We start from the raw sequence: 72,089 nt of genomic DNA, 5'->3' as shown, positions 1-72,089 counted from the left end.
TCCGTGAGTACCTAGGTCAACAAGAAGGCCAGCAGCCTGACGAGTAACTGAGGTACGTAGCACGTGCAAGGGAAAGGAACTAGAGGCTACTGCTTTTTCCTTTCATCGCTGTTACAATTCCGCACGCGGATCGACAGCTAAGATCGCCTTTCTTACACGAATTACAAGGCTGTAAAATGTAAGAAACAGGGCAATGGTTTTGGTTTTGATACTGATGGCGTCAAATTAAAATGAGAGAGAGAGGAGAGAGAGAGAGAGAGAGAGAGAGAGAGAGAGAGAATGAACTCATTGTGGATAGGAATAGATTTTACAATGATACAGTGATGAGGCTATGAAAAACCGGGAGGGGGGGGGGGAGGTCACTGGAGCGAGGGAGATGCTATGAGAAACGTCAGGACATAGTAGTGCAGAGCGAAAGGCTATTTACAATTTGTACAGAAACCAGATGGCAGTTATAAGAAACGAGGGGCATGAAAGGGAAGCAGTGGTTGGGAAGGGAGTGAGACAGAGCTGTAGCCTATCCCCGATGTTATTCAATCTGTATATTGAGCAAGCAATAAAGGAAACAAAAGAAAAGTTCGGAATAGGTACTAAAATCCATGGAGAAGAAATAAAACTTTGAGGTTCGCCGGTGACATCGTAATTCTGTCAGAGACAGACTTGTGCACCTGCCTACATGCAGTTCGTCAAAAATATCACTGCCAGCAGAAACACCAGCTGCAACAGCAGTACAACCCCTGGAGCCTACAGCAACAGCAATCTTATCCCCACCTGCAAGCAAGTCAATAGCTTCATCATCTTCAAGGGAATTGACAGCATCAGCTCAAGGTAAATCAACAAGCAAGTCAACAGTTTCATCATCTTCAGTAAAGAAGGAAGCATCTACTGAAGAAAAATCGACATCATCACAGAGAACAGGAGGTAAACGTAAAGTTGTGTGTCCTCCTCATCTGAAGGATTTTTTAACCACAGGCACAAGAAAGAAGAAATCACCAAAATAGGTAATAATCCAAACAACTTCTCCATTTTTATCAAAACATAAGGGGAATAAGAAGCAAACTAGATCAATTAGAAGTTAACATAAATAACAAAAACTTTATGAACAATGCTCAGATCTTATGTTTCTCAGAACACCATATTACAGAAGGAATTGAAATGTTACATATAGACAGTTATAGCCTTGCCACCTACTACTGTAGAGATAGAATGAGAAAAGGTGGAGTAGTAATTTTCATTAAGAATAATTTAACTTTTAGATCTGTAGATGTAAGGAAATATTGCAGCGACCAACAGTTTGAAGTGTGTGCAATAGAAGTGACATTAAACAGTTCCAAATTAATAGTAGTTACAGTGTACAGGGCACCAGGAACCAATTTCACAGTCTTTATGGTTCAGTTAGAATTGTTACTATCAACCTTATTTTCTAAAAATAATGACATTATCTTACTTGGGGACTTTAATGTCAACTTCGCAATGGAATGCAACAACAAAGTAGAGCTCCAGAATTTGCTGAGTTCCTACAATCTTACATCAGTGGTTGACTTTCCTACTAGGATCACACCTGACTGTCAATCTCTGATAGACAATATATTTTTAGATGTAAATTTATACCAGAACTTCAATGTCACTGCAATAGTAAATGGCATATCAGACCATGATGGACAGCTCCTCACTCTACATGACTACAGACCTGTCAAGAAAGCAGTCCCATCCTGGAAGGCAATCAGACTTATGAACAAAGAGACCCTGGAATTTTTTAACCATAAGCTGCAGCATGAAGATTGGAATTCAGTTCGCAGAGTAGATGATGTTGATACAAAGTTCAACATATTCATAAATGAATTCCTATCCCACTTTGAAGAAGCTTTTCCTAAAAATTTTGTTAGGAACAATATTTCCTCGTCCTTAAAAAAAAGCCATGGATCACAAAGGGTATTCGAGTGTCATGAAAATATAAGAGAGAACTTTATATTGCAACCAGAGGGTCAAGGGACAGAGAATTAATCAGCCATTATAACATGTATTGTAAAATCCTAAAGAAAGTTATTCAGACATCAAAAGCACTGTATTATGTAAAAGAAATTGATAACTCCAATAATAAAATGAAGACTGTCTGGCAAATAGTTAACAAGGAGACAGGGAACAATAAAAAAAGAGCTGTAGAAAACTTCATAATCAAACATGAAGGGAATCTTGTGCAAAATCCTGAGATCATAGCTGAAATCTTTAATAAACACTTCCTGTCAGTGTCTGAGCAAATAGGCTGCAAGGGTTCTATGAATGATGCCCTGACCTTTTTGCGAAATGCTTTCCCTAACAAAATCATCCAAATGCATATTAGACCTGTTACAGTATCAGAAATTGAAAGAACAATTGCCTCCATGAAAACCAAGAACTCCTGTGGAGTAGACAATATTTCTAGCAAATTGTTAAAGCAGTGTTGTACTTCTGTAAGCAATATACTGTGTCATATTTTCAATGCCTCTTTGCAGCAAGGAATTGTTCCTGATAGACTAAAGTATGCTATCGTGAAGCCTCTCTTTAAGAAAGGGGAGAAAACTGATGTTAAAAATTTCAGACCAATATCTCTCCTGACTGTGTTTTCAAAGGTACTAGAAAAGCTCATGTATTCTAGAATTTTAGAACACCTACATAAATTCAATATTCTCAGCAAACATCAGTTTGGTTTCCGGAAAGGTCTGTCAACTGAACAAGCAATATATGCTTTTATAGATAAGGTTTTGGAATCTCTAAATGAGGAAATGGTGACAACAGGGTTATTTTGTGATTTATGTAAAGCCTTTGACACTGTGAACCACCAAATACTGTTACTGAAGGCAGACCATCTAGGAATAAGTGGTGCAGCAAATAACTGGCTTCAGTCATACCTGACAGAGAGGAAACAGAAAGTAGTCTTAGATAAGTCAGACAATTTGTGTGGTGGAATGATTTCATCGGAATGAAGAGACATAAATTGTGGAGTTCCACAGGGCTCTATTGTTGGTCCTTTACTGTTCCTGTTATTTATAAATGATTTACCTTATTCTTCAATGATTCAGTGCAATTTTACCATCTTTGCAGATGATACTAACATAATGGTTAATGGTCTTAAATGTGAAAATGTTCAAGAGTCTGTTAATACTATTCTTATAGATTTAATGAAATGGTTTACTGCAAATGGTCTTTCACTTAACCTTAGTAAGACTAATTATATTCAGTTCACCCCAACTGCCAAAACTGAGGAAGAAATGACTGTTAAATATGCCACACAGGTCATAGAAAGAGTGGAAGTAACAAAGTTTCTAGGCGTGAAGATTGACTGTAGAGTAAACTGGTCCCATCACATTTTAGATCTTTACAAGAGACTCAGCTCTTCAGTTTTTGCAATGCGAATCATCTCTGACAGTGCAAACTTAAGCATTAAAAAAGCTGCATACTATGGTTACTTCCATTCTTTGATGGCATATGGAATTATTTTCTGGGGAAATCAACCTCTTGCAAAGAAAATATTCATTGCTCAGAAGCGTGTTGTAAGAGTGATGTCTGGTGTAGATCCTAGATGCAGCTGCAGAAGCCTATTCCGGAATCTGGGAATTCTTACAACTACTTCTCAATATATATACTCACTTATGTGTTTCATAAGTAAAAACACTGATTTATACAAATGTAACAGTGAATACCATCAGTATAACACAAGGAGGAAACATGATTTCCACACTGAAGGTAAAAATTTGAAGATTGTGCAGAAGGGTGTACAGTCCTCTGGTATAAAGGTATTTAATGCTCGTCCTCCAGAAATCAAATGTGATATTGCCAACAAATCTACATTTAAAGAGCTTCTGAGGCAATTTCTTTTAGCCATGTCATTTTACAGTTTGGAAGAGTTTATGAAACACAGTGAGAAACGGCCTTAAAATAAGATGTATTATCATATAAATTGAACATTAAGCTGAACATTCTTGTCACATATGTAACTCTTTTAGTGTTAACTGCTTATATTTAACAGTCTGGGTTATATGACCTTTTCAGGTTTAATTTACTTTGTTTTATACCTGTAATCTGTAGGTCTAAGGATTCTCATTCCATTATATTGTGTTATGGATCATTGTAGTGGTTAAGTAACTTTATATTCTTTACCTGTAAACATAGTGTACAAGTACTTGTCATTGACAATGTAAAAATTGACACACACTACATCCATGTGAAATTGTCACAGTTGGATCCATGGTGTAAGAAAAGAATAAAAAAAAAAAAAATAATAAAGGACTTGGAAGAGCAGCCGAACGGAATGAACAGTGTCTTGAAAGGAGGATATAAGATGAACATCAACAAAAGCAAAACGAGGATAATGGAATGTAGTCGAATTAAGTCGGGTGATGCTGAGGGAATTAGATTAGGAAATGAGACACTTAAAGTAGTAAAGGAGGTTTGCTATTTGGGGAGCAAAATAACTGATGATGGTCGAAGTAGAGAGGATATAAAATGTAGACTGGCAATGGCAAGGAAAGCGTTTCTGAAGAAGAAAAATTTGTTAACATCGAGTATAAATTTAAATGTAACGAAGTCGTTTCTGAAAGTGTTTGTATGGAGTGTAGCCATGTATGGAAGTGAAACGTGGATGATAAATAGTTTAGACAAGAAGAGAATAGAAGCTTCCGAAATGTGGTGCTACAGAAGAATGCTGAAGATTAGATGAGTTGATCTCATAACGAATGAGGAAGTATTGAATAGGATTGGGGAGAAGAGAAGTTTGTGGCATAACTTGACTAGAAGGAGGGATCGGTTTGTTCTGAGACATCGAGGGATCACCAATTTAGTATTGGAGGGCAGCATGGAGGGTAAAAATCGTAGAGGGAGACCAAGATTAGATTAGATTAGATTAGATTAATATTTGTTCCATAGATCATGAATACGACACTTCGTAATGATGTGGAACGTGTCAGGTTAATAAAAGATGTCTGTACAAGAAATTACATTACACAAAATATTGCATGACACTAATGATTAAGTGTTTTTTTTACTTAGTTTATATCTAAAAATTCAGCCAATGAGTAGAAGGAGTTGTCATCTAGAAATTCTTTTAATTTATTTTTAAATGTTAGTTGGCTATCGGTCAGGCTTTTGATGCTGTTTGGTAGGTGCCCAAAGACTTTTGTGGCAGCATAATTTACCCCCTTTCTGTGCCAAAGTCAGATTTAACCCTGCATAGTGAAGATCATCCTTTCTCCTGGTGTTATAGGTATGTACACTGCTATTACTTTTGAATTGGGTTGGATTATTATCAACAAATTTCACAAGGGAATATATATACTGTGAGGTTACTGTGAGGATCCCTAGATCCTTAAATAGATGTCTGCAGGATGACCGTGGGTGGGCTCCAGCAATTATTCTGATTACACGTTTTTGTGCAATGAATACTTTTCTACTCAACGATGAATTACCCCAGAATATGATGCCATACGAAAGCAGTGAATGAAAGTAGGCATAGTAAGCTAATTTACTGAGATTCTTATCACCAAAATTTGCAATAACCCTAATAGCATACGTAGCTGAACTCAGATGTTTCAGCAGACCATCAATGTGTTGCTTCCAGTTTAACCTCTCATCAATGGACACACCTAAAAATTTTGAAAATTCTACCTTAGCTACAGACTTCTGTTCAAATTCTATATTTATTACTGGAGTTGTGCCATTTACTGTACCGATTTGTATATACTGTGTTTTATCAAAATTTAAAGAGTGTCCGTTTGCTGAGAACCACTTAATAATTTTGTGGAAAACATCATTTACAATTACATCACTTAGTTCTTGGTTTTTGGATGTTATTACTATACTTGTATCATCAGCAAAAAGAACTAACTTTGCATGTTCATCAATGTGGAATGGTAAGTCATTAATGTATATCAAGAACAGTAAAGGACCTAAGACCGAACCCTGTGGGACCCCGTGCTTGATAGCACCCCGGTTTGAGGAATCAGCTGTTGTTTTAACATTACACGAACCACTTATTTCAACTTTCTGCATTCTTCCAGTTAAGTATGAATTAAACCATTTGTGCACTGCCCCACTCAAACCATAATGATTTAGCTTATCTAAAAGAATTCCATGATTTACACAATCAAAGGCCTTTGAGAGATCACAAAAAATACCAATGAGTGATGTCCGGTTATTCAGAGCATTTAATATTTGATCAGTGAAAGCATATATAGCATTTTCTGTTGAAAAGCCTTTCTGAAAACCAAACTGACATTTTGTTAGTACTTTATTTTTACAAATATGGGGGGCTACTCTTGAATACATTACTTTCTCAAAAATTTTTGATAGAGCTGTCAGAAGAGAGATTGGGCGGTAGTTGTTGACATCCGACGTATCCCCCTTTTTATGCAATGGTTTTACAATGGCATATTTCAGTCTATCAGGGAAAACACCCTGCTCCAAAGAGCTATTACATACGTGGCTGAGAATCCTACTTATCTGTGGGGAACAAGCTTTAAGTACTTTGCTGGAAATGCCATCAATTCCGTAAGAGCTTTTACTTTTCAGTGAGTTTATTATTTTACTGATTTCAGAGGGAGAGGTTGGTGGAAATACAATTGTTTCAAACTGCGCAGGTATGGCCTCTTCTATTAATAGCCTTGCCTCTTCTAGTGAAGATCTAGATCCTATTTTCTCCACAACATTTAAAAAATGATTATTCAAAATATTTTCAATTTCTGATTGTTTGTTAGTGCACTTGTCATTCAGTTTTATTGCACTAAAGTCTTCCTGTGCTCTTGGTTGCCCTGTTTCTCTTTCAATAATATTCCAAATTGCTTTAATTTTATTATCAGAGTTACTGATCTCAGACATGATACACATGCTTCTGGACTTTTTAATAACTTTTCTTAGTACCGCACAATAGTTTTTATAATATTGAACAATTTCGGGGTCAGTACTCCCTCTTGCTGTTAGATACAGTTCTCTTTTACGTTTGCAAGATATTCTTATTCCTTTAGTTAGACAAGGTTTTTTATATGTTTTCTTGGAATTATGTTTAACTATTCTCTTGGGAAAACAATTTTCAAATACCCTTAAAAATGTATTGTGAAATAAGTTATATTTCAAGTTTGCATCGGGTTCCTTATACACTTCATCCCAGTCTAGCTGCTGTAGGCTTTCCCTAAAGTTTGCAATATTTTTATTGTTAATTGAACGCACTGCTTTGAAAGTCTGATTTATTATACTGCATGGAGTTATGTCATGTACTGTAACAAGCTGTGCACTATGATCTGAAAGACCATTCTCAACAGGATAAGCATTTATGTCCTTAAACTTATCTTGGTCTATAAAAAAGTTATCTATCAATGTACTGCTGTTCTTTGTTATCCGAGTAGGAAAATCAATGACGGAGCTCAAATTGAAAGAACTGAATAATACTAAAAGGTCATTCTTCCTATTACACTCTTTCGGGGAATCAACATTGAAATCCCCACAAATGATAATTTGCTTCCCCCTGTCTGACAGATGAATACACTAAGCAGATTCAGAAGGATGTAAGTTGCGGTAGGTACTGGGAGATGAAGAAGCTTGTACAGGATAGAGTAACATGGAGAGTTGCATCAAACCAGTCTCAGGACTGAGGAACACAACAACAACAACATAGTAGTACAGAGTGTTGCAGGACAGGTGTATGGTCAAGACGGATTTCACGACTGGAGTTTGGAGCTTGGTTCAAACTGTGGTTGTAAATGATGCAAAGGGCGTAAATATGTAGGGAAGTCGGAACATGGGTGTAGTAGTACCGCAGAGTACTTTGATTCTATGTGACAGTGTAAGGCATGGACTTCTGAGACTGAATTTTCTAGGTAACGTACTGAGTTCGAAGGTACTCTACAAAAAGAGGGCATGTGAACAGGATTGCCTGCTAAACGATGGGAGTTGGGGGAGACAGAGAGAGAATGAGAGGCAGAATGAATGTTTGTCGAAGATTCCAAGGTATTTGTAAAATTTTGGAGGAATGGATATCCAGATGTCATTTGCGTATGTTTTGGTGAAACGGATAAGGGATTAATAACTGACGATGATGGTAGAATGATGTAGACAATATCTGAAGCATATTAATACTTTTAGTAATTTTAACTAGTTGGTTTTCTATAAAAAAATTTGTCATGAAACGTCCCCTTAGAAAAATTATACATGACTCTGCTTAAACTGACACACAATATTTTATTTAGCGCAACGCAATCTGACTTTCAGTAATCCCTACAAAAGAATGGCCCGGACTAACATTAACCTATATCTTTCACAAATCACTTACCAAAAATCATCGTTCCTCGAACTACTGCAATACAGCGAGCGCCACTACTGCCAGCTAAATAAAAGATTCCAACTACTGAAGGCACTAACTACTGATAGGCATAGTTAGCAAATGAAAGATTTTGATAGAGAACAAACAATGTATTTACCTTACTAGTGTTCAAAAGTCATAATGTATATAGCAGTTCATGACATCCAGTCTTACAAATTTCAAAACTCCGCCATCTCTCTCCCCACATCCACCACTGCTGCCGGCTCACCTCCTACTGCGCAACGCTAGGTGCTGTTAACATCCATCTGCGCAACACTACAATGTCAGACAACAATGCAAACTACCTACAGACTGCGCATAGCACAGCCAGTGATTTTTCATACAGAGCGCTATGTGGCGTTACCAGTATAAAAACATAAACAGCCTACTTACATAGCCCCCATGCTCCCCACAAAAAATTTTACAAATTGTTTTGGGCACTGGCCAATAATGATTTAATAAAATTTTTCATAATTACAATAACAAAGATATCAAATACACACACTTATTGATACAATGTTGGTCAAAAGCTAAAATTTTCTCAGAGTCCATAAAGACAGTCCTGATCGTTCATCACAGTAAAATTGCAGTGTTTTTCTCAATGTCTGAGCAATAAAAAAAATTGCACTTGGAAGTAGTGGATTTCTATGCAGTCTTGAAGAAGTAGTGTTGTCCTTTCAACGGAAAGACAGTGCTGACTCTTGACATGCAGACAGGTAATGGGCCACAACAGAGCAAACCCACAGCAGAGTCAGTCGAAGTTTTAAAGAATATTGGTAGGTAGGTCGTCACAGAGTAGACCCATTGTAGCCCTGGTAGAGATTACGGTATTGGTGGCCACCAGAGGTGCAGACCCACTGCAGTCCTTGTAGAAATAATGGTATTGGTGGGTCATGAAAGGTGTAGACCCACTGTAGTCCTTGTAGAGATGGCCAGCAGCTATCTGTTTGACTGTGCAGGCGCACAATCACCATTGAAGAGTCTTGCGGAGAATATAGCAAGTCCATAAACCACCACTTGTGTACTTTGGAATTGTCCTTAGAACCAGCAATGCTGTTAACCAGTCCCTTGCTGAATTATTAACACATGTGAAACACTATCAGTCCCTACTTCTCACATATTGTCCATATACTATGACCAACAGAAACGTCTGCAGTGAAATGTAATTTACAAGTTACTTCATTTGATGAACTGGTGTCAATTACAATTTTATAACATGAGAATACAATAACAAAGGTACAAAATATATCATTAAAGAACATAATAGTACAGATAACATTTGCAGTAATACAGGCTTTACAAAAGAATCGAAATAACAAATACATCAGTGTTACAGGAATTATGACATAAGTACATACATAAAAGATCAGAATAATTATTGAAACATCAACTTCACATATTAGCATTAAAATAAAAGAGAATAAATAATGTCTAAACGTCAGAAAAATTCTACAATGTAAATATTATTAGCTAAACACATAAAGACAGGAAGAACACAAATGTACAAGAGTACACAAACACATAGCAGAATAATAGAAAGGGAAAGGACAGGGTTTGTTTTACTGCAGTATCTTGCAAACAAAACTTTCTTTACTTCTTGGAGATCTCCCTTCGTTCTTCATTATTTCCAAAAAGTCCTATCTATACCTGCTTTCTGTACTTTTCTCATATAACCTCTCAGTGCATTTCTTCGAATTCATCGCAACTCATTCTGTTATATAGGCTACCCCCTCTTAAGCTAACTTAAATCTACTGAGCTCAGATGCTTAACTAAGGGACGAGGAAATGCAGCAGCACAAAATAATTAATACAAACAACAATGACCAAAAAATGCAAGTAAGCATAGCGAGCAGCAATAAATGTAATAATTTATATCTAAACATGACAAAGCTGAAGCAGAAGAAATATTACAGTAAAAATGTTTAATACCTATGTCACATCTTAACACTAGAGTGATGCATCACGAGAACATATGCTAGCAGATAAGTTACCAAATCGTAAAAAAAATATTTTTGCAATTCCTGTGAAGGGAAATGTCTACTTGTGCTCTCTTTTCCAAGAAAGTACATCATAAAATGAGTCTTTACTGGGTCTGTAGACAGAAAATAGTGATATTAGTACATCTATTAAAATTTATTTTAACCAATGCTGCAGTGCAGATAGAAACTGGATATAAAACAAAATGAGCAATCTCTCAGCTAGAAAGACAATAGATATAAAATGTTTCTCATCATTTCATTTCAGTAAATGTCATAAGTTAAGAACTCTACAGTGTAATAATGTTTTCAAGTTTGGGCGTGTCGTATTTGCGATGCTTTCTACAAAGGAATGTCAATAGCGAGGTTAATGGCCTCCTTTTTTCTCCAGGTGTGCTTCTGAAAAGCACTCACTAATGACTTTTTTTTGTCAGGTGGTTGTCGCACAGCTTGGTGCCCACGACGCATTACGTGCAGGTGGTCACTTAACTGTCTTACCGAAATATTTACGACACCAGTTTCCGCTACAGCGGCAGTCTAATATAAAAAATTTCACAGGTCAAGAATTTGCGTTACAAATGTGTAGAAAATAAAATCCTATAAATATAATAGTGTCCAAAAAATTTTCGTCGGCATTGTAATACATTCACGCATTTACATACATTTCATAAATCTTAAAGTACGATTCTCGGTTTCCAACATCCTTTTTCACAAACCAAAGTCCCTAACCACTATTCATTATTCCTTACCTTATTACACATATACATATTCGTCGACACTTCTTCAATATCTCATCATAATAAATATGTAGCATAATCAAATTCCTCATATAGCATCAGCTTATTGATCATAAACATACCTCAGCAGCATAATACACATAGTCATCGTAATAATAACATCATAACACCTCAGTCAAATTCTCAAAATCGTCGTAGCTTCCTCCAATAATTTCAAAACCTAAAAGAATTCTCTGCTCATGTCAAAAGTGTCATCTACCTCAAACGTACTTTAAAAATCATGATCCCATACCAAATATGTCATTCAAAGCTCTCATAGTATCACAATGGTTCCGAAAAAGTATGAACAGTTCACAAAGTACAGACAAAATACAATTTCGTAAGTGTGAAGTTATCCAACTGTGTAATTACGTAAACATCTGTCATGGATGTAGTATAATAAATGTTTGACTCTCCCAGTTAGATGCTCAGATAGCTGTGTAATTTATGTGTTAGAGAAATATGGTAACGATGTGTAAAGTTGTATAAGCAAATACCATATTAGCTAGGGCTCCTTGTGCTTGCCAAACACATGGTACACAAAGTAAGCGTGTACCCCCCTGAGGATTAATGTAATATCCTAAGGTGTTACAGATTACAGCAATGGAATGAAATGTATCACGGAAAACCTTTGTATCATTGTACTTCAAATATCTTTAAAAATAAATGTTTTAAGTACAAATTTAATCACTCAAATACGTGTACTGTAGCGCTAAACTGTGTGTCTTGTTCTAAGATAATCTCTGTGGAAGTGTCGTAGTTATCGTCCTCCGAAAGCTAAGTTCTGCAGAAGTCAATGTACTTACCTCATGATAAACAAAAGTGAAATGCTTTGCGTATAGATATCGTAGTTACTACGCTTATTGCTGTGATGAAGTAAGTACTGTACTGTAACGTATTGTTGTGCTACGATAAAGGCTGTCTCATTGTAGCTATACCCCAAAAGTTACTACTAAAACATGTTTTACTTTCCAGAATAATACAGAAAAACTGTGCAGATATAAAACAGATACACCGCAAAAGCAACAATGTAAATCGTGTCACATATTAGTAGCGTCGTGATATAATCGTGTAGCTATCAAAGAAACCAAATGCTAAGTCATCTTTAATCTCACAGAAAGTACTTCAAATAAAGAGTGTCTTATCAACTAAACCAAAATGTTGCATTAAAACCTCATTAACAGTATATGTTCTAAGTATGTAAGCCTTATAGTCGTTACATAATCGTGCAACTAACAAGCAAGAATGTACAAATAACAACACTGGGTCGTCTGTTCACTATAACAATGCATTCGTAATTTCTGTTTAAAAATATTCCCTAGGTTCTAGACTGGATAGTTAACTTCAAAATATTGTTGCATGGTAACAGTTTCTCAGTGTAACAAAGCATACTAGAAATGTGAAGTGAAATGTTTTATGGCAAAGACAAAGTTAAAAAGCAGATATTCTTTCAATAAACGGTTTTACATGTCAAATGTAGTACAATCCTTTACTCTTCCTAGTACACAGACTGTCAACTGAAAAGCAATTATCATGATTTATACGTCGGTAAGGAATGCTAAACCTTTTCTCAAGGTTAGTGTCTGTTATTTTTCTCTGAGCCAGCAGGCGCAGGTGGCTGCCTGCGGTGCGAGTCATTGTCTGTTTCTTTGTTGGCGCGCGTCGTTATTGGGATTAGGAGACCTAATTTCTACAAATTCACCTTGACGAGGAGGCCCTGCCCTGTTTGAAGCTCTCCAGTTCTGATGCAATTCAGGTTTGTCGTTACGATCATATCGTCTGTCGTCATGTCGGTAGATTCCATAGTTTCTTTCTTGTCGGCCACGTGGTGGAGAATTTCTCCCTGAATCGTAACTGCGCGATGGACCGTTGCGTCTGAAGTTATTCTGTCTCCCTTGATAATAATTATTTTGGTTTCCGTATTGTCTGTTTCTCTGATTGTCTCTGTGATAGTCATTACCGCGGAGAGGTGATGTTTTCCTGTAATTATTACTACTCTGCCAACGGTTGTCATAAGGGTGGTGTCTGTTTTGGTCAAGATTTGTGTTGTGAGAATAGCCTTATCGTATCCAGTTATTATTTCTTTCATCGCGGAATTGTGACAGATGTGACCTGTAATTGTTGTGCTCCTGTTTTCGCGTTCCGCGATTGTCAATGTCAATTTCCAGTTCTTGTAACAGTCCCTGAAGTGCTTCAATGTCGTCTTTGCAACGTCCTGCCAAAATAATATGTCGTAAATGTTCAGGTAATTTGACTAAGAAAATGCGGATGAGTTCTGAGGGGCTGTATGGGTTGACAGGTATTAATTCTTGTGCAACATGTCTTCAAAATATTTCACAAGAATGGAGAATTCAGATTGTTCGAAATGTTTCATCATTATGATGCTATGTTTTACTCGGTCTTGTGTACCTTGAGACCAATACGCTGAGAGGAAGGCATGATAGAATTCTCCTTCAGTGTGACAATCGTGAATGACTGATCGCATTCTTACAGCTTGTTCATTCTCCAAGTAGCCACACATAAATTCTAACCTGTGCTCCAATGACCAGTTGGGAAGAAAACAATGAGAGAATTGATGAAGCCACGCTTGTGGATGAATGTCGTTGCCAGAATTCTTAAATGTTTTGAATTTACGTGTAGAAATGAACAGCTTATAGTCAAAATCATCGTGTCGGCGAGTAGCATGTCGGTCATTGTTACGTCGTGTCGGCGGTTCCATCTCAAAATTCGGTGTACCTTGCCAACTTCTTTCATAATTTCCGAAGTGTCCTATGTTATTATTTTGTGGCTTTTCCGTATTTCTAAGTCCCTCTTCCCGTGTTGGAGCGCGAGTGTCCTCTGAAATATGTAATTTTTGTATTACCTGCGTCAACTGATGTTGTACTTCCCGGATTTCTCTTTTGTACTGTGTATTGATTTGATTTTGATTTTGTTTCAGTTTTCTAATTTGTTCATACTCTTCTGTGTCAGTGAAGGATACGGGTCTTGTGTCATTCAGATCATCATCTACCTTTGTAGATAAGTTAGTGAACTGATCCAAAAGTTAGGCTACTTCCTCCGATAGTGAACATATTTCTTCAGTGTGTTTTCAGAGTGTCCATTTGTGTTGAAATCGAATCTACTCTGTCCTTTAAGTTTTCCTGAGTTCTTGCAAGTTGCGTAACCGAATCGGTGGATGCAACTGAGTCCATTTTAGCTTGCAAGGTGTCGTGATTTTCACGAACAATAGTTTGCAGTTCTTTTATGGCTGCTTCGTGATTCTGTAATGCATTTTCATGCCGCGAAAAAATAGGTTGAAAATGCTCACATATTTGTGTTTTTACGACATTACAGATTTTTTGACATTTCGATTCAATGTTATGTAACTCAGTAGTTAAATCTTCACGTGTTTGTTCAAGTGTGATGTCTAACTTCCGAAGATTTCATTCCATTGTGTCTAACAGTTGCTGTTTTTCTCTCTGGTGTTGTTCCATTGTGTCTAACTTTTGAAGCTTTTGCTGTGTTTGTCTCTGATTTTGTTCCATTTGCTGCATTAATTGCAATAATAATGTATTAGTGTCTGGAATCTGTATCTCTATGCTTTTTGGCGGCGCATTTTCACCGACAACATTCACATTTTGACAAGCAGAAAATGTGTCTTGACTCATTTGAGAAAACGGTGAGGACCCAAAACCTAAGTCTACAGCATTTGCAATATTGTGTTCTGTCATTTCGGATTCCTGAGATGAGCTGTTGCCGACCGATCGATCGATAATGGTTTTCTGTTCACTACTTGTTTCATTGTCTACCATTTGCAAATTTTAACAGTCCTATACTCAGATATAGTCTTTTAATTGTATTTACTTTTTAATTATTTGTACCTTCAACTAATTGTTTTTGTAACTGTATTAACTTTTTAATTATTTGTACCTGCAACTAATTGTTTTTGTAACTGTATTAACTTTTTACTATTTTTTGTGTCTTTAGCTGTAGCCATTGCTTAGTTTTAGTTACTGCTAATACTTTTTTCATTTTCTCAGTTTATTCTCTTCCATTTTGTATAGTTCTATTCCAATTATTAGTCTCTCCTTTAGTTCATTAGTCAACCATCTCTTCGGTTTAAATTGTTCATAACAAAAATCACTATCAGTATCACTTTAGCAAATTTAAATCTAATTGTAGCTTCCTACGATAATCACTACCAGTATCACTCTAGTAAATTTCAATTTAATTCTAGCTTCCTACGATACTCTATTAAATATTAAGCTTACTTCTCTCTGCTGGCAGCATCGGCCTCTTAAATCACTCCCCTTTCCCTTATTCCCACCCTAAGCTGTTTCAAATACTCTAATTACATTTTTCCTCTTACGACATAGGATACTCAGTGACACACAGCCGTCACCATTTTGGTCATATTCTCCCTGCACCGAATACCACTAATCCATCTTCTATACTCCCGCAACCTCAGGAAATCTCTTGCAGTCGCCTTTCTTTCGGCTCTCGCGGAGTCACAAACAGGGCGCGCAAAATCTCGGACACCCCTGTAATATGTCACTTGGCGGAAGCACTGGCCAGTGCCCCTCGCGGCAGGTAGTGCCTAACAAAGGGACAAACCAGTCTGCCACCCTACTCCAGGCTGCTCAGCGGAACGCGTCCGAGCTTTTAGCGGCTCACTGCAACATTCAGTCTTTACCTGCACATTACGAAGAACTTAGCCTCCTCTTCAACCAACTAAACTACCACGTAATCCTCTTATCCGAAACGTGGTTGAAACCACACATATCCTCCGCATCTATTTATCTCCCAGGGTACACATTTCTTAGGGCAGACAGATCAAAAAAGCGAGGTGGCGGGGTCGGCGAATATATACGAACAGATCTCAAAGCGAAAGTCTTATGTACGTCAAATCCAGCTGAAGAAAAAGAGGCTGAATTCATGTTCATTGAAATAAACATACAAAGTCGGAAATTCTTGACTGGCGTCGTGTACAAGCCGCCAAAAATAAGCTCAATGAGTTCCTTCCAGTCGGAATTACATTCACTTCAGTGTCAATACGAACATGTCATCGTAATGGGTGACTTGAACATAGACCTGCTAAGAGACACTCCCTCCGCAATAAACCTAAGAAGATTGTTTAGTTGCAATAGCATGAACATTCTTTCATTACAACCTACACACCATACGGCACACAGTCATACTCTTATAGACGTGATCGCAACGAAACAGACTGACAGAGTAAGAGATGTTGGTCAATCATCGGCCCCTGGCCTCTCAGCACATGATGTAATATTCCTGGCCTACTCTGTGCAGCCCCCAAGGATCAAATCGCGTTACGTAACTTGTAGGAACATGAAACGTATTGACCTTGACGCTTTAACAGCCGATTGCTCAGAAATCTCATGGCATCAAATAATCAGAGAACCTACAATCGACGGCAAAATTAATGAACTGGGTGATAAACTCACTGCCCTCTATGACAAACATGCACCTGTGCGCACAGTCCGTGTAAGAAAATCTCCTGCTCCATGGCTGACAGCTGAATTACGTCAAATGACGACTAATAGGGATGCTGCCCACAGGCGTTTCAAGGCAGATCCGAAACCCGAGCGTTTCGAAAAATATAGAAAGCTACGGAACAGAGTGAAACAATGCATTCGCAATGCCAAAATCAGGCACGCTCGCTCCCTTGTATTCAGCGATCTGACACCCACGACTCTATGGAAGAATCTCCGTAGCTTGGGGGTCGGAAAGGCAAAATCGGAAACTACTTTTCATGTGTCAGCTAACGAATTAAATGAATTCTTCTCTGCACCTCTGAATACCAGCACGGCTGATAATTACCGTCCATAAGAATCCCCAAACGGGATAACTAACAATGATACCTTCCATCTAAAACATGTAACAACAAATACGGCAAGAAAAGCAATAATGAGAATCTCTTCTGATGCAATAGGCAACGACACTATCGGTATAACCATGATTAAGAATGTTGCCGATATCTTAGTACCTGTCTTAACTGACACATTTAATTTTTCCCTCGTGAACGGAATACACCCCACTGCATGGAAAAGAAGCATAATTCGACCCATCCCTAAGATCGAAAACCCGCAACTGCCTAGTGATTACCGACCAATTAGCATACTGCCTGCTGTTTCCAAAGCACTTGAATATATTGTTTATGACCAAATCACTGAACACTTGCATGAATTCAGTCTATATGACAAATTTCAATCCGGTTTCCGTAAACATCACAGCACAAACACTGCTCTAATTAAAGTAACTGATGACCTGAAATATGCCATCGACAATCGAAAGGCAACAATATTGACGCTACTGGACTTCAGCAAAGCTTTTGACACTGTTAACTTTGACATATTTCTCAGAAAAATGCAACAGCTTAATTTCTCTGATAGTGCAATGAGATGGTTTGAAAGCTACTTAAAAGACAGACAGCAATGTGTTGTCTGCGCAAATGAAAAATCTTCCTGGAAACATGTTTCTTCGGGTGTGCCACAAGGATCAGTCTTAGGACCACTTTTGTTTTCTTTATATGTCAACGATATTTCGTCGGTTTTGTCCTCCTGTAAACATCATTTCTATGCGGACGACCTCCAGCTCTACCTAAGCGTCAGACCTGAAGACGTAAACACTGCAATCGCTCTGATGAATGATGATCTGTCTTCAGTAGTGACATGGGCGAAAAACCTGGGGCTTAAATTAAATGCAAAAAAGACGCAAATAATCTTAATAGCCCATCAGAAATTAATAAGTTCAGATTTCCGCGAACGGCTACCTCCTATTCTGCTCGAAGGTACTCCAATACCATATCAGAAAACAGTGAAGAACTTGGGTGTAACTTTGGACGAGCATCTCAACTGGGCGGAGAATACAGTCGCAGTGTGCCGAAAGACGTCTGCTTGTCTCTATGCTCTCAAAACGTTTCGGAACATATTCCCACAGGACTTGAAACGCCAGCTCGTGCAAGCACTCGTTCTACCGAACCTCCACTATTGTGATGTGATTCAACAAGGCATGAGCAGTGAAAACAAAAGACGGCTAGAGCTAACCATGAATGCCTGTGTGCGTTACACCTGCAACATTCGCCGATATGATCATGTCAGTGCTTCATACTCCGAGCTAGGGTGGCTGCGGCCGGACAAACTGCGTGACTACCACACTCTATGTCTACTTCACCGACTCCTCATCGCGCACGCACCCCAGTACCTAGCTTCAGAGATTAAAAACCTGTCATGCCATCATAATCGAAACACGAGGTCACTCTTATCTGGTATCCTAACTGTGCCCACTCACAAAACAAAAACTTTTGCAAACTCCTTCTCAGTTGCCGCTGTCCGCCTCTGGAACAAACTGCCCCTTACCTTGAGGAAAATTCAATCTCCTGTTGCTTTTGAGAGGAAGTTGAAGCATTTCCTACTATCATCCGCATAAAATTCTCCACAAAATTAATGTGCAAGGCCAATCCTCTCATCTGTCAAATAGCAAAGCTAGCGTCTCCTATCTTGCTCCTGAGATGCCTTCCTCTTCATCTATCTCTATTAGCCACGCAGTCTCGTTTCCTTTATATTTTCCTTAATTATGTTTCATCATGTCTCTCTATTCTTCTCCTCCCTTCACCATGAGTCTCCCTCATACTCCCTGCTGCCAGCACTCCTATCTAAAATCTTTCTCTTCAATAATGTATTTTTCGAGGTGTACGTTTCTAATTGTTTATCTCACTTTTTGTATTAGATGTAGTTTAACATGCCTACTAAAACATATGACTGTAAAATAAGTAGAATGCCTGGTTAGATGTAAGAGAGGGCCTGATGGCCCTAATCTTGCCAGGTTAAATAAATAAATAAATAAATAAATAAAAATTATTTGCCGCCCTCTCCATTTCCTTATGCACAATTACCAAATTACTACTTTGAATGTCTGTTAATTCACTACACAGTGGTGCTGATAAGCTACGCTCGTCGTCACTATTATTTCTCAGTTTACTTTGGAGCCTAGTGTTACGTTTTTCACACGCCATTATTGTCACAATATTTCACACGGTAACACATAAAAGCACAATAAGCACAATTTGAAGAGCAAAAATATGAGAACCCATTAACATAGCACTGAAAATAATATCTACTTAATTGCAAGTGCAGCAGCGAAATACTTGGTGCAAATCTATGTGCATGCCACAACTGTTTAACTGTACAACAATGAAAGACTAAAACTACAAAGAAGATTCTCTCTACAATTACACACTAGCAATATACAAAATCTACACTAATTACACAAACTACAAGAAAAAATCAGAAGATTCCAGTGAGGTATCCTCAGCTAAGGGTCGACATATGAAACGTCCCCTTCGAACAATTATACAAAACTGTGCTTAAACTGACACACAATATTTTTAGCGCAACGCAATCTGACTTTCAAAAATCCCTACAAAAGAATGGCCCTGAGTAACATTAACCTATACGTTTCACAAATCACTTACCTCACAAAAATCTTCGTTACTCAAGCTACTGCAATACAGCGAGCGCCACTACTGCCAGCTAAATAAAAGATTCCAACTACTGAAGGCACTAACTACTGATAGGCATAGTTAGCAAATGAAAGATTTTGATAGAGAACAAACAATGTATTTACCTTACTAGTGTTCAAAAGTCATAATGTATATAGCAGTTCATGACATCCAGTCTTACAAATTTCAAAACTCCGCCATCTCTCTCCCCACATCCACCACTGCTGCCGGCTCACCTCCTACTGCGCAACGCTAGGTGCTGTTAACATCCATCTGCGCAACACTACAATGTCAGACAACAATGCAAACTACCTACAGACTGCGCATAGCACAGCCAGTGATTTTTCATACAGATCGCTACGTGGCGTTACCAATATAAAAACATAAACAGCCTAGTTACAGTCATAATAGGGTTGGTTGAAGATGGAGGAATGGAAATAAGACAGACGATATCTTCGAGTGATGTTGCCAAAGATGGCGGCTTGATTTTTCTATGGGTTTACGTAGAGTTTCCACTTGTCACACTTCTGAACCAGGAGATTGCTGACTGGAGGAAATTGAAAGTTTGGCAGTGTGATGGCAGTTGCTTCGCCCACACCCTGCACTACGATTTAAAATTAAGCAAATTAAAATGTGCGCACTATACGTAGGCACACGGTTTGTAAATCACTTGGCTGCTGCACTCCCTTCTTCTGAACTGACAGTAACTGCAAGACTTCAGGCTGCCAATTCTTTGTATCTGACCACTGCCACTAATAATACCAATAACAGTAATACGGTGTAGGTCATGTAACAGTGTAGTAGCCATTACGCAGTTATGTTGTGCTGTCTATTAGTTCGTTTATTTTATGTACATAGACTAAAGCGACGAGAGAAAGTTTGTACCCAGGCAGGGAATCGAACGCGGGTCTCCTGCTTACTACTAAGGTGCGTTAGGCACTAAGCCAGCTTGGCATAGAGGTTTTCACAACTGCATGGATTACCTAGTACTCCTCCCTCATCGATCCAATTTCTCACTGCCGCTCCAGGCTACTTCAAATTCCCCTTACACACGAACTGAATTGCCAAGGCTCTCCGTGTTCTGTAATAGCACCTCATCATCGATCGTCAATGGGCGACCCAGCCAGACGCCTAGGTGCAGTACTTATACAAATGAATTGACACAATCTCAGAGACTTTAATGGTCTCATACAGGTATGATATGATACTGCATGAAGAGTTTGACAGAGCACTGTAAGACCTGAGTCGAAACAAGGCCCCCGGGCAGACAACATTCCATTAGAACTACTGTCAGCCTTGGGAAAGCCAGTCCTGACAAAACTCTACCATATGGTGAGCAAGACAGGCGAAATACCCCCAGACTTCAAGAAGAATATAATAATTCCAATCCCAAAGAAAACAGGTGTTGACAGATGTGAAAATTAGCGAACTGTCAGTTTAATAAGTCACAGCTGCAAAATGCTAACACGAATTCTTTACAGACGAATGGAAAGACTTATAGAAGCCGACCTCGGAGAAGATCAGTTTGGATTCTGTAGAAATGTCGGAACACGTGTGGCAATACTGACCCTACGACTTATCTTAGAAGAAAGATTAAGCAAAGGCAAACCTACGTTTCTAGCTTTTGTAGACTTAGAGAAAGCTTTTGACAATGTTGATTGGAATACTCTCATTCAAATTCTGAAGGAGGCAGGGGTAAAATATAGGGATCGAAAGGCTATTTACGATTTGTACAGAAGGCAGATGGCAGTTATAAGAGTCGAGGGGCATGAAAGGGAAGCAGTGGTTGGGAAGGGAGTGAGACAGGGTTGTAGCCTCTCGCCGATGTTATTCAATCTGTATATTGAGAAAGCAATAAAGGAAACAAAAGAAAAGTTCGGAGTAGTATTAAAATCCATGGAGAAGAAATAAAAACTTTGAGGTTCGCCGATGACATTGTAATTCTGTCAGAGACAGCAAAGGACTTGGAAGAGCAGCTGAATGGAATGAACAGTGTCTTGAAAGGAGGGTATAAGACGAACATCAACAAAAGCAAAATGAGGATAATGGAATGTAGTCGAATTAAGTCGGGTGATGCTGAGGGAATTAGATTAGGAAATGAGACACTTAAAGTAGTAAAGGAGGTTTGCTATTTGGGGAGCAAAATAACTGATAATGGTCGAAGTAGAGAGGATATAAAATGTAGACTGGCAATGGCAAGGAAAGCGTTTCTGAAGAAGAAAAACTTGTTAACATCGAGTATAGATTTAAATGTAACGAAGTCGTTTCTGAAAGTGTTTGTATGGAGTGTAGCCATGTATGGAAGTGAAACATGGACGATAAATAGTTTAGACAAGAAGAGAATAGAAGCTTTCGAAATGTGATGCTACAGAAGAATGCTGAAGATTAGATGTGTAGATCGCATAACTAATGAGGAGGTATTGAATAGAATTGGGGATAAGAGAAGTTTGTGGCACAACTTGACTAGAAGGAGGGATCGGTTGGTAGGACATGTTCTGAGACATCGAGGGATCACCAATTTAGTATTGCAGGGCAGCGTGGAGGGTAAAAATCGTAGAGGGAGACCAAGAGATGAATACACTAAGCAGATTCAGAAGGATGTATGCTGCAGTAGGTACTGGGAGATGAAGAAGCTTGCACAGGATAGAGTAGCATGGAGAGCTTCATCAAACCAGTCTCAGGACTGAAGACCACACAACAACAACAACACAGGTATGCTGAGTACATAGATTGAACCGACGAGTGAAAATTTGTACCAAGGCCAGCAAACGAACCCAGGTCTCCTGCTTACAGGTAGATGCGCTAGCGGTACCGTTGTACCCAGGTGGCTTAGTGGCTTAGCGGCTAGCGCACCTGCATAGTAAGCAGGAGACCTGCGTTCGACTCCTGGCCTTGCTACAAATTTTCACTCGACATTTGAGTCTGTATACATCAAATCATATCTGTATGACACAAGTAAAATCTCTGTAATTGCATGCTTCCGTTTGTAGGTCCCTTTTTTTCTTGCAAAATGAATAGTGAGACAATTTCTGGTCTACTGCGACGAACACGATGGTCTACTCTATCGGTAGTGCCATGTGGCCGTCTGAAGTTCAGTCTTCTATATTCCTGTGGCAACCGCTGCCAGCAATCACGTACAGCGGCTACATACCTGCCAAGTCTTTCTGCAGTATCACGGAAGGATCATCCAGCTTGTCGTAGCCCTATTGCATGACCACGTTCAAACTCACTGAGGTGTTGTTAATGACGACTTTGTCGCCTTGAAGGCATTCTTAACTAACATCAACACACCGCGTTCAGTCTCAAAGGAAAGTAACGATCACGACCGTTTCAGCGAGTATTTAAAGCGAGTATGATTTGCATCATCATGATTTTCATCATCATGATTTGTATCATCATAGCAACTAGCGCCACTCCTATGCGACTGACGCGAAAGTTGAATGGACATCATCTTTCAGATGTAGAAACACGACAACTCCATCTTGGTATTGCGATTTTTTTTCGCGTCAGTGTAAATACACTGTCCGTAGAATGGCAGGAACAAAAACGTGCCAGTAATGTGGGGAGTCAACGGCAAATCACACTTGATGACAAGTCGAACAGTACTGCGCCGTAGGATTCCCGCAGTGAATCGAACCACTACTGGCTGTGTGCGTGACTTGGCTCGAAGTTAGGTATCAGCTGCCGTTACGCAAGCGGGATCTGCCTAGTCACGCCGAGTTGTCCTTACGCCATGAGTAATGTGGCTCTGACACACGCCTGCTCTCTGTCATGATAAGCAAACTTATCACCAGGTAAATATTTCTGTCTTGCTTCAGAAAGCTGCTACAAGTATTTTTGCGCGTTCTTAATCTTTCTTCTTTATTTCTTCTGAAAAACCCATCCATTAGCCACAGGATAAACGAAAACTACTTCTCATCGTGATGTGGTGAATATTTCTCTTCCACTTGCTGATATACGAAAATACTGCATCATCGTTGTGAAACATTACGTTAGGTTACAAAGTTTTTCTTGATTGATATTTGAAGGATCAGAATCGCAAGCTCTTCGGTCAAGCGAACCCTTATTAGACTTTTAATTGACTTACGAATAAAAAGAATGCGATTTTTCTGTGATTCTTAGTGAAGTAGTTGCCTCAACTGAGTGCTGAATCATGAAAAGATGTGAGTCATTTTAGATTTATTTTACGTAAATCACTTTCTGCGACTATTATTCGTGGTTGAGATCTGATATCAGGCAATATCTCCGGCCAAGTTTGACACCTTTCTATTGAAATAAAACATTTACACTCATTTTTTTTTAAAACTTACGAGTAATAAATAATACCTAATACGCAAAAAAAGCCCATGTATTTTAAAGTTAATTACCAAACTAATAGATACTGCGTCAATGAGACGACTCGGTCTGCTTTTGTCTCTCAACCCTTTTTACTATGTTTTAATCTTGTGTTGGTGCGCCCCGGTAGCTGAGTGGTCAGCGCGACAGACTGTCAATCCGAAGGGCCCGGGTTCGATTCTCGGCTGGGTCGGAGATTTTCTCCACTCAAGGACTGGGTGTTGTGTTGTCCTAATCATCATCATTTCATCCCTATCGTCGCGCAAGTCGCCGAAGTGGCGTCAAATCGAAAGACTTGCACCAGGCGAACGGTCTACCCGATGGGAGGCCCTCGTCACACGACATTACACCTTGTGTTGGCAAATGCACATTGCTTCAATTTCATTGTGGTTAACACTTTTCATTTCTACCGTATCTGAAAGTGTAAGAAAATAATATGTCTATAAATTAATGGACACTAATCAATCAAGATTTTATAAAATGTTTTAGTGTGGTTTCTTTGCGAAGTCCAGAAAATTGTATTTTAATTCAAGTTTCATCATCTGATATTGCTCCTTCAGTCATTAGAAATGGTAATCGAACCCAGCCGCTTCCTTATCGATTTTCAATAACATGAGATATGTCGTTATTAACATTTATTGCGAATGGCTAGTGAAGTCCACCGCCACTCTACGATCAGCAAAAGAAATTAAAAATGGCGTGAAGTGCTGATGGAACTTAGGGAATACGGAGTTGAAGACGTGATTATGACATTCAGGAAAATGAAATAGACGCAGGGGGAAATGTAGCAAGCCGAATAGATGATAAGTGGCCAAAGTGAGTTTCTTACTTGATTCGAAGAAATATTAATATACCGAAACGACGGCCTAATGGAAGGTGGATGGATCGCGTCAGGGAAATCTTAGCAGCAGCATAACTGGATATCAAGACTGCAATACATGCCAAACGTAAAGGAAGTCATTAAACAGCTGTGAACATAGTAAGATGTAACGAATGGTGCTCTTCAGATAGTACGATGCGATTCTTAACTGTTTTCAAGACATCGAGGTCCCATGTTGGCGATGCTGCTTGACACAATACTAAAGCGCTACCCGCCAAGCAGCGGCATTACAGCAACCGGCTGAACGAGTAGTCAGATATGTATTGCGTTCGAGTGGCATCTTTTTTCCTGATCTTCCATCAAAAGCTTTTATCACTACAACAAAGCATCTTTTTTCGGAAAGGAACAATAATGTCAGTAATAATAATAATCGTGATCATTACGACATATTTGTAGCGATGTATTGCCGGCCGGGGTGGCCGAGCCGTTCTAGGCGCTACAGTCTGGAACTGCTTGACCAATACGGTCACAGGTTCGAATCCTGCCTCGGGCATGGATGTGTGTGATGTCCTTAGGTTAGGTAGGTTTAAGTAGTTCTGAGTTCTAGGAGACTGATGACCTCAGAAGTTAAGTCCCATAGTGCTCAGAGACATTTTGTAGCGATGTATCATCGAGGTATAATACGGATCAGAGATGAAATGGACATGTGTTTGTCGATACATTCACGTAGTGTATCGCAAATCCAGCTCGCGTTATTCAAAGCTGGAACAGTCTGGCATGATTTGACTGCGATGCAACGTGAATGGATCGATAAATAACTAATCATATCATCACAATTTCTATTATAAACTATCTGATCAAAAGCATCTGGATATTTATTAGTGGACATTAATATAAACTGTGTTCACACTTCGCCACTACGACGGCTTTAACTCTGATTGGGACACTTTCAATGAGGTGTCTGAATGTCTGTGGATGAATGGCAGCCCATTGCTGCTGCAGAGCCGAAACCAGACAAAGTAGTGATGCTGGACCATGTGGTCTGGAGTGAAATCGATGTTGTGACTCAACCCAAAGGTGTTTTACTGCGTTCAGGTCGGGACTGTGGACAGGCCAGTCCATTTCAAGAATGTTACTTTCCACAGACCATTGTCAACAGTTGCTACTTTCTGTCAGGGTGCACGTGTGGTGTAGATTCACGCAGTCTGTAGCACAGTTGTCATTTGTTTGGGGCCTTTAGCGACATTGGAGGGAGTGCAGTTATGCGCCAGCTATCACTTGTGACACATCATGAGAGTAGATTTCTGTCAGTTTTTATAGTTTATACTCAAATTAGCAGTAGTAGTAGTAATAGGATGCAAAGGGTGCATGCATGTTGCGTGCGGACGCAGGAGGAGCTGGTAGCAGTTCCCGAACAGCTGAAGAGGTGTCGGCAGCGATCAGTCGTCTGCAGACTACTGCCTCGATGTCTAGGAGCGGCGGAGGATCTGGCGCGTCCACACAGAACGCCGTTACGTGTCACTTGTTTCGCCCAAGGGCCCTGCTATCGAGGCACCATGTAATGGAGCCGACGCGTGTAATTCACCCTCAGCGCAGATTAATGGGCAAGGTGTAACGCGTCCGCGTCGCTCGCGGTGGAGATTGAATATGGGGATTGGCAGTCTCGCCTTACTCGTTGCCATGTGAGTGGACAGAAGGCCGCTAGCCCAATCAGGCATACGGGGAGAGTATTTTACTAGTTATCGGCAGCTCCAATGTTAAGCAATTTGTGGTACACCTTAGTAAAATAGCGCCCAGAGTCGGAAAAGTGTACTCGATCGATATGCTACCTTATTCGAGGTACGAAGGAGGCCCTGCCTGCCCGCTACAGTCTGGATCCGAGCGACCGCTCCGGTCGCAGGTTCGAATCCTGCCTCGAGCATGGATGACTTAACTTCTTAGGTCATCAGTCGCCTAGAACTCAGAACTAATTAAACCTAACTAACTTAAGGACAGCACACACATCCATGCCCAAGTCAGGATTCGAACCGTTGACCGTAGCGGTCGCTCGGTTCCAGACTGTAGCGCCTACAACCGCACAGCCACTCCGGCCGGCTGTGTGATGTCCTTACGTTAGTTAGGTTTAATTAGTTCTAAGTTCTAGTCGACTGATGACCTCAGAAGTTAAGCCGCGTAGTGCTCAGAGCCATTTGAACCATTTTGAACCCTGCCTGCCACTGTCGAGATTGCAGGGTGCACTCAAATATAGGCTGTGGTTCATGACGACACCAATGGCATCTGTCGTTTGGGTTCTTGAGGCTATCACCAGTTCATACAGGTAGCTGGCGGAAGTAGTGATGGTTACTGGCGTAGCAGAGCTCACATTATACAGCATTGTACCCAGAACTGATCAGACTTCTTTGGTTTCGAGCCGAATGGTGGGACTCTACCAGGGGCGATGTCGATTCTGTGACGATCTTAGTTGCAGATATGTGCACCTGTGTTACGGAGTGGATAATTGTAGGCTTCTTCTTGATAGACCAGGGGTGCACTACACACATGAAGCAGCTACCAGGTAACGGTGTACTTGTAGAGTATGCATGGCTCTTTTATTTTATTTTACTATTTTTAGGCCAAACGGTAGTTTGAAGTGCTCTGGTGAAGTCTCAACAGTCGAGCGAGAGAGCGAAATCAGACTGTGTTCCGCTGTATCACTCTGCACTGCTCCTTGACCCTATTGAACTTACTCCTGACTGAAAGTGGAGCGGTGGGTCCCAGCTTCAGCTCGGCCATCTGGCCAACTGAAAAGTCATTGCAGAAAAGTTTCCAAAGGTCGATCTGTTTCAAACAAATTTTTGCCATGTGGTATGACATGAAGTAGGGTGCTGCTACACTGGGCGAAATTGAATGGTATGGGAGGGAAGTGTCAGAATCTATTTTAAATGTATTCGAGCATGCATCTCACAAAATTTAATTTAATAACATTGTTGTAAATGTGCTCAGAAATTTCGGCTATGCATCTAAAAACAGTTTTTGTAGAATTTTAAGAAACCACGAATGTTTCATGCACATAACATATAAGCGAAAGTTTAAAGGAGTAAGATCATTAACAAAAAATGGCCCTTCAAGAGGAGACTTCCACTAACAGTAAATGTGAAATCAGCTTGAAGAACTAAATACGGTAGAAATGTGTGAAGGTAAGTGAAAGAGTGTACAGTGTGGTGGTACATCATCTAATGCTCTACCGCTGTGTAATCTTGCCACCTCTGGACTGTACGCTGAAGTATGTTACGCAATCCGTTTTCATGCATATTAATGAATTTTGTGTCGTTAATTGTTATTTAAAATAGCCACAAATGTTTACTGTTGCTTTTATTTCTTACGTGCTCCACAAAGATGGGTCTTGTGGATGCCATGCAAAGTGTTTTCGAGTCATGGGATCACACTGTAACTAGGAGAACATCCTGAAGCTTTATCAAGAAACCTAGTGTTTGGTGTTAATTTTAAAAAAGCTGAAATATTCATGCTTTCTTTATATCAGCTACACTTAGCCACGATTTCTTTCACATACATTCCCACTGACTTAATGTTTAGTTATGTGGTAATTACTTGTACATACATATCTATATAAATAAAACTGTAAATATTCGGTTGTACGAACTCGTCAGTCTCCGAAAGTTCTTCATTAATTGCTTTGAAATTTTGACACAACGTCGCATTCGAATACGCTCCCTGTGTTTACAGAGGTTAGTGCAAGTTGCTGTGCAGTTATATTGCCTTATCTCTGGCCGCTATACTTACTTACTTGTTTAGTAGGTTGACTACACAAGCCGCAATCACTGTTTGTCCTCACCAGTCAGCCTCCCCTATCTTCTTCGGCCCACGTATTCTTCTGCAACTGGTCCCATCATAATCTCAGACCCCGTTAATCCACCTCACAAGGGGACCGTACTAACACCCCCTCACTCATTCCATTCATACTGACAGGGTGTGTAGAACACACCAGGACTTCACCTTATGTAAACAGGGAGACGCAACTCTCAACTGTTTTCAAGAAAATCGAGTTAAAATTTTTTAGGAGTGCTTATACTCTTTTTGTGGTCGGAAATATGTAAGCAGCCCGCAGCCAAGCGAGTAAGAGCTCAGTTTCATAAGAGGGAGGCCTGTAGATCGAAGCTCGCTGCCGGTACTACTTTTTTTGAGTTACCTGCACCAGTATTCGTTGATACGCGGCGTACTACGCCGAAAACCTCTGAGACGACTGAAAACCGTTTATAAATGTAAAAGAAATTTGTTTTGCAACGGACAACCTGTAAACAAAAATGCACAGGCAGCAATTCGGCGTTCATTACATGTGATGTATCTCGAATTAATTATTGTTACTCGTTGTTTCTAGAATCAATATCATCCAGATTCTTGCACTGCTCCGTGGGTTGCGCATTATACTTGTCACAGAAGTAAACAAGATGACTATACTGATTTGATTGGAAGATCTCGTTTTCAATCTCCTTTTATTCGTTTTTTGAGGATACAGATTAGGAAAATAATAAATGAATGATTAAATATTGACAACTTGCGTGGTCATAATAAAATTATGTGGGAATGAAAAAAAGAACTGCCTACAGCAAAATTCGATCCACAGACCCCACACTTAGGAAACTTAAGTACTTACTGGCTTGGCTGCGGACTCTAACGACAGTGGTCAACTACGCTTATAAGCACGTCTACAATTTTCAAACTCGGTTTGATCGAAAACGGTTGAGAGTTGCGTCTTGCTGTTTGTGTATGTTAAAGTATGTCTTGTTCTACCACCTGCCTGATGACATAGTCTTCTTGACTCATTACATGCTCATACTACTTCAATCTTCTCTCCTTAATCAGTGCCAAAATGTTCATCGATTTGTACAACTACAGTTCACGACTTTTACTTTTTCTCCAGGCATCTCCATACTTCAGTGGGCCAAAAATTTGGTTCAGATCAGCATTCTAAAATGTCAAGAGCTTTCTTTTTATCTTTTGGGCCAGAGTCCAGATGAGTGCTCCATATAGCTTCCTATAGCAGCAAATGATAAACTGCGCAGAAAGTACGAAAATATTTAATTGGATATTTTTACTAGATGAAGATAAAATCATTAGAGCAACTTTTCCATGTAAGAAGCAGTTTATACACTCCTGGAAATTGAAATAAGAACACCGTGAATTCATTGTCCCAGGAAGGGAAGGGACACATTCCTGGGGTCAGATACATCACATGATCACACTGGCAGAACCACAGGCACATAGACACAGGCAACAGAGCATGCAGAATGTCGGCACTAGTACAGTGTATATCCACCTTTCGCAGCAATGCAGGCTGCTATTCTCCCATGGAGACGATTGTAGAGATGGTGGATGTAGTCCTGTGGAACGGCTTGCCATGCCATTTCCACCTGGCGCCTCAGTTGGACCAGCGTTCGTGCTGGACGTGCAGACCGCGTGAGACGACGCTTCATCCAGTCCCAAACATGCTCAATGGGGGACAGATCCGGAGATCTTGCTGGCCAGGGTAGTTGCCTTACACATTCTAGAGCACGCTGGGTGGCACGGGATACATGCGGACGTGCATTGTCCTGTTGGAACAGCAAGTTCCCTTGCCGGTCTAGGAATGGTAGAACGATGGGTTCGATGACGGTTTGGATGTACCGTGCACTATTCAGTGTCCCCTCGACGATCACCAGAGGTGTACGGCCAGTGTAAGAGATCGCTCCCCACACCATGATGCCGGGTGTTGGCCCAGTGTGCCTCGGTCGTATGCAGTCCTGATTGTGGCGCTCACCTGCACGGCGCCAAACACGCATACGACCATCATTGGCACCAAGGCAGAAGCGACTCTCATCGCTGAAGACGACACGTCTCCATTCGTCCCTCCATTCACGCCTGTCGCGACACCACTGGAGGCGGGCTGCACGATCTTGGGGCGTGAGCGGAAGACGGCCTAACGGTGTGCGGGACCGTAGCCCAGCTTCATGGAGCCGGTTGCGAATGGCCCTCGCCGATACCCCAGGAGCAACAGTGTCCCTAATTTGCTGGGAAGAGGCGGTGCGGTCCCCTACGGCACTGCGTAGGATCCTACGATCATGGCGTGCATCCGTGCGTCGCTGCGGTCCGGTCCCAGGTCGACGGGCACGTGCACCTTCCGCCGACCACTGGTGACAACATCGATGTACTGTGGAGACCTCACGCCCCACGTGTTGAGCAATTCGGCGGTACGTCCACCCGGCCTCCCGCATGCCCACTATACGCCCTCGCTCAAAGTCCGTCAACTGCACATACGGTTCACGTCCACGCTGTCGCGGCATGCTACCAGTGTTAAAGACTGCGATGGAGCTCCGTATGCCACGGCAAACTGGCTGACACTGACGGCGGCGGTGCACAAATGCTGCGCAGCTAGCGCCATTCGACGGCCAACACCGCGGTTCCTGGTGTGTCCGCTGTGCCGTGCGTGTGATCATTGCTTGTACAGCCCTCTCGCAGTGTCCGGAGCAAGTATGGTGGGTCTGACACACCGGTGTCAATGTGTTCTTTTTTCCATTTCTAGGAGTGTATGTACGTGCAACAGCAATGCTTCAGAAACAAAGTATTCATTTTTGAGAAAATAATTCTGAGTATTGGGCCACTTCATTGTAACTACTGAAACAGCTAAATTGTCGATGTTTCAACCGACTTGCTGCGATTATCTCCAGGGCGGTTCACAGCTGCGGTGTTCGTTGATGCCCAAGTAGCACGGCTAGATATTTTGAATGTGAAATGCTAAGAGCGTGGCGTACAACTACGTTTACGCTTCTTACATAGCGTCGTAGCACTTCAGATGGAGACCATCAACACGCGAACCTGGACATCACGTTATTAGGTTTCAGAAATTTCATGCAACAGAAGTGCAGAAAGACTGCAGTACGGGTACTATCTAATCGCTGAGACTCAAAACTACAATGTCGCTACGAAGGGGCGAGATAAGGAGGGTTAATCATCGGTCGGAGATTCGGTTGCGTATCTGCAGGCGGCTGCGGTTCCGCCCGTTGCTGTGACGCATCTGCCATGTATCACGCGTAGGAAACGAAAGTGGAAGGGGGACTGTTGTGACGAAGCACATTTGCGAGGCAGCTGGAGGCCAAGACTATAAAAAGCGAGTTGCGCTTCTCCGCAGCAGTCAGAGAGGACACGGCAGGAGGCGACGCATCGAGTGACAACGATGGGTATAGAGACGTACGCGGGTCGCGTTGCCCTGGTGACGGGCGCCAGCTCAGGCATAGGAGCCGCCATCGTGCAGGCGCTGCTCAGGAAGGGGCTCAAGGTGGTCGGACTCGCAAGGAGGGTCGACAGGGTCAAGGTAGGCATCTCGTAGGAAGTTTATCCGTAATTCTACAAGTATACAAGGGGCTATACTTCCTGACACATTACAGCTGTGTTTCAGACCTGTACTCGAACCTTGCCTTTCTCAGGCTAAGCTATCCGGGCAAGACCCACAACACACCCTCCCACGTCCACTTCCGCCAGTACCGCTCTGCTGCTTTCCAGACTTCATACAGTACCGGCCATTAAAATTGCTACACCAATAAGAAATGCAGATGATAAACAGGAATTCGTTGGACAAAAATATATTATACTAGAACTGACATGTGGTACATTTTCACGCAATTTGTGTGCATAGATCCTGAGAAATCAGTAACCAGAACAACCACCTCTGGCCGTAATAAGGGCCTTGATACGCCTGGGCATTGAGTTAAACATAGTTTAGATGGCGTGTACAGGTACAGCTGCCCCTGCAGCTTCAACACGATACCACAGTTCATCGAGAGTGGTGACTGCCGTGTTGTGACGAGCCAGTTGCTCGGCCACCATTGACCATATGTGAGATTTTCACTCTGCAGCGGAGTGAGCGCTGATATGAAACCTCCTGGCAGATTAAAACTGTGTGCCGGACCGAGACTTGCCTTTCGCGGGCAAGTGCTCTACCAACTGAGCTACCCAAGCACGACTCACGCCCCGTCCTCACAGCTTTACTTCTGCCAGTACCTCGTCTCCTACATTCCAAACTTTTCAGAAGCTCTCCTGCGAACCCTGCAGAAGTAGCACTCCTTAATGAAAGGATATTGCGGAGACATGGCTTAGCCACAGCCTGGGGGATGTTTCCAGAATGAGATTTTCACTCTGCAGCGGAGTGTGCGCTGATATGAAACTTCCTGGCAGATTAAACCTGTGTACTGGACCGAGACTCGAACTCGGGACCTTTTAAAAGGAAGTTTCATATCAGCCAGTGCACACTACGCAACATGAGGTCGTGCATTATCCTGCTGAAACGTAGGGTTTCACAGGGATCGAATGAAGGGTACAACCACGGGTCGTAAAACATCTGAAATATAACATCCACTGTTCAAAGTGCCGTCAATGCGAACAAGAGGTGACCGATAGGTGTAACCAATGGCACCCCATACCATCACACCACGTGATACGCCAATATGGCGATGACGAATACACGCTTCCAATGTTCGTTCACACCGCGATGTCGCCAAACACGAATGCGACCATCATGATGCTGTAAACAGAACCTGGATTCATCCGAAAAAATGACATTTTGCCATTCGTGCACCCAGGTTCGTCGTTGAGTACGCCATCGCAGGCGCTCCTGTCTGTGATGCAGCGCCAAGGGTAACCGCAGCCATGGTCTCCGAGCTGATAGTCCATGCTGCTGTAAACGTCGTCGAACTGTTCGTGCAGATCGTTGTTGACTTGCAAACGTCCCCATCTGTTGACAAAGGGATCGAGACGTGGCTGCACGATCCGCTACAGCCATGCGGATAAGATGGCTGTCATCTCGAGTGCTAGAGATACAAGGCCGTTGGGATCCAGCATGGCGTTCTGTATTACCCTCCTGAACCCCCCGATTCCATATTCTGCTAGCAGTCATTGGTTATCGACTAGTGCGAGCAGTAATGTCGCGATACGATAAACAGCAATCGCGATAGGCTACAATCCGACCTTCATCAAAGTCGGAAACGTGATGGTACGCATTTCTTCTCCTTACACGAGGCATCACAACAACGTTTCAGCAGGCAACGCCAGGCAACTGCTGTTTGTGTATGAGAAATCGGTTGGAAACTTTCCTCATGTCGCATGTTGTAAGTGTCGCCACCAGCGCCAACCTTGTGTGAATGCTCTGATAAGCTAATCATTTGCATATCACAGCATCTTCTTCCTGTCAGTTAAATTTCGTGTCTGTAGCACGTCATCTTTGTGGTGTAGCAATTTTAATGGCCAGTAGTGTATATTTATTCATAGCCAACAGCCTTTCACACTGCAGCGGAGAGTGCACTGTTTTAAAATGTCCCGTCACATTAAAAGTACGTGTCCAACCTGGACTCTAATCCGAAGCTTTGCGTTTTGAGACTTTTACCAACTGGGCTGTCCAGTATACAGTTTTAATGTTTGAAGTAGTTTGAAAACATAGAACGTTCCTTTGCAGAGTGGAGTATTCATTTTTAATATAGTTCTGTAAATATTGCAGATGAGATTTTTGTGGAACCTCGTCTACACCACTGCTACATTGTGTAAGGTATCACTTGGGGTTGAAGTCTTCAAGTGACGCACTCTACTGATTCCATAGCGCATTTCACATTGCTGTATCCAACAAAACTTGGATTATCGAGAAAATGAAAATACAAAGGCTGTCAATTTGCTATCGCCATACCCATTGATGAGAAGGAAAGAGAGCTCTATACATTCTGATATGCACAGTAAACGTGTAGTGAACTGCTCAGGTACACCACTTGCAGGCAATAGAATGAAAGTATAAATGGAAAGCCAAAGATGGGAGTCCAATCCATGTGGCATACAGCAAAACCAGTGCTTAACAGTATTGGTTAAAAACAGCCTTGGTTGCAATTTTAGTATTGGGCCCTTTGGCTACACTGTCTAAAGGATCGTTCAAGGAAATACGAAATTAAGTTCAACCTTAAGATGCCTAAATAAGGCGAAACGCGTAGTTGAAAAATAAAAAAAACTAAAATTGCGACCAAGACTGTTTTTAACCAATAAAGATGGGAGTGGTCATGGGCATCCGCAGAAATTTTTCAGTTGTGGGGGCAAGGGAAGAGGGGGAGAAGCAAAGCTCTAAAATAGCCATTTTTGGTATAAATGAATTTGTCAGTTTCGAGACATGTCACGCCATAAGAACCCAATTATATATATTTAACCCAAAAAACTTACTGTATTGAAGTGAATTGATGGTTATCCACTCAACATATGAAAAAAATGTTATCCAAACTGGGATGGGGGCAGAGTGAGGGGCAGGTGACTCCCCCCCCCCCCCCCCCTCCCGCCTCCTCCCCACGTGTTTACGCCTATTGGTGTGGCTGTCAAGCTTTTTTTCAAAACATGTCTCTGTGCAGGGTGGAGAACTGTGTGCTTCGGCAGACACTTTATTCACAGATAAGCAAAGGAGTTAAGAATGCGTTAGAAACGTGAAACGATAGACGTGTTTGTAGTTTCTTCACGAGCAGTTTGTTGAGTCTTGGTTGAGTGCACAAAGTTGCGTCAGAGAGTCGCGATCGGAAACCCTTTGCGCTGATCACATTGAAGGGGCGGTGACATGGACCGCGGCCTGAGCGGCATTTAACGCACCACAGGGCTAATCTCAAGGCACTGGTGACGGTGCGGGGACACAGTAAAAGATCACCATTTATCAGTAAAAGGTCAGTTGCGGCACTGTCTAACCTCAGCTGCAAGGCTAATTCAGAGGTGCCTGCCGCTGACAGCTGCTGTTTCTCGACAGACAGTACATCGGAGGCTCAGAGCATAGTGCAGTTTATGAAATCTCAAAATTTTTATTCATAATTTTTTATTATTATTTCTTACGTTCGCGATGATCCGCCCGCCTAGTCACATGCGTTTTCGCGGTGCTTCCGGGACTGTGACGGCGCACCGTCCTCCCGATCCCATCCACTCGGCGTATCAACGACGAGCGTCGGTATGCCGGCAAGCCTTGACGTGACTTTTAGGCGGTTTCTCACATTCGACTAGATGGGACGCCTCAGTAAACATTTCGATCATACTTTCACGTAGGACAGCGCTAGATGCAGACAGATGGGACATACGAATTCCGTCCTGGGAGAGAGCGTGTAAAATGACCTTTTTTAAAAAAATAATATTATGAATTTTTAAATATGTATTTGGAGAGAGAGAGAGAGAGATTGATTTTTGATTGAGATTTTTACTTTAAGTTGTAACTGGTACCTGAATTTTGGGTTGCTGCCTCCTTGAATGATCAGCTTCTGCACCAGTTGTTGACGTATTGCAATTTGGAGGAAGTTATTGTTCTTTAAGGTTTAAAATACGATTCTATTAGTTACTTGGCGGTATTGCGGGTAGCTCTGAGCCCAAGTTCTCGTAGATTTTCATACCTAAGGGACCACTGTTGTAAGTAAGTAAGATCAAACATCAATCTGCTTTTCGTGAGAAAAGGAGATTGCTTGGCAGACAAACTTCCTTCAAACTACACGTCCCACTACATTAAAATTGGTCAGTTGAGCTGAGCACCATACTATTGTACAAGAATATAACCCAATTACTGTAATTAAGAAGTTATGAGAGGTTGTTACTTATTGAATGGAAACTATAGAGAATGCATTTCTTTTCTTGTATTTTAGTGAACTTTGTACACTTACAATTTTGTCGACTGATAGACGGCAACGACAATGAAGTTCCACTCCTTTTCCAAAAACAAGATATTTCTGGTCTTCACTTCCAAAAATTTTGTACAAATAAATGTTTGGCAACTCTTACACATACTTCACTCGGTTTTATCACTAGAATACCAGTTTTCATTAAATATAGCAATACGTTCTGAGCGACGGCCTAGTAACACGTCCTCTTTCCACAAGATACAGATTAAAAGTCTTTTTTTTAATAAAATCAAATGTCTTTTTTTTAGAGTCCATACTCAAAGATTCTCTAATATTATCGTTGCGGGGATTGCGCGCTAAAGAGTTTCTTGCTGTCCAGCTGCGCTTCACTTCACTTCAAGTACTTTTGGAATCACATTTACATTTTTGGTATTTACATACATTACTGAGCTTCTCAGAATAAAATCAGGCACAAATCAGTTAAAGGAAAAAAAAGCAGTGAGGCACAAATAACATTACAAGTGGTGGTCGCGATTTGGCGAAGGGAGAGGGGCTCAGCAGGTAGTGCATCCGGCCACCCTCTACCACTAACACTGTCAGATCCAGAATAATATGCCGACCCATGTAGGTATGGGATAAGACCACGAAAAAATAAAAGGTTCTTTATTCTTGGGCCCTAATGGATCAAGCGATGTACAACACCGAGTATTTTGAGAGTTTTGATTTAGGTTTCCTCCGAGCCTGTACCACTTCTATCCTCTCCGAATGGGCACTTTCCCATTCGTCGCACCAAGTTTTTCCGATCCTCTTGGGTTTTTCTGCTGGACCCACTATCCTGTCATGCATTTTCTGCCCAAAAATGTATTTTTCAAAATTATCAGTTGTGCGAGGCATGTTTTTTTTAAGTAAGTACCGTTTTGAAATTTAAAAAAGACGTGCTAAGATATCTCAATAATTTTATTTTTACATGTGGCCTGTACCTTAAGCTACTTTTCTTCATAATTTCCGTCAATATTGAGGCACTTGTCATAACGTTGTACCAGTTTTTGAATACCCTCCTCATAGAAGTATGCTGCCTGACTTGCTAACCACTGCATCACCACTGTTTTGACTTCGTTATCGTCTTGAAGACGCTGACCGCCCAGGTGTTTGTTCAAGTGCAAGAGCAGACGGTAGTCACTGGGCCCAAGATCAGGGCTGTACGGAGGGTGATCTAGAGTTTCCCATCGAAAAGATGTGATGAGATCTTTGGTCTGATTCGCCACCTGTAGATGGAGATTGTCTTGCAGCAAAACGATGCCCTTGCTCAACTTGCCAAGTCTTTTGTTCTGAATTGAACGGCGCACATTGTGCAATGTCTTATAGTAAGCTGCTGCATTGATTGAAACTTCCTGGCAGATTAAAACTGTGTGCCCGACCGAGACTCGAACTCGGGACCTTTCGCGGGCAAGTGCTCTACCAACTGAGCTACCGAAGCACGACTCACGACCGGTACTCACAGCTTTACTTCTGCCAGTATCCGTCTCCTACCTTCCAAACTTCACAGAAGCTCTTCTGCGAAACGTGCAGAACTAGCACTCCTGAAAGAAAGGATACTGTGGAAACATGGCTTAGCCACAGCCTGGGGGATGTTTCCAGAATGAGATCTTCACTCTGCAGCGGAGTGTGCGCTGATACTGGCAGAAGTAAAGCTGTGAGTACCGGTCGTGAGTGGTGCTTCGGTAGCTCAGTTGGTAGAGCACTTGCCAGGAAAAACAGGTCCCGAGTTCGAGTCTCGGTCGGGCACACAGTTTTAATCTGCTGGGAAGTTTCATATCAGCGCACACTCCGCTGCAGAGTGAAGATCTCATTCTGCTGCATTGATTGTCTCACTACGAGGCAGAAATTCCACAAGCAATACTCCTTTTCTACCCCAAAACATTGTGCACATGATTTTCCGAGCAGAAACTGTTTGCTTAAACTTCATTTTTCTGGGTGAATGAGAATGCCGCCATTTCATGGACTGTTGCTTTGATTCTGGTGTGACGTAGGCCACCCATGTTTCATTGCCCATAACAATTTCGCTTAAGAAATCATCACTGTCGTTGTGGTACCGCTCAAGGAAAGTCAGTGCACTGTCTAAACGTTTGGTTTTGTGCACACCAGTCAACATTTTTCGTACTCAACGTGCGCACAATTTTCGGTAATTCAAGTGCTCGGTCACAATGACATACAAAACACTACGAGAAACATTAGGAAAGTCATCCTGCAAGGAGTAAATCGTAAAGCGTCTGTTTTCTCTCACCTTATTGTCTACTTCCTGCACCAAACTTTCATTAACGACCGAAGGACGCCCAGTCCATTGTTCATCATGGTCATTTGTGCGGTCACCTTTAAATTCTCTCACCCACTTTCTTATCATTCCATCACTCATAATGTTTTCTCCGTGAACTGCACAGATCTCACGATGAATATTGATCGCTTTTAAACCTTTAGCACTAAGAAATCTTATAACAGCCCGTACTTCACAGTTGGCGGGACTCACCATTATCGGAGGCATCTTAAACACTCAGCACAGGAACGTAAACAAGGAAGAATCAGACTGTAATGGCGTCAATACGTAGACAACAGATGTAGGTACCCAGTGCGCATGCGCAGAACGCTGACCGCAGCACTGCGACCGCGGTGTGGCAAAACGGTACTTAAAGAACCCGCCTCGTATTATTCCAGCTTCCTTCGAGTATTCCTTTACTGCTCCAATCCGTTTTATTATTTAAATTTTAGCTTAACAGCGAATTTCTTGACGTTCCACACCCAGTATGGTACCATTCTTTTAATATGCCTGTAGAACTGGGGCCACCATTTTTATTTGATATTTGAATAAATGTACCTCCCAATTCCTTTATTTGCTCTTGGACTATATGTTCCTTCTTTATTATAATTTGGACCTAAAATTTTCCTAATTACCTTTGTTCTCTCTTTTGGTTACCTTATGTATCTCATTCTGTTTAAAATAAGTGTTTCAGCCACATAAAGACACTCTGATTCGATGACTGTGTTGTCGTGTCACAGTTTCTTTATTTATTTATCTTTCCTTAGCTAGCTGGTGCAGAAAACTTCTCAAGCAACTGGCAGATACTATTTCATCATTTTACACTACTTCTGCAAACGAATACAAAAAAAAATCTCGCCAAACTGCCAGTTTTGGCGATCACTGTGATTCGTGTTTCGTTTGCAGAGTGAAGTGACAGAATCAGTCGTTCATCATAACAAACAGCCTCATAAAAATCGGTTATTTCTCACTGAAATGATGTAAAATTCGTTTTCGCCATTTTCCTCTGGTCAATATTCTAACAATGTCCGTCCCATCTTGCGCTATGCTTTCTTACAGTTAACTCTTCGTATAAACTATTCTATACGTTTTGTTCTTATGTTTCAAACATAATTTGTTCACTAGCAGATCTAACACAGTCCCGATGATTTCGTCTATCATGATAAGTTCTTCACGTGAATAATCCTCGAAAGATGTGCGGTCGTATTTTAATTAAACCACCCATTTCTTAATTTCAGAATGATGCTGTGAAAATTCACGAGAAATCGTTGAACTTTCATTGGTGAACTGCACTGTATTTCAGTTTATGCAATTGAATGAAATACACACGGCAAGACTATTTTATTCAACCGTATAAAACTACCACATAGATAATCTTTGTATTTTATGTATATTGTTACACAGCATATTCCATTATGAAAATAATCGAACATTACAGTGATGTTAATGTTATCTCGGAAGCTTAGAGTATTGCACCATGCCCAGGCATGTTGAACGTTCAACTATTGGCAGGGATATTGAAAAACAATTACTCCTTATGGAAGAGTAATATTGTAACCTGAACTGAAGTTACGGTTATTATTTGATATCTGATTCATTATTTTTTTCTTGACGAGCACGCGAACCAACATACGACAATCGTCGTCGAACTTTGTGGGATAAACAAGCAAGAGCGTGCAAACTAAGTGGTAAGATAATTTGTGCAGGAGACGGTATCTGACGCTGATACATACTTCATTATTTTCACTATTCACACATAGTATAACCTACTTTAAAAAAAATTTTTCAGTACCACCTTCTAACATTATATTACCACGATAGAGCAGAAGATCGGGCGTCAGTGTTATCTGAGAACGTAATATATTTAACTTATCCTCATTATTTAAATAACTTTTCCCCAGTGCGGCATGTTTGCTACGCTAAAAATTTAAACATGACAGTGGTATATCTCTTTCACATGCCATGTTGCATTGGCTGAGGGTAATTGAAAATTGCCGTACTTGTGGTTAGGTGAGAATTTTACAGTTTTAGGAGAAGAATCATTCCACCACTGAGAAGGCCTGTTTTCTGGAAATAACTACGAATGTGAATAAGTTTGACATGATTTGGTGACAGCTACTCTGGTTAGGTATTTCACTGATCACAGCTTGTCCACGTCCTTCTGCTCTAACATTATTTTTGGCACTTTGGAAAACCATCAGTCCTATATTCAGTAAACTACTTAAATTTTTAAGTCTCATAGAATCCATCTAAAAGTGGGCATCGACAGACACAAAATCAGTTGGTTTCCACCAGCATTGGTCTAAAATCAATAGGGAATTCTGAATAACTGTGTGGTAAACTTTTATCAGTTTGTTGCTAAATCAATAGGGAATTCTGAATAACTGTGTGGTAAACTCTTATCAGTTTGTTGCTAAAGAGTTCCCTTTGGCTCACGCGTATCATTGTATTTGTAGATTCTTGATGTAAGAGTGACTCTCCCTTAGTGTTCATTAGACTAACAAGAATGCAACAAAATTTAGCTTTCCCGTCCCTTACATTGCATGAGCCTGAATTGATCATAGCTTTCCTTTTTCTACTGAATTATTTTATCAACAGCCACTTGAGCGTGAAGTATACACGTAAGCGTAAGCTGATTGTTCAGTGTGGTCACTATTGCTTTCCTCGATATCGTGGAAAATAAATTTCGTGTTTGTCTGCAGCTCGTGGTCGCGCGGTAGCTTTCCTGCGCCCGAGTTCCCGGGTTCGATTCCCTGCGGGGTCAAGGATTTTCTCTGCCTCGTGATGACTGGCTGTTGTGTGCTGTCCTTAGGTTAGTTAGGTTTACATAGTTCTAAGTTCTAGGGGACTGATGACCATAGATGTTATGTCTCATAGTGCTCAGAGCCATTTTTGATATTTCGTGTTTCTCGTAACATGGTTCCATGATTCCTGCTTCAGAGACGTACAGGCAACAACACGGCTGTAAAGGCAATCGTTATTTCTATTTTTGTTCCTGAAAACTAAGATATTACAGCTGAGGTTGCTCTGAATGGCAGATAATATTTTCTGTTGGCGAGCTGTTGGTCACGTAGTGATGTGAGCATCTGTGACATTGTTGGTACGTTAAAATTATAGAATGGACTGGAATTAGACCCGGACTACAGGGCAAAGCTGTCAGTGCTCCTACAATTGAGCCACAAGTGCATTCACAACGCATCTATTCGAAACGCGTTACTGCAATTGCCTTTCTAACTCGATTGAGACTGCGCTCGTGCTACGCATTCAGAATCTCCTGAAGAAAGAGCATAAAGAAAATTTACACTCGAGCATAGCTTCAGAGATGAAATATTTCACTCTTTAGCGGAGCATCCGCTACGTTGAACAAATTTGGCAGTAACAATGCATGCTCGCCACTAACACTTGAATCCGGTTATCTCCGTTTCACAGACATTTTAAGGGCTGCAATATTGGCTCTGAAAACAAACTTTGCAAAGATCGTAATTCATTAACTACTCCGGGGGAGAGAACAAAAAAGTGCTCGACTGGGGAAAAGCAATTCCTGCGAATGAGTACGGGTTCTTCCTTCACAAAGCGCTCAGAAGTGTTCGTTTAGAGATTACCACATATTTACGCTATCATGATATCATGAAGTTTGATGGCTACGACGTTGGACAATCAGATAGTTTGTGTGTTAAATCTGTAAATATTCTCCGTACTTACCAGACCAATTTCGTCTGATTCCCATTTGTTTCTCAATATGAAGTATCGGTTGCGCGGCAAATAGGCGCCTAAGCAGTATTAACGATATCCGGAAAACACAAAACCCTCAAAACATGTTTTTTTTTTCAGATTACCAGAACGCAGATAAGTCGCATCAAAATAAACTGATATTACTTTGAAAACCATTAAAGGTGATTTTTAAAGTTATCTGTGAGGATTAACACATACATTTATTTTAATTCTTGGCATTTCCCTATGTTATAAAAACGTCCAAGGCTTCAGTCGTTCCACTATAACAAATACCCTCGACAAAACATAGACTTTTGAGGAGAAGCAAGAGTTTAAGGAGGAAATGCAGAAGCAGATAGAAAGGAAGAATATGATAGTAATGGGGGAGTTAAACTCACATGTTGGAAGAGAAAGACAAGGCTGCGAAAGTGTGCTTGGACCAGAGGGTTGGGGCTGCTGAAATGAGGAACTCTGTCAAAGGAATGGCTTGATGGTTGGGAACTCTTAGTTCAGGGAAAGGGAGAGCCACAAGATTACCTGGTACAGTCAAGACTTCAAGAGAGAAAGTCGATAGTTGACTACTTCCTGTATTATAGTGAGATGAATAGGAATATCATAGACATTTAGATATTACCATCAGAGGCGGCCACCGTTTACTGGAAATGAACGTGAGAGGGACTAAGGATAATAAAGGGTCAGAAAACCAGGAAAGATGTACAAGGGTATGGAAGTTGAAGGAGGAAGAAAGCAGGCTACAGTACCTACAAGTAGTAAAGGAAAGCACCCCAAAGGATGAACCGATAACGGTAGAAGAGGAATGGGGTAGATTCAAGGGAACATTAGTAAGTGCAGCGGAAGCAATATGTGGGAGGACAAGCAACAAAAAGAAATGGAAAGAAACAGCCTGGTGGAATTATAAAACAAAGGATGTACAAAAGAAGAATACAGCCTTTAGGATAAGGTTCCAGAAGAGAACAGTAGAGACAAGGGAAGAGTATCAGGCAAGAAGGAAAGAAGCAAAAAGAGTGGTGGCGGAGGAAAGAAGAAAGTGGATGGAACAGTGAACCAGAATGATGGAGGAGGATAGTGAAGGTTCAAAAAGGGTGTTATATGGGGTGATTAAGAGGATGAACAGTAGGACAGATTATGCTCGACTGGCGAACAAAAGTGGACAAGGTGTAAAGAATAAGGAGGAACGCAAGAATATGTGGAAGGAGTATTTTGAATAACTCCTGAACCCGAATGGTGACCTGGATGAGGAGGAAGAAGCTGAGGAGAAAAAAGAGGAGGAACAGCAAATAGAAAAAAGACCTTATACGGGGAGAAGTGGAAAAGGCATTGGGCAAGATGAAGGGAGGGAAGTGACCAGGTCTGGATGAACTAAGTGTAGAGCTTGTTCTCACCAGCAGGAGAGGTGGGGATACAATGGGTATATCGAGTAATGAAAATTATGTGGAGACAGAAGATGATCCCAGAAGACTGGAAGAAGGGAATAATTGTCCCGATCTTTAATAAGGGAAATGGAAAAGAGCAAGAACTATCGGGGGATAACATTGATATGTCATTGTGCAAAGACTTTTGAGAAAATTTTGGAAACACGAATTCCGGCAAAAATAGAAGGATGAATGAGAGAAGAGCAACATGGTTTCAGAACAGGAGGGTCCATGGTGGATATAATTTTTGCTGTAAGACAACTGCAGGAACAGCACTATGAATATGGAATAGATCTACTAATGACCTTCCTGGACATTGAAAAAGCGTATGATAGTGTACGTAGAAGCAAAGTGTGGAAAGCCCTGGAGAACAGAGGAGTATCAAAACGGATTATTTCGGGGATAAGGGAAATGTACCATGGAAGTGGGAGGAGAGAGACCAGCTTGGATTGAACAGAAGAATGGCTTGAGGCAGGGAAGGTTACTTTCACCATTACTCTTCATTGTAGTGATGGATGATATAACGAGTCCAGTAGCACAAGTAATTGGTGAAAGGAAGATGAAAGCTATGGTGTTTACAGATGATCTGATGATTTGGGGGAATAAGGAGGAGGAAGTACAAGAGCAGTTGGACGCATGGGAACGAGTAGTACAAGAATATGGGATGAAATTTAGTATAAGTAAGAGTGAGATGATTATCACAACAAGGAAGACGGAGAGAGGAATAACTGGAATAACAGTCGTTGAGAAACGATTGAGGAGAGTGGAGAGTTGCAAGTACCTAGGAAGCCTGATACAGGAAGATGGAAAAAACGACAGAGAAATAAACGAGCGGGAGAGAAAGCAGATGCATTTCGGAAGAGTGTCAGAAGCTTGATATGGAGCAAGGATGTACCCCAAATCAGTAAAACGGTTATATACCGGTCATACTATTTCCCAATCCTGACATATGCATCAGAAACCTGGGTTATGAAAGAAAGAGAGAAAAGCAAAATACAAGCTAGTGAGATGAATTCTTGAGAAACAGTGCTGGAGTGACAAAGATAGACAGGTTAAGCATGAGAGGATCAGAGAGTTAATGAAGGTGGAACTATTACAGGAGGAGATAGAGAAATCAAGGCTGAGATGGTATGGACACGTTAAGAGAATGGAGGAGAAGAGGATAACCAGGAGGATACACGAGATGAAAATGGAAGGAAAGAGTCGAAGAGGAAGGCCGAGAGACAGATGGCTGAAAGGAGTAGAGGAATGTGTCCAGAAGAAAGGAGAAGACTGGACCAAGGTGAAGACGGGAGATGGTGGCAAGACAGAAGACGGTGGAGAGGCCTATGTTCCATACAGACCCGGCCAGAGGCTGGAAATTGACTGCACTGGTAAACAGCTGTTCGTTCCTATTGAGAATACGACGACTTCTTTTCATGTATTTAACCTTGACGAAGAGACGGTGACTTTCCATGACATTTCTCGCATCCACAGCTTTACATCTTACTTATCGACCTTAATTCTAATTGTACTAACGTCTTTTCTCAAAGAAGGATCTTCATTAATTTGTCTACACACGCTCCCTCTAAAAATTTCTCACATTTTTGCATCTGGACACAATTATCCAAAAGAAATCCATGATCAATGTATACATAGTGCACAGGTACCGCTTTTCAGTCCATCACTTGGTTGCAGAACCGATTACCAAACCGGACACAACCGACATTTTTACCAAAACGCAGCTTCGTCTTCTAAAGACCACATGCGGTTTCTGATTATGGATCAGTTGACACATATCATAGATCTTCTCCCCCAACATTTTCCTGTAAAAATTAGCTCGTTTCCGCGTATTACATAAATTACTGTTTCCATAGATATTTCCTTGACTTGAGATTATAATCTTGCGGTGTAGTGTGGCCTTGGAAAATGAGTGGTGCCACTGAGTTATTAATGTAGGAAAGCCGTCGTAGGGAAAAGAATGAGGTGTAGCAATGTATGCTTTTATCTCAGGCTCGAGATCTTTCTTCAAATAAGCTGGAGTAGTTCACACAAGTCCCAGGCAAGAGAGATAATTTCTGGATTTACGTTTTCTTTTCAGGCTCTCGAGCTGAAGGACGCCCCCGGTAAACTTTACGCTATTGAGGGTGACGTCAGCAATGAGGGAAGCGTCCTGTCAGCATTCAAGTGGATCAGAGAAAACTTGTCTGGCGTCGACATTTTGATTAATAACGCCGGTTTGGGTAACGACTGCGACTTGACGAGTAAGTAGTCGAGTGTTTTTCTCCAAATTTACAACATTAAACATGAAATTTGTGTAACTATCAAGCAACACTATTCTCCAGTTTTTCTGATAGATACTCGCATCTTCTAAAATCTGATGGCGACATGTTAGTAGAGGACATTGATTTTGAAAGTCGAGAATGACAATGTTTTATGTCGCTTTGACGGCTGCCTGGATAGAGAATGAAATTGTTAAAAGAACAATTTTGTTATTTGACCAAGTAACATAGGCTCAACATGGAGACCGGGTGGTGGTTTGGGCTCATCTCCTGCTGAGATGTTTTCTTTGCTAACCACACGCCGACTTTTTTCGTCATTCTTGTCGAGTCCAAGCTTACATTACATCTCCAACGTTGTCTTCGTCAACTACATGAAAAACTTCAGGCTTTCACCCTCTCTGTTTCCATTAAATTTCTCTTTAGTTTCATTTCTGAAAAATCATTCAATTCGTCATTAAATTTAAAAAAATCGTTTTTTTATTTGGTTCTTCCACAAACAAAGAGTCGTGTGGCACGTACCGATGGTTTATTCAACATCCCATTTGCAACAAGTTTTCTTCCCCTGCGCACAATACGTCATTTCCTTCTCTGAAGGGTATCTGTTGACTGTACATCTACATCTACAGCTACATACATACTCCGCAGTCCACCACATGGTGCGTGGCGCAGGGTAGCTCCTACCACAACTAACATCTTCTCTCCCTGTTCCATTCCCAAGCAGAACGAGGGAAAAATGGCTGCCTATATGCCTCTGTACGAGCCCAAATCTCTCTTATCTTTGTGGCCTTTCCGCGAAATGTGAGTTGGCGGCAATAAAATTGTACTGCAGTCAGCCTCAAATGCTGATTCTCTAAATTTCCTCAGTAGCGATTTACGAAAAGAACGCCTCCTTTCCTCTAGAGATTCCCACCCGAGTTCCTGAAGCATTTCCGAAACACTCGCGTATGATCAAACCTACCAGTGACAAATCTAGCAGCCCACCTCTGAAGTGCTTCTATGTCCTCCCTCAATCCGATCTGATAAGGATTCCAAACGATCGAGCAGTACTCAAGATTAGGTCGGATTAGTGTTTTATAAGCGGTCTCCTTTACAGATGAATCACATCTTCCCAAAATTCTACCAATGAACCGAAGACGACTATCCGCCTTCCCCACAACTGCTGTTACATGCTTGTCCCACTTCATATCCCTCTGCAATGTTACGCCCAAATATTTAATCGACGTGACTGTGTCAAGCACTAAACTACTAATGGAGTATTCAAACATTACAGGATTCTTTTTCCTATTCATCTGCATCTGTAGATGACTGTAATGAGTCTGTGTGTAGTGTGGCGGTATCTTTGTGTTGTATGATAGTGATAGAAGGGAATGGGTGAATAGGCGACTCCTCTTGAACAGTATCAAGCAGATGACTGAGCTTAATGCCCCCTGCGACAGACGAATCACCGTCAATGGTGTCACAGGTCCTCAATTTAAGAGACATTGTGGAGAGGTTTGGAATTAAATCCACGAGATTGTTGCAAAAACTGGTGATCAGCAACTTAAGACCAGTACCTTTTCCTCCTTGCTGGCTAAACACTGGAGGTGAAAATTTCCTGCACCACAAGGATTCGAACCAGCTAGCTCAGGGTAAAGCGCCACGGCACAGGCGTGCGTTAGTGGCCCCAGCTACAGAGGTCGATAAATTTCCACGAAATTGGCGTCTGTTTCTGCTTGTAATAAGCCAGGAACAATGGCCAGAACATTACGAGGATCTGTGGTGTAATCCGGAGACAAGCAGTCATTACGAAAATAAAACTGATTATGTTAACACATATATTATTGCCTTACAGAAAATGAACGACGAAATTAAAAAAAATATATATATGTAAAAATGTACAGGGCCTGATGTGATTAATATAGAGGTGGCCAAGCATGGTGGATTATTGCTTAAGTTTAGAATTTTTCATTTGATCAATAACTGTTCACTGAACACTTTTCAGACTTTCCAACTCTTACAGCAAAAGTGTTGTCACTCATTTAGGAAGGACATCACAGAAAAACTTCAAATTTTAGAAGTACCAGTGTGTTAATCTACTCCTAAAAATATATCCAGATTTCTTATATTTTGAAAAAGCATTACAAATGTTGCACAGCGAGAGGCTTTTAGTATTTATGAGAAAACGTCGATACCCAAACCACTTAATAAACTGCATCAGCAGTCTGTATAGTGGAGCTCATATTTGACGTCACCAATTACGCGTAGGGAAATATTTTAATAATCCAGTGTTTGAGTTAACGGTGTACTTTGTCTCTAATCATCATTACTGGGTGCTTTTTCTTTACCAACTTCCAAAACTTGATCAGTGGTAGTTCACCATATTGTAGTTGAAATGTTTGCCTGTCTAAAGTTCTGCTAGCTGCTGTTCTTCCTCCAGAGAGGGGTTGGGGGTGGATTCTGGAGACATTGCATAAGGATTGGAACCCAGTCGTATTTGTCTAGAACGAGGGAGGAAACATATTGTAGAATGTTATTATCAAGAACCAAGAAGTGATTTGAAATGAATTCATATATTATGTCACCGTGTGGATCAACCTCGAAAATATGAGGAAACAGCTTAAGATTTTTCTTTACCACTTGTGATTTCCGTATTCCAAATTTTTTAAAGAACCCGGTGAGTTTATTACTTGACCCCAGAACGTTTTCTCCTTTTCCTTACATACCGCCTCGCAGGTTATTTAAATGGCTTAAAATATCAGCCAAATAGGCTACTTTTGCCCACCACACCTCATCATTTAACTAAGCTGCAAATTCTGGCTTTTCGACGCTAAACATATCTAACAGCTCTTTTGTCAAATCGCAAAATTTTTCCAGGACTCTGCTTTTTGACAACCAGCGGACCTCAGTGTGCAGAACCAAAGTGTGATGTCGATATGTCGCTTCGTGGAGCAACTACTTAAGGAATCTTGTCGGAAGATCTCTAGGCTTAACTAAATTTATCAAGTTAATGACTGAATCTAAAACACTTTCAAGTTATGTTGGGATAGTCTTCACCACCAGAGCCTCACGTTGCAAGAAGCACTGTGTTGAAGCTTCGAACGGGAAATATTATTTCAATCTTGCAATAAACCCATTGAATCTTCCCAGTCAGAGCTGGCGCAGCGTCCGTGCAAACAGGAAGACAGCTTGTCTAGGACAGCCCGTTTTGTTCCAATACGCTGGATATAGAATTATACACATCTGAGGGCAGTTCTGTATACGAAGGGAATCGTTCAGTAATCGAATCCTCATCAACAAATCATATGTAACTCAGTGACATTTTTCACTTATATATGTTAACTCATCAAGCTGTAGTGAGAATGCACGACCGTTGCTTAGGTTTTCATGGACATTGCACTGGATATCTGAAGACATATCATTAATCCGCTGGAAACAGTATCATTTGACAATGAAATCAAAGATATTTCCTTCTCGGCGCCATTATCTAACATCGAGTTCACTGTTTTCTTACATTACTATTTCGGCTCGTCTGTAACAGGCCACTTGCGCTATTTCGGAAATATTTGCTCTCCGCTTTGGCTTGCTTTTCTGCTGATGAAATCACTCGGCTAAAATAGTTCTTGTCTTTCCAGATAAGTGACTATGTTTGCTATTCAAATGCCTTTCATTTTACTAGAGACCATGGATTCATTGCATAGGTTTTTCTCCACACACGGCACATCCTGGTAAGAACGAACAGTTTTCAGGTTCAGTGAACTTCAATCCAAAGTGTAAATAATTCTCTTGGTACTAACGATATATTCCAGTAGCTTGCACTCCTTCCACGAGATTTAAACTTGCAATCGGATCTTTCTCACTTTTGTTACTGTTACTTGTTTCTGTTACTGAGTCATCTTCAACATTATTCCTTTCAGCAAAAACTTATCCATGCTGAAAAATCGACACATTATTGGACAATGCATACGCCTTTGCAACTAAAAATGAACCTCAAAGTATGCCACAACAAGGTCTGTGCCGCGCGGGTAGCCGCGTGGTCTTAGGCGCCTTGCCACGGTTCGCGTGGCTCCCCCCGTCGGAGGTTCGAGTTCTCCCTCGGGCATGGGTGTGTGTGTTGTCCTTAGTGTAAGCTAGTTTGAGTGAGATTAAGTAGTGTGTAAGCCTAGGGACCGATGACCTCATCAGTTTCGTCGTATTGGAACTTACCACCACCAACAAGGTCTGAGTTGGGACTGCGCGTCTAAAAACAACTGATTGGTGAAGACTAACTGTGCGCGTGCTAGGCGGAGGCTCTTCTATTATTGCTTACTCGTACATTAACCTCCCCTCACTGTTTCCAACTGTATGTCAGTGTGGCGCAGGAACTTGCTAAACTGGAACCAAAGAAAGTTGAGAAACACAGTGTGTAGACATAGTTAACTGGGAACTTGTGTTCTGTGCTGTTCAGTAAAGAGTCTTCCTCCTGACTGTGGTAGTCAGGTGCCCTGTAAGACGTGTTGGAAGACCACAGGAAACTGCATTTCTCGAGAACCAACTTTGTAGGTAGGCTGTACATAGGCTGTTTAAATTTTTATGTTGGTAACACCACGTAGCGCTCTGTGTGAAAATCACTGACTGCTCGTGCAGTCTGTGGCTGGTTGGACTCATTGTTGGAATATTCGCTTGCGTAATGTTGGGCAGTTGGATGGGAACAGCCCGTAGCGTTGCGCAGTTGGAGGTAAGCCCCCTGCAGTGTTGGTTGGTTGGTTGGTTTGGGGGATTAAAGGGACCAGACAGCAGTGGTGGATGTGGAGAGAGAGATGGCAGAGTTTTGAGAGGTTACTATAAGCGGACAATCTTTACGTGAGTCCGCCAGAAAAAGGAAATTCGTAAAGATGGTTGTCTTGAATTGATAGACGCATATGATGACTTATGAACGTTATTAAGGTAAATACATTGTTTGTTCTCTATATAAAATCTTTCATTAGCTAACTATGCCTATCAGTAGTTAGTGCCTTCAGTAGTTAGAATATTTTATTTAGCTGGCAGTATTGCCGCTCGCTGTATTGCAGTAGTTCGAGTAACGAAGATTTTTGTGAGGTAAGTGATTCATGAAAGGTATAGGCCATTCTTTTGTAGGGATTATTGAAAGTCAGATTGCGCTGCGCTAAAAATATTGTGTGTCAGTTTAGTGATCAGAATAAGTAAAGAGAAAACTGTTTGAGTACGTTCAGTTTTACTCAGATGTCTCTGTATCAAATAGCGTAGAAGTTTACCAGCACAGTCATTCATAATTTTACAAAGGGGACGTTTCATAACTTCTGGAACTCCTGAAATCATGGTGTTGGGAGCTATTGAATCCGCCAGTAGGACGGAACTGGTAATTTTTGAAGGTGGCTTGTACGGTCGCTGGTATGTTGCCATATCATTCATGATCACCAAGGTAAGCAAGACGCAGTACAGCAGTTCACACCACATTTGGACTGGGATTGCCTGGCGCCCTGATTCATCATCCGTAGATCATGTCTGGTATGCGGCGGCAAGACATATGTCATATCAGTCTCCACCGAGCAGTCTTCAAGAACTGACACAGCGTTAGGTTAAGGCACGACAGGAAACATCTAATCATCTAGCACGTTAATTCTCTATGTTTCCGTTACTTCTTTTACGGATATACTTTATGTACTTTTCCTATTACTTTTAAATTCTGAATCTGGCGTACTCATCAGTTCTTCCAAATTTCCTGTAACACTCTTATGCCGTTTCTTTCTTTCTGTATTGTATTTTCAAAGACACACTGCCAGTGTATTCTGGTGCCGAGTGAGACGTCGCAGTGATTCCCACTCGGAAGAGGTAGGAATAATGTCCCCATCCGGCCATCCAAACTTACGTTTTCTGTACTCTTTTTATTTTTATTTTTTTATCTGTTAATGGGAAAGCCAAATGGCACCTTTGAGGGGACTGGGCGTCTTTGAAGACAATTTTAGCAATTTACTGAAAGGACGGAAACTAGACAATGCCTAATGCTAATGAACGAAACGTAAGTTACGATATTGCTTCTTTCCTGTGAACATTCAGCGCATGAAAACCGCTATTCTTTGTGTTTGCAGACGGTAAGACACAAGAGTGGAAGCGCATTCTGGATGTGAACGTGTTGGGTCTGAGCATCTGCACCAGGGAGGCGGTGCAGGACATGCTGAGGAGAGGCGTCGACGACGGCTTCATCATCCACGTCAGCAGGTAGGGCTCACTACAACAAGTACGTAACGTCTTATGCGACTTCCCTCCTGTTACGTGGTATAAGTGCGACTTACTGGTTTTACTATCTTTATCAAAGAAATAAATTTTCAAGTTTCCATCCACCTGAAGTCCCTCCAAAATGTCGCCATGTATGAATTCATGTTTCGAAACATTTTACTTCCTGAATCTTTTAGAAACACCACGCATCTTAAATCTTGGTGTTTTGGTGGCAAGCTACATGTGCTTTGCTTTGCTTAAGGAAACGCGCTGTATTCTTGTCTTGGGCCTTTCTTAATCCGAGCACTTCCCTCCTGGTCTTCCATAGTTATTGTTCTTGGATATGCCCTGCTGAACCAGCAGGACAGGACAGATAGTATAAATTGTGGAAATGGGCCAAAATAAGGGGCTATCAGTTACACTCGAACATAGAACTTTATTATTTGATCAAACATTACAGGAGCCAAAAAAAAAAAATTTTTTTAGACATACAGCTTTAATCTTTGGGAGTTTATTACCGGCTGAAAGCCACTTTAATTTTAAAAAAGCTGAAGGCCAATAACTTAAAACGCAAGCATAATCAGAAATTTAAAAGGCAAGCCTTATCTTAGAACAATTCTTTTTTTAGGCTGAAGGCCCAAAGAATCTGAGATTTTCAGAGCAAACAATTTGAATTCAAAATCGGCTGGAAACACAACACTTAAGGCTAAACAACATTAATAAAAAAAATATACAAAGGCGTTATGTAAAACAGTTCTTAATTTGGCAAAACTCAACCAAAACAGAATTTTAAAAGGCAAAGCCTTTTCTTAAAACAGTTCTTTAGGTAGGCTGAAGGCCCAAAGAATCAGAAACTTTAAGAGTAAACAAGTTAAATTCAAATCGGCTGAAGGCCTAACACTTAAAACTCCATAACATTATTTTTTTTTAATACCAAAGGCGTTACGTGTAACTGTTCTTTAATTTAGGCTGAAGGCCTTAAGAGCAAAACAATTCAAACCCAAAATCGGCTGAAGACCCAACACTTAAAATTCACTAACATTAAAATTTTTAAAATGTCAAAGGCCTTACGTGAAACAGTTCTTTAAATTAGGCTGAAGGCCTAAAGAATCCTACGCCCTAAGGGCAAAAAAACCTTAAATTAAAAAGAATCGGCTAGAAGCCATACAAGTACAAACAACAAGAACAAATAAAAGAAAGGCAGTACACCCAAAGGCGCTCAGACGTTCGAGGGTCGGCCTGGAAGTCAAACACTAACGCTCGCTTAGGTGAGACAGGCAGTCGGGCCAACCATTCACGATCCGACGACAACCCAACCGACCGACAGTCAACGGACCCAACAACAGGATAACTTGCACCTCACCCGACCAGGGCACAACAGGGGGTTCAACAGAACAACATAGAAGACATTGGCGCCCCCAACCAATCATACATGGAGCTGTCAAACTACGCACCGTGCTGGACAGCAACAACACGATGAGAAAACTACAGTGCCTAAAATTTACGTCAGCGATTAGGGCAGGTAACCGTAACGTTAACGGCCACAAGGCAGAAGATTCCGCCGGTGCACTTCAATTCAAATAACCAAAAGCACTGAAACTCCACTGAAGGGGGGCTAGAATTTTCCATCTTGAAAACCACGTTGTTGCTTTGCGGGAGTACCCCAACAGCCGACAACGAACTCCAAACGACACAATGTGAACAGTCTTGACTTGCTGGTAGATTAAACCAAAAGTCAACTTTCGCGTCCAGGGTCGGTGAGCCACGGATCTCGTAGCAATAGGAACAGCCCACACGCTCTGACACTGCATAGAGAGCGCCAGTGGTTCCGGTCAAACTACGTCTGGCGGAGAATTCCTCGCTGCTCCACGCCACCCGACCGACTGGTCTCACACCGCCCAGCCGGGAACTAAAAACGCCAGGTCAAAGATTGTCCAAGGTGGGAATATCGACACACACCGCTGCTGCCACTCGCGGAAGGAGATAACAGCATAATCGCGAGAACCGCGGGAGACTAAACACAGAATCGCAACGAAGGCCTAATCCAGGGTCTAGCATGAGCCAGCCACGGCTCATTCTCTCTTGATCCTTGTACGACAGCGCTTCAAAAAGTGACTTACACATTATTGTGGCAAGCAAAATCACCTTCATTGAATTCTTAATTTAACTTCAAGTGACACAGACAAATGATGCTATTTTTCAACTTAGTCACCAAGTTCTTGTAAACAAAGGTCGGAACATTCTCTCAGTCGTTGACTTCCTCGACGACAGAGATCCGCTCCTTGGTCACGGAGAAATTCGAGAACCAGTGTGTGTACGTGTTCACCACCGGAAGATTTAAGAATCCCGTGAATCAGTTCCTCGGCTGCTTCGGCACAGTCGTCTTCCGTCGTCGTCGATGGCCTCTTCTTCCGATCAGCTTCAGCCACATCCGTGCGGCCTTGTCAAATAGTTAGCACAATTCCATTAGGGCTGCACACGAATTGCATATGGTTCACACACAGCCAGAATTTCAAGGGTTATCTACGTGCAAGATGCCGTTTTCACTCAAGAATCGCACTGTTCCACGTACTTCATTGTTGTAGTACGTATCTAGTAAGTGCACCATTTCACTCCCCAACCCAGAATACGTACTCTCTTTTGACAGTGCGCCACTCTTGTTGGTTTTGATCTTAGCGTGTGACGACATGTGTGTATATTGTTGAATGACATTTTCTAGTTCCAGAAATTCTATGAAAGTGCTTTTTCTTAGGCCTAGTCTCCATTATGGAGCCTAGATCACAACCATCTCTGCTGCCTTCACAGTTACAGAAACAAACTGATTGACTTCATGCAAATCCTCAATTTCCTTCTATCTTTCTTTATTCTTCTTTCATTCCACATTGGAAAATGGAGGGGGGGGGGGGGGAGGGACTGCCCTACAGCAATTCTCTTCACCTGTATGAATTCAAAATTATAATGTGGAGACTGAATATATAGAAAAATATTGACAGTAGACAACGAAATCTGGATATGGTGAAGAAGACTTCAGTGGCGATTAATGCGGCGTTGTTGTTTTCCTGCTAACGATGCAGAGAGATGCTGTTGAATTTTATGGGAGAATTTTCAGAGGCAGTATTACCAGCTCCGGGTAAAGCAGGAGTATAGAAAGGGGTTCTAGGGTGAGTGGAGCTGAGAGGAGCAAGTGGCTTTTAAAGCCATCTCTTTTTTTGAAGAAGGAAGCATTTATAGGTAGACATACGAGGTGTGAATAGAAGGGATAGAATGTGGTGTGCATTGGAGGAGGTTGGCTGCAATAGGATGGAATGTACAGCACATTGTTAAGTGTGAGAGGAATTTTACGAGGATATCTACTTTGGTAAAAATGAAGTGAGAATGGTTTTGGGAACTCTAGCTGTGGCATTGACACAGAATATAGAGCAGACATCCAGTTGAACTTTTAGGATAAGTTGGGGATGCCCAGAATGGTGAATATTTCGTAGAAGTGATGGCAAAGTATTTGATGTCTACAGAAGTCAGTTAGGGACGTAGGTAGTTGGCTGGGTGCAGCGACGTGTCAGTGGGGCAGACAGGGACTTGGGGACAGGAAGTTTGGATATGGCGACAGGAGTTGTAGTCTTACTTTGTAGAAAGATATTCTTGAAAGCTTCTAGTCGTGTCACATGTGATTCCGTACTTCGCGTGTGCAACACAACCCCATTCTTGTCTCTTCGACATTGAAGGTGAGATGTTATGCGCTTTCTGCCGTGGACCACTGCACGCAGGGATTATAGCACATTGTGTGATTAAACTATCCGCACACTCCTATGTACTGCGGAATTGACCACTAGATGCCATGAGAGGTGGATCCGTCAATATGAAAGGAAACGAGCAGTACGTGTTGTCATTAAGGAAGAAGTAACAGCAGGATGGGTCTGTCAGGCGAGCTCAGTCATTTCGAACAAGGACTGGTCATTGGATGTCACCTGAGTAACAGATCCATCACGGACATATCAACCCTTCTAAAGTTGCCCAAGCGCACTGCTGATGTTGTGACTGTGCAACATTAATGAAAAGAAACAACCACGAACAGACAGACAGCGTCGAACATTGCGCAAGGTAGTTGTAAACAAAAAGGCATGAAATTAGAGGAAGTGAGTTCCAAAGTGCTACCAGCAGCTCATCTCGTACAAGACTGTGCGTAGGGAGTTAAAAAGAATGGCATAGAATGGTCGAGCAGGATCTCAAATGTCACACATTTCTTTAGTCATTGCTAAGCGACGCTTGAGGAGACGTATAGGGCGACGCCTCCGGACAGTGGATGACTAGAAACGAGTGATTTGGAGCGATGGATCACACCATAACCTCTGGCATTCCGACGGGAGATTCCGTGTTAGGTGTTGTGGTGCTGTAGTGACAATAGTGAATTATTGAGGAGGTGGTGTTCCGGTATGGGGGAGTTTATCGTCCTTAGGTTGTAGTCCTGCTACTATGCTCATAGAAACGGTAAATGGGAAAGGATGTGAACACATTTTATAGTACTGTGTACTGCCTGCAGTAGATGAAATATTCGGAGAGGATGATTACATAAGCACGACAATGGACCCTATCATAATGCAGCACCTATGAGGCAATTTTTTGTGGACAATAACATTGCTGAAATGGACTGGCCTGCCTAGAGTGCCGATCTCAACCCAATGGAACACCTCTGGGGTGAGTTAGAACATTGACTTCGCTCCACAACCTAGGTTCCAACATCAGGACCTTCCCTGGTTTGGACCGAGCGAGTGGTTAGCACACTGGACTCGCTTTCGGGAGGACGACAGTTCAATTCCGTCTCCGGCCATCCTGATTTAGGTTTTCCGTGATTTCCCTAAATCGTTTCAGGCAAATGCCGGGATGGTTCCTTTGAAAGGGCACGGCCGATTTCCTTCCCAATCCTTCCCTAACCCGAGCTGGCGCTCCGTCTCTAATGACCTCGTTGTCGACGGGACGCTAAACACTAACCACCACCACCACCACCACCACTTCCCTGATTTCGGCTGTTGATGGAGAATGGGCTGTCATTCCTCCACAGATATTCAGACACCTCATTCAAAGTGTTCCCGGCAGTTCAAGCCGTCATTGAGGCCAAGGCTGGACAAACGCTTTATAAATGTCCAGAAGCAGTGATCCAGATACTTTTGATAATGTAGAATATATTTCATCTCCTTTCTGTCCTGTCAATCAAAATAAGTTACTAATACACTACAAGTTAAGTAACAAGTCTTCACTTTTCGGTGTACCTATGCTGATCTTTAATCGTAGAGATAAAATTACTGGCTAACATGACACGAGTGTCATCTCTTGTCTTCACGTCACTTTTCTTTGAGGCGCCATTCACGAATCGCGCGGCCCCTTCCGCCGCAGGTTCGAGTCCTCCTTCAGGCGTGGGTGTATGTGTTGTCCTTAGCGTAAGTTAGTTTAAGTAGTGTGTAAGTCTAGGGACCGTTGACCTCAGCAGCCTGGTCCCTTAGGAATTCACACACACTTGAACACACTTGTTCTTTGTCGTGACCGTTCTAGCTGCAATGAGCTAAGTAATCTCTTACTGAATCTATGCATTGTAGGCTATTATAGCAAACACAAAGATTCGTCACTTACGTGCGACGCTCTCTGTGTTCACAGTATTGTGGCGCACAATCCTCCAATAGCCGCCTACCTGTCGATGTACACAGCGAGCAAGCACGCCGTGAAGACACTGCTGGAAGGACTCCGGAAGGACCTGGTCGCCAGGAAGAGCAAGATTCGTGTCGGGGTGAGTTCTTAATCATAAACTAGCCATCGCCATCGACCGTTATAGTTCCACATTAGGTACCACCGTTCCATCACCATATTGTTAAAAGTAGTTCACATCCCTGCTAAGGCTCCTTACATATCTGGTATATTCCACTCATCAAACAATAAGCCTAAAACAAGGTCTTCGTTTTAAGTATCATTCGTATTAACGGTTTTATAGCGATTGAAATTAATGGGGCAGGATTTTCTAGTCTGCTGTGTAGTGTTTTATTACTTTTACAGTCTCTTTTTCTATCCCGTTCCGTGCTATATGTTCTCCATGAAACTCATTTTTGACAAAAGAAGACTTCAGTCCTTTCAGTCAACCGAGGAAAGGTCACTTAGTTCTATTCCAATGAACTGACTCTTCCGACTTACGACTAATCGTGGTGACGGGATGAATGCCGTAGGCTGCCAACGTAAGTGGGGACGAAATGAATGCCGGTATAAACGGTCCCCTTCCTTATGATCACTATAAGGAAGTTAGGGCAATCTCTTGTCCTGGGGTTGAGAAATGTACCGCAAAGGTGGATAAATCTAACTGAAAATCAACGTCAAGAGAAGGAGGAAACCAAAGAAAAACCACCGCATTAAATACATTAGTGATATCACAAGTTCTGTAGCCAAATGGATAGAAAGAAGGAAATAAATCAGACCACAGACCATGGTAATCGCAGTCCATGAGAAGCAGCCACAACAAGGTTTCTCACGTCCATATTCAGCGAAATCCTTGAAAAATGGAAAGTAGTAGAAAATTTAAAATTGCAACATGGAATGCAATAATTCCAGTTTAGCTGCAAAAACAGAAGAATTAAATTCTGGAAAACTAGAAAAATTAAGATGCTGAACTAGATGTGTTAGATGTATCAGAAATCGCAAAGGTATTTTTACTGGAAAGAAAAATCTGTATCAAGTGATGTAGCAATTCCCTATCTGTTTATAGTAAATGGAAGAACAGTGTTATTAATACCTACCGTGTTAAAGATCGACTAAAGGTTTCTCCAGTACACCTACGCACTATACAAGAAATAGTGAACAATAGGGAGTAGAATATAAGCACGATCAAATAGGAGAACTTCTAGGAATAACAAATAAAAACGTCAGTGTTATGGTAATAGGTGTCTCCAATGTTTGGACAGCTGCCTCAGTCCAGAATGGGTTGGCAAATTCGGGTTGGGGTTGCTTGGGGAAAGATACCAAACCGTGAAGTCATTGGTCTCATCGGATTAGGGGAGGATGGGGAAGGAAGTCGGCCGTGCCCTTTCAAAGGAACCATCCCGGCATTTGCCTGGAGTGATTTAGGGAAATCACGGAAAACCTAAGTCAGGATGGACGGACGTGGGATTGAACCGTCGTCCTTTCGAATGCGAGTCCAGTGTGCTAACCACTGCGCCACCTCGCTCGGTAGGCAAATTCGGGATGGAAAACATAAATAGTAGAGGCGAAAGGCTATAAGAATTCTGTGAACACTGTAACACGATCCTGACGAACACATCATTCAAAATTCCTAACAGAAGACGGTATCCACAGACAGCACCAGGAGATAGTGCTAGATACCAAATAGATTATATTCTAGACAACCGCAGATATAAAAGCCAAATACAATCTAGGCGTTCATTGCTTGGTTTTGACATGACTAGTAGTTATAGCCATGTGCAATTTATATTTAAATAGGAACAAAATATAACTGGGACTCAAAGGTATAGAGAAAGACTAAAGATTGAAGATATAGTTAATAGTGGAGGCGGATGAGGCATTTCAGGAAAATGTAAGCTGGTAGAAATAAAATGTTTAAGGAGAAATCAAAAATTTTCCTTCAATGGCCCAGAATCGGTGTGGCATTTAGGCAGAATTCGCCGTGGGCAATGAGGCAATCATCCCACCAACGCGCCAAGTTGAAGATACCAGTTTCGTAAAACATCGGGCCATTTTTGTTATTGTTTGCCGTTTCTCCATCTTGAGTGCCTTTTACGTTTGGGTGTTAAACAAAAAAAAAAAAAAATCTGTGCACTTGCAAATTGTCGGACCCATCCTTAATTATCGTCTTTTAATGTTTATGTGTGTGAGAAACGTAGGGACGAAGTGGTGCCCAAATGAAATGGACCAATTTTTTAAACTTACTTATTCACATTTTAAGCACTAACCTTCAAACCACTTCAAAGTACTATCCGTTTGCAGTAATACACTTGCCTAATCTGTTATTCCATTTTTCAAAACATTGTTTAAATTCAATCTTTTGTGTTGCCTGACAGCGTCTCCATCGTGTTTTTCTTCACTTCAGCAACTTCAGCAAAGTGCTTTCATTTCATGTCTCTTTTCATTCTAGGAAACAAAAAATGTCGTACGGGGAAGGTTGTGTGAGTATGAGCGGTAAAACACGGATCAGACCTTTTTGGCCAAGAATTGTCGCACAGACAGAGCTGTGTGAGTAGTGGCATTGTCATGAGGGAAAAATCAATCACCTGACTGCCGCAAAATAGGCAATCAGGCAGCTTCCACCTCACACAGTTGCGCAATCTTTTCAAAACTTCCAAGTAGAAAGCCTGAATGGGTGACTCCTCTCTCATCGAAAAAACAAATCAGCATTGCCTTAATGTTTGATTTCACCTGACGAGCTTTCTTGGGACAAGGCGAACTTGAAGTTTTCCAGTGGTTTGACTGTTGCTGGGATTCAAAATCGTAAGCAAAGCACCAAGTTTCATCGCCTGTGATAATTTTCGAAAAAAAGGTTTGGATCATTTCGGGATCCGTCTTTAGAAGCACAGCATGTTTCCAGGCGATCTTGTTATTATTGTTCATCAGGCAGCAGTCGTGGCACGAATTTGGCAACCACTCTTTTCATTCTCAGATCTTCAGTTTGCTGCATTGACCTCCAGTTCACTTCTGCCAGCCCCACAGTATCTTCAATGGCCCGTCGTCGATCATCTTTGACGACTGCACGAATGTTTTCAACATTTTCATGTGTTAGGGCTGTGGAAGGCTGACCAGAGTGACTTTTGCCATCAGTCGACATTTCACAATTTTTGAAATGGGAAAACCGCTCATAAACTTGAGTTTCCCACACAGCAGCGTCCTTGGACACTGATTTTAAAGTTTCGAGAGTTTCCATCGACTCTTCACGAGCAAGGAGTAGAATTTCACGCCCGCACGCTGTTCATGAAAACCAGCGGTTGCTAAAACGATAGCCATACAAAATATCAGTTACTATAAAATCTGCCGAAACTAGTCCAGACCTCCTCCAGCCACGGCACTCGGCTTAATGACTCTGGAATATTCGCTACATGCGATCTTAGCGGCAAAACGCAGTACTACAAAAGCTCAAAAAAGTTAGTTCCGTTTCTTTTGGGTACTTATTCGTGTGTCTTCTTGACAATTTCTGATAAGTGATGTCGTGCTTTTACTAATCCGTCACTCAATTTAATCCGCTAATGTTGGTCACGAAATATAATTGTACATATGAAGAGTCAGAGACAAGCTCCAAATTAATGCACCATCTTTCAAAACAGGAAGTTTCTCCAGGAGCAGTGAGGACAGAGTTTCTATCGAACTTCGATGGTCTTCCTCCGAACCTCTACGACACGATTCCCTGCCTGGAGTCTGAAGACGTCGCGGAGGCCGTTCTCTACATGTTGTCGCAGCACCCACGAGTCCAGGTAAGCTCATGTGGCTCCTACCGATCTACTTCGCGTCTCAGAAAATCGATTACCTTCTGATATTTTTATTTTGGACTATACAACTCTTGTAACACCTTCTATAGAACCACGTTGCCTTGACAAGAAAGTTGAACAGATATAGAGTTATTGAGTCTTCACCCGTGCATACTCATCAGAAAGGCGCCTCGTTTTAAGGAGTGTCAATCTCTTCATCTACTAGCAAAATGGACATCGTTCGCTACGAGGTGATGGAAGAGAGAGTCATGGAACAAACAAATACTTTGGATGGGGTTAATTTTTTTTATCAAAACCTTTAACGGATCTTTCCCTCTCAAAAATTGTGCATTCGGCATGACGCGCAGGACATGAACCATGATCTTATAGACGGAAACTTGTAGATCAACTCTTTTGACTGTTAGCGCTGCTCACAACTTCCTTCATACGTATAGACCACACAAACAACACAAATTTCCGAAACGCATGGAAAAAGGGTTCAGTAATTTACAGACTGCGATCATTCGCTCCCTTAGTACGAGGTGCATTCATGTTCTAAGGCCTCCGATTTTTTTTCTAGTTAACTACTCACCCGAAATCGATGAAACTGGCGTTACTTCTCGACGTAATCGCCCTTCAGACATACACATTTTTCACAACGCTGACGCCATGATTCCATGGCAGTGGCGAAGGCTTCTTTAGGAGTCTGTTTTAACCACTGGAAAATCACTGAGGCAATAGCAGCACAGCTGGTGAATGTGCAGCTACGGAGAGTGTCTTTCATTGTTGGAAAAAGCCAAAAGTCACTAGGAGCCAGGTCTGGTGAGTAGGGAGCATGAGGAATCACTTCAAAGTTGTTATCACGAAGAAACTGTTGCGTAACGTTAGCTCGATGTGCGGGTGCGTTGTCTTGATGAAACAGCACACACGCAGCCCTTCCCGGACGTTTTTGTTGCAGTGCAGGAAGGAATTTGTTCTTCAAAACATTTTCGTAGGCTGCACCTGTTACCGTAGTGCCCTTTGGAACGCAATGGGTAAGGATTACGCCTTCCTTGTCACGGAACATGGACACCATCATTTTTTCAGCACTGGCGGTTACCTAAAATTTTTTTGGTGGCGGTGAATCTGTGTGCTTCCATTGAGCTGACTGACGCTTTGTTTCTGGATTGAAAAATGGCATCCACGTCTCACCCATTGTCACAACCGACGAAAAGAAAGTCCCATTCGTGCTGTCGTTGCGCGTCAGCATTGCTTGGCAACATGCCACACGGGCAGCCATGTGGTCGTCCGTCAGCATTCGTGGCACCAAGCTGGATGACACTTTTCGCATTTTCAGGTCGTCATGCAGGATTGCGTGCACAGAACCCACAGGAATGCCAACTCTGGAGGCGATTTGTTCAACAGTCAGTCGGCGATCCCCAAAACAATTCTCTCCACTTTCTCGATCATGTCGTCAGACCGGCTTGTGCGAGCCCGAGGTTGGTTCCGTTTGTTGTCACACGATGTTCTGCCTTCATTAAACTGTCGCACCCACGAACGCACTTTCGACACACCCATAACTCCATCACCACATGTCTCCTTCAACTGTCGATGAATTTCAATTGGTTTCACACCACGCAAATTCAGAAAACGAATGATTGCACGCTGATCAAGTAAGGAAAACGTCGCCATTTTAAGTATTTAAAACAGTTTTCATTCTCGCCGCTGGCGGTAAAATTCCATCTGCCGTATGGTGCTGCCATCTCTGGGACGTATTGACAATGAACGCGGACTCATTTTAAAACAATGAGCATGTTTCTATCTCTTTCCAGTCCGGAGAAAAAAAAATCGGAGGCCTTAGAACTTGAATGCACCTCGTAAAGGTCTATACGAACACATCTGAATATTGTCCGTTCAAACAGAATGCTTTTTTATTTTGATCATCTCCATGGTGGGTTCTTATTTTCTTTATAGAAAATTTAATTTCAGTTATCTGAGAACATAGTCCCTTTTAAAAAGGATTAGAGTACAGTAGGAAAAAAAATTGCTTTCTTGATTCCATATCCACAAAACAAAACGGTTGCACGCTCTTGTATGTCGTATTTCGGCTCTCGAGCTGGGATTCATCCAGGGCAAAAATTTCTGTTTCTTGAAGAGCTATAAAGTGTTTACTGTTACCATTTCTCTTATCTGGTTCTGAATGAATCACAACAGAAAATTTTCATATTTTTCTTACATGTAACAAATTATGCAATGTTCGCGCCCCTGTGTGAGTTCTAATCATAATCAACATTATATACCGAAGTGACGAACATCACGGGATAGTGATATTCACATATTCAAATGGTCTAGTACCCCGTACACAAGGTTTACAAGGGCGATGCGTTGGTAGAGCTGCTATTTTTACTCAAGTGTTTCATGTGAAATGGTTTTCGACATGATTCTGCCAGCACGACGCGAGTTAACAGACTTTGAACGCGGGACGGTAGTTGGAACCAGACGCATTGGACATTCCATTTTGGAAATCGTTAGGGAATTCAGTGTCAAGAGCGTGTCGAGAATACCAAATTTCAGGCATTATCTCTCACTACGGACAACGCAGTGGCCGACGGCCTTCGCTTAACGACTGAGAGCACCGGTGAAATTTTAGTTTAATACGCTATGGCAGCAGTCAACCGACGCAAGTGCCCTTGCTAACCGTACAGCATGTCTGCACCGCCTCTCCCGGCCCTGTGACAGTAACTACTGACCCTAGACGACTAGAAAACCGTGGTTTGGTCAGATGGAACCGCATTTCAGCTGGTAGGAGCTGATGATACGTTTCGAATGTGGCTTATACCCCACGAAGCCATGAACACAAGTTGTCAACACGGTATTGTGCAAGCTGGTGGTGGTTCCATAACGGTGTGGACTGTATTTACAAGGAATGGACTTGGTCCTGTGGTCCACCTGAACCGATCATTGACTGCAAATGGTTGTAACCGGTTACTTGGAGACCATTTGCGGCCATTCATGGTTTCCATGTTCCCAAACAACGACGGAATTTTTATTGGTGACAGTGCATCATGTCACAGGGCTAGAGTTGTTCATGATTGGTTTGTAGCGCATTATGGACAATTCAAGCGAATGATTTGGCCACCCAGATCGCCCAACATGAATCCCATCGAACATTTGTGGGGCGTAAATGAGAGGACAGTTCGTGCATAAAATCCTGCGCCGGCAACACTTTCGTAATTCTGGACGTCTATAGTGGTAGCATGGCTCAGTTTATCTGCAGGGGACGTGTATCGAGTCCGTGTCCCGTCGAGTCGCTCTACTGCGCCTGGCAAATGGAGGTCCGACACGGTATTAGGTGGTATCCCACCACCTTTGTCGCCTCAGTGTAAAACAGCTTCCGTAGACTGAGCAAACAGACGTCAGATCTCTGTACTCTTCTTCATTTCTAGACCAATCTCTCATTCACTTGCCTTTGACAATGCTTTTTGTGTATAGTTCGTTCTCCATGGTCCACATTTCGACTATTATCGATTCCCCAGTTACTGCTCTATTGACGTAGCTTATCGTAGGGTATTGATTGATCTTTATTTACCGTAGGGATACTCGGCCACGACGCCATTAATATCTCACTGAATTCATTACAATTGGAAAACATTTGTAAATGAGGCTTAAAATTCTCGCAGATGTGACTGACATTGAGTTTAATTTGATTCTGTTAATTCGCCCGACGTCAGACACAAATTTTGCAGTGAATAAGAACGTAATTGATTCTATTTTTAAGCGTCGTATTGTAAGAGCGTTGGTGGAATGAAAAGCTATGAGACTTATACAACACTGGAGGATTAAAGGTGTAGTTGGATAGGCGTAATTTATTGATCAGTCAAAATCCCGCTATCGTTACAATCCTTTCCGTCAATAGCACGATCAGAAAGTTCGATTCCTATCTACTGTCAACGAAGACGTCGCTTGCCCTTTACAGTACATAGTGTATCAGCTCCGCACTATTATGTGCTTGTATTTCTTTGCTGAAGTCATAGTGGCTGTTAGACGCTTCCAAACTACAGTGCACTCTCCTTAAAGTGATACATAGTTATGGTGACTGATAGAAAAAGTACTTCAGAAAGATATGTGACCTGGGAATAGAAGTTTTGAAGGAAATAGGAACAGGCCGTAGAGAGAGTGACAGGCAAGCTGTGTAACAGAAATATCTATAGCTTGATATTCTTAGAATTCGTTTGTGTTTCCTACGTATCTTTGCTTATTCACTACTTCTTCTCTCTCTTAAACTGGTAATGACTAAATTGTACTTTTGTTTCAGGTTCACGACGTCATTATCTATCCTACCGGCAGCTCATGAGCTCGTCTCTGCTCTTCTGACTTCACCGTTTTCATCAATTTCTTCTGAATAAACGTTTTATATTGTGGATAACTTCTCTCACGTTAGCAAAAAATGTGTCTACATTTCCTTTTTTTCTACGATTTTGCATACTTTTTGGTATTTCATACTGCATGTCCAGAACAACATCCATGAGACCACTAATAAAGATATTGAAAAGTTTAACCTTTTCCTGTTTACTGACAAAAACGACGCAGAATACCCTATTCTCTTTCGATACTCATGAAATACTTCATTTTTTTATTTACCACACACAACTAATGAAATAAACTCTTAGTAAATAAAGACGGCTGTAAATATTTCAGCAATGTTCGCTGCGAAGTCATCCAAATTGCTACGGTTCCATATTTTAGTCTTATAAATCAGTGCTATTCCGAAAGAACAGATACCATCTTCATGTATTTACGGTTAAGCGGCCATTGACCTTTTTCTTATGTGCGGATGCACACGTATTGCCCGAACTCTTACGGGACTCTGTAAGATTGTCTGCCGTGAGTAATGAGTGTAATGGGCAGGGCCATTACAAATGTAGTGTGTTGACATTATGTTGGAAATGTGGGTCTCACGGGGAGCGTGCAAGGGATAATTCCCTACAGTCGAACTATCCTCTGTACCCTCGGTGGCTCAGATGGATAGAGCGTCTGTCATGTAAGCAGGAAATCCCGGATTCGAGGCCCAGTCGGGGCACACACTTTCAACTGTAGCCGTTGATGTATATCAACGCCTGTCGACAGCGTAGAGTCTTGATTTAATTAACATTTCACCCAGTGTCAGGTCATCGGTTTCTAGAAGCGTTTTCCGTCGAAAACGACATAACATCGCGACAATAATATACGTATCGTGAAGCCGCAGTTGACTAGGGTGATGAACGAATTGAGCAAAGTTCAAACACAGTTCAAAGCCAACAGAAACAAGGTCACTCAAAAACATCACACTGAGATTAGCACTACATAAGTGAAATTAAATGGTATCTTAACCCTAGCCAAGTCCGTCACTTTCAATCAACACCGGCTTCAGCTAACTGATGGCTCCCAGATTCTGCACTAAGGCCTCTTTCGACTGCGGAAGTCTAGTCTCATTAATCGACAAATCACGCTGAGAAAAACAGGAGAGTCGGTTATCGCAATTCAACACCCGGGCACGAAAATGCACTTTCGAATGATTTGTAATCGTTCTGGCATCTCGATGATCACAGAGCACCACTGCGTCTAAAACTCGGGAACGATAAGCACTTTAAAACACATAACTCCATCATAGAAGGCCCGCAGCTTCCTGCTTCATTGCGCGTGGGCTGCCCTTTAAATTCTCTATTTCGCAAGCTCCAAAACGCCCCACGAAATTATTTAACATGTAGGCTATTCATCCAGTCAGAATCAGGAGCAGAATATAGGCATTCTCGTAGCCCGTTCCTACGCCTGCTTACCGCGCTTCTGTAAAGCGCTGCCTCCTGACAGATCTTTAAGAACTTTTGTTGCAACGGCCTTCATTGAGAAATTACTCTCCGGTGTCAGCTCGACCAGTCGGCTCATAAGGGCATCCGTTTGGCGGATTACGGAAAATCCAGCCCAGATCCCAGTTTCTTCGTGCCGAACCATATCCTCATTCGCTCTGTATCTGGAAACTGACTGTGGCGGCTACAATAGCGAACGTGGCTATGGAATATCGCCTCAGTTGTGCGACTGGATTCGTGAGTTCCTTTCAGAAAGGACGCAGTTCGTAGTAACAAACGGAAAGTCATCGAGTGAAACAGAAGTAATATCCGGCTTTCCCAGCGTCTTCTGTTCTCGAAATGCCCTGAATTTCATACTTGATTCGAAGGAAGCATTTTGACAGTTAAATTTGAAACTAATCTAATTTTTCATGCCCAAAATGGCTTTGCCTTCGAGAAATGAACTTTTTGAGACCTCATTTACATAGCTCGCAGCAGCTGTTAGTGAAATATTTCATTTTTCTCTCACGTAAATAATTGTGTTCTCATAATTACCATGATTACTTTCATGTAATTAAGTTTCTTTTTTTTTTTGCGAAACTAAACACGCAGGGTAATTTGATAGCGCAATTGTACACTTTTCACTGTTCGTTTGCATATAAAAATTAGGACAAAATTCATTGTGTAATTTTACCTGGACTCGTTAACTAAGCTTTCCTTTTTCACCTGCATTATTTATAGCAATTAAATATTATTGTGGAAAATTAGACCTCACGTTGGACATGTTGATACCCCATTTGTCCATTACGCACTGTTCGTTTGGCTTTGGAAATTCGGACAAAAATTTTCCTTCAAATCATTATTTTTTTTCTTAATCATCGTGATTACTTTCAAGCAAATAAATACTTGTTCTGCAATAATAGACTTCAAGCTGGCCAGTTTGATTGTAGGTATTCCACTCTTCATTTGGCTATGAGAAGTATGACAAAAACTCGTAGCATAATTTCTAGAGAGTCTTGTTTTCGCTCCACTCAAGCAACCGACCATAAGTGCACAAAATTCCTTTGAGCGTGGAAGAAATCAGACGAACAATTGGTGCAACGAGAGTTCACGAACACACTGCAATGGATTGTGGCAGCAATGGAGAAGCTCCTTGGTGCACGCACGGATGTTAAAGGAGTTCCAGAAAGTGCATATGGCAGTTTCACGAATCGTCATGGGAATACTATCGACAGTAACAATTATGCGTTTGAAGTTAAAGTTAACTCGAATAGTTTTTCAAGGAATGGCTCCTCATTCATCTATTTCCTTACACTTAAAGATAATGAGAACTGTTCGTCGCTTTACACTGGTTGCCTTCTAAAATTTTCCTGCACCGGGTGTGAAGCCCGTTTGTTTCTGTTGGCTCATTTCTCCCACACCGTTAATACAGAAAAACTAGTCTGTCTTAGGTTTTCTGGTAAGATCGATTTGTGAATGAGGCCTGAGATGGAGATTGACATCAGTTTCGTCTTCTTTAGCCGAGTTTGCACTTAGCAGTCTCGCTATCACTTCCTGTGCCAAAAGGTAGGCATTGTAAATAAATAAATAAATAATTCGTACCAGCAGGTAAGCAAGGACTACGTGCGAAAAGTGAGCCGATCTGTTTCGCTGTTATATCTCTCGTTCACGTCACTGTGTGTATAATTACTTAATATTGTCTCATTAGCTCAAATCCACTTGTGCGGTAAACAATCATAATGTTCCTAACATTACATAACATCTACAGTGTGACTACTATTCTTCTATTCTGTACTGAAGATCGCTGCGGAAATAGTTCATCTACTGAACAGGTTTTACAAATTAGGCGCCATGTTTTCTGACTGGCGTACGGAGCAGCAGCCCAGAAAAACGGTTGCAGTCGGAATAATTGAATTGTAAGGAAACAATGCTTTGTGAAAGGAAAAACAGACGACACTGGTGTAATATTCTACAGTAATTAGCCCTTTATTTTACAAAGTGGTATTCGGCTGTAATGCCACCTTCAGGTACTGTAATAATACTTTATAAAAGATCATATTTGTGTAAAATTTCGTGTAAATATTTGCAGAGTCTATGTTCAAATTCGCGTTATCTGTACAGTAAAAGAAGAGACAGTCTTCAAACTTTTTAATGAGCAGCTAGGAGGAGCCTGGCTGTTCGCTTTTGTCTTTATTCCTCCAGCTATCCTAATGTAACCTTCGTTGGCTGTAGTTGCAAATAATTCTTAATATACGAACTTATTTTGAGCTACAGATGTGTTATACCTTCATTAATTCACGAAATGTTTATTGTATGATGGTATGATGGGTTCTATTTTTGAGCATTTCTCGCAGGAAAGACGTAACACTTCGATGTGGCATTGGTATGCCATTGGCGCAATTTTATTACTAGTTTGCAATGTTCGTTCAATAATTGTATGACCAGAGTCTATAGTCATTCAGAGAAGACTTCCTAGTTTTTAGAGTCAGTCACTCAATACAGAGCAGTATTAATCGATCCACATCCTCTGTTGTTCCGCTCCGCTGCGAAAACTATTCCGGGGCACTTACAAACTTCATTTTGCTAAAAAATTTGAAATATTTTAGTTGACGAATTGGATGCCAACCCACTGTACAGAGATAAATATATAGAATTTTAAATCAGTGACATGTGTTTTTGTCAACATTATATATTCTGTCAATAACCGACGGGGAAGCCAATCAACAAGTCTCTTTGCCCTTCATTGTTTTTTTATGCCGAAACATACATGGTAGAAGTGTGCGTTGCAGGAAGAAGAGTTACATCATCACCTACACTACTGGCCATTAAAATTGCTACACCACATAGATGACTTGCTACAGACGCGAAATTTAACCGACAGGAAGAAGATGCTGTCATATGCAAATGATTAGCTTTTCAGAGCTTTCACACAAGGTTGGCGTCGGTGGCGACACCTATAACGTGCTGACATGAGGAAAGTTTACAACCGATTTCTCATACACAAACAGCAGTTGACCGGCGTTGCCTGGTGAAACGTTGTTGTGATGCCTCGTGTAAGGAGGAGAAATGCACACCATCACGTTTCCGACTTTGATAAAGGTCGGATTGTAGCCTATCGCGATTGCGGTTTATCGTATGGCGACATTGCTGCTCGTGTTGGTCGAGGGCCAATGCATGTTAGCAGAATATGGAATCGGTGGGTTCAGGAGGGTAATACGTTACGCCGTGCTGGATCCCAACGGCCTCGTATCACTAGCAGTCGAGATGACAGGCATCTTATCCGCATGGCTACAAGGGATCGTGTAGCCACGTCTCGATCCCTGAGTCAACAGATGGGGACGTTTGCAAGACAACAACCATCTGCACGAACAGTTCGACGACGTTTGCAGCTGCTTGGACTATCAGCTCGGAGACCACGGCTGCGGGTACCCTTGACGCTGCATCACAGACAGGAGCGCCTGCGATGGTGTACTCAACGGCGAACCTGGGTGCACGAATGGCAAAACGTCATTTTTTGGGATGAATCCAGGTTCTGTTTACAGCATCATGATGGTCGCATCCGTGTTTGGCGACACCGCGGTGAACGCACATTGGAAGCGTGTATTTGTCATCGTCATACTGGCGTATCACCCGGCGTGATGGTATGGGGTGCCATTTGTTACACGTCTCGGTCACCTCTTGTTCGCATTGACGGCACTTTGAACAGTGGATACTACGTTTCAGATGTGTTACGACCCGTGGCTCTACCCTTCATTCGATCCGTGTACACGCCACCCCAGCTCTGTTGGACTCAATGCCCAGGCGAATAAGGACGTTATTACGGCCAGATTTGGTTCTTCTGGGTACTCATTTCTCAGTATCTATGCACCCAAATTACGGTAAAGTGTAATCAAATGGCTCTGAGCACTATGGGACTCAACTGCTGTGGTCATTAGTCCCCTAGAACTTAGAACTACTTAAACCTAACTAACCTAAGGACATCACACACATCCATGCCCGAGGCAGGATTCGAACCTGTGACCGTAGCAGTCGCACGGTTCCGGACTGCGCGCCTAAAGTGTTATCATATGTCAGTTCTAGTATAATACATTTGTCCAATGAATACACGTTTATCATCTGCATTTCTTCTCGGTGTAGAAATTTTAATGGCCAGTAGTGTATATAAACTTATACGATTATCAGGTGAAGGAAATTCTTGATTGATTACCTCTTTAAATCTCAGCAGTACTACTCACAATTAGTTAAAAACGAAGACACGAAGGAAAAAATTCACACGGTCCGTAAACACTCAGTTCATCCCGTGCGGCGGTGTTCGAGAAGTCCCCTATCACTCTCTACTTTGTATGCTAGGGGAAATAAAAGACTTGTTTTATTCGTATCCTTGCCATGACATGGCCACCCGGTAAAGCACTCCTGCTTGAATGGGAGAACTGTGCCTTTGTTTCAGACAGTGTCAGAGAGGCACCATAGTAGACGCATAATAAAGAAGACACGAGAGGAAACGTGCGTCGGCCATAGCTCAGGCACCTGAGGAGTCTCTATTCGCAAAAGCGCAGCTGAACTTCAAG

General features: G+C 41.7%; 1 protein-coding gene across 1 annotated transcript; it reads left to right on the top strand.

The window, feature by feature from the left end:
* Window positions 1-31,902: 31,902 nt before the first annotated feature.
* LOC126336670 (dehydrogenase/reductase SDR family member 11-like) lies at window positions 31,903-66,257 on the top strand. The gene is made up of 6 exons (XM_050000617.1): window positions 31,903-32,078; window positions 45,905-46,067; window positions 52,151-52,280; window positions 57,924-58,053; window positions 61,580-61,726; window positions 66,015-66,257. The coding sequence occupies exons 1-6, from the start codon at window positions 31,941-31,943 to the stop codon at window positions 66,051-66,053; spliced, it is 747 nt and encodes a 248-aa protein (XP_049856574.1). The 5' UTR covers window positions 31,903-31,940; the 3' UTR covers window positions 66,054-66,257.
* The last annotated feature ends 5,832 nt before the right edge of the window (window positions 66,258-72,089 follow it).

Source organism: Schistocerca gregaria, chromosome 2 (genome assembly GCF_023897955.1).
Source record: "Schistocerca gregaria isolate iqSchGreg1 chromosome 2, iqSchGreg1.2, whole genome shotgun sequence".
Taxonomy (NCBI): domain Eukaryota; kingdom Metazoa; phylum Arthropoda; class Insecta; order Orthoptera; family Acrididae; genus Schistocerca; species Schistocerca gregaria.
Note: the sequence above shows the minus strand (reverse complement) of the source record. Positions and strands in the feature narration are given on the sequence as shown.

Excerpts from the sequence above, each read along its gene's own strand:
- LOC126336670 (XM_050000617.1), top strand. The coding sequence starts at position 31,941 with ATGGGTATAGAGACGTACGCGGGTCGCGTTGCCCTGGTGACGGGCGCC. Across the intron at positions 46,068-52,150 it reads TAACGACTGCGACTTGACGA|ACGGTAAGACACAAGAGTGG; the intron begins GTAAGTAGTCGA and ends TTGTGTTTGCAG. Across the intron at positions 52,281-57,923 it reads TTCATCATCCACGTCAGCAG|TATTGTGGCGCACAATCCTC; the intron begins GTAGGGCTCACT and ends CTGTGTTCACAG.